Here is a 72089-nt window from a genome sequence, read left to right on the forward strand (position 1 = left end):
GCCATTTGGATATTTTTAACATCATTCATGGGCCACACAATATTATCAACTTGTAGAATTCAAGCACTAGAAAGTCGTTTATACTTAGCTTTCAGCTCATTTCCTGTAGGTTTTGGTAGGGCCAGATCAAATCATTTCACAGACCTTATAAGGCCAACTGGCCAGAGGTTCTCCACATCTCCTAGAGATTATTATTTTACTAATTTCAAATCCAAAACCGCTTGGGCTTTTATCTGAGCATCTTGATTCTTCAAAATTCTAATGAATGGGAAGAAATGTCCAGCCTAAAATCTGACCTCCAAATTCAATATGATTCAAATTCCCAGGTCTGGGTACTTCCTTGCCTCTCCCCAGAAGTGGAAAGGACAAAAAAAAAAGCCAACCAAAATCCTAAACTCAATTCTCAGGGCTCTCAGACTTATAAGGAGTAGCTACCCTTTCATACACATCTGTGTCTGGTGCCTAAGGATTTTACAGAGAAGATGTGGAACCAAGATGGCAGAGTAAACACTCTCCCACCAAACTTTCCAAATTCATTTATATAAATAATAATTCTAAATAAAACTTTCAAAACCCAAAAAAAGAGTTGAGCAATTTTCCAGCCAAGGTCAACTTAGAAAGTCAACAGGAAAGGTCTGTGGCACCAGAGTGGAAGTCCAGCATGCAGTCCTGATGCATGCTGTACCAGCACAATCCCAGCCCTAGCCCCAGCCTCAGAGCCACCAAAGCTGGAACTGGCCTAGTAACCTCTGAATCAGGGGCAGTAATGGGGACTTCCAGATCTTTCAGCCTAGAGACACCAAACACTACATGGAAGATGGAAGGAAAGGTTTATCAGTAGGGTGAGAGGACCTTGGGAAACCAGCAAACCAAGAGTGAGCATGTACTATAGTTGGTGGCAACAGCTTCTAGAAGCCTCAGCTCACAGAAGGTCTCTTTACTAGCATTGAAGAAAGACTCTGTTGCTCTAACACTTTAGATCTTTTAGCTACAAAGGGGCGAGGATATGTCTAATAGTTTCAGGGTGAAAAAGAATGCTTGTAGTCAAATTCCTGGAAGGATTTCTGAAAAAAAAAAAACCTGAAGTTTGAGACAATGTGCCCTCCACCTAGGAAACAGAACCCCTACTTTAACAAAGAGTTAAAAACTGAGAAATAATCTAGGAAAACAATCAGACAACAGAAAAAGGCAAGGAGGGAGGAAACTTTGGAACTTAAAAAATCTTATAAAAATGAATGCTATCTATCATAAAAAAGAGGCAATAAAAAGCTTTTACATGGGAGGGTAAGAGCTGAAAGAAAGGGAACCTGACCAACTCTTCTTGTGCAGCAAAATAACTGTTTGGACATGTATACATATATTGTATTTAACATATACTTTAACATATTTAACATGTATTGGTCAATCTCCCATCTGGGAGAGAGGGTGGGGGGAAGGAGGGGAAAAATTGGAACAAAAAGTTTTGCAAATATCAATGCTGAAAACTTACCCATGCATATATCTTGTAAATAAAAAGCTATAATAGAAAAAAAGAAAAAGAAAGGCTCAGAATGTCTCAAAGAGTAAATAACATGCCATGTGGGGGAGGGATGGTAAAAGAGAGACATATTGAGGCAGGAAGTGGTTAGTAGCAAAACACTTTTGACCAGGTTCACAGTAAAAGGAGAGAGATATAAATGATAAATGAGGGGAAACAGAAAGCAGTAGTAATTATAAAAATAATTTTAAAGCAAGTTTCTCTGATAGAGCCTCATTTCTCAAACAGGGAGAGAATGGAGACAAATTGATTAAAAAAAAAAATGATCAAAAGATATGATCTGTGCCCAAAGTGCTATAAATTCATGCGTATCCTTGGGCCTAACAAAACCATGACTAGGAATAAATACCAAAAGAGATTTTTTTTCCCTGAGGCAATTAGGGTTAAGTGACTTGCCTAGGGTCACAGAGGTAGGAAATATTAAGTGTCTGAGGCTAGATTTGAACTCGAGTCCACTTAACTTCAGGATTGGTGCCCTATCCACTGTGCTCAAAAAAGATTTTTTTAAAAAGGAAAATGACTTGTATGTACAAAAAATATTCATAGCAGCTCTCTTCTTAGGGCAAAAATAAAAATAAAAAAGGAAATTGAGGAGATGCCCATCAATTGGGGAATGGCTCAATAAAGTGTAATATGTGTTTATGGTGGAATATTATTGTTCTATAGGAAATAAAGAGCAAGATGCTCATAGGAAAAAAAACCTGGACAGTCCTTCATGAACTCAAGCAAAGTGAAATATACTGTATACGAAGTAATAGCAATGTTCTGGGTTGACTAGCAGTAAATGACTGCAATTCGCAGCAGTTGTTGGTTAGTTGGTGTCCATTTTCAAAGACGACCAAAATGACATCATTATGCTAAAAATTGAGTTACACTGTGTCCGAACTGTGGCTGATCAGACCAATATGAGCTCAGAATTCTCTGGCACAGGTTGGAGACAAATAGTCTTTATGAATTTGGGATAGCTACAATGATCAATGACTGCTTTGAAGAACTTATGATGAAAAATCCTATCCATAGCCACAGAAGTAATGGAATGTGTCTGAATACATATTAAAGTATTCTCTCTTTTTCTCTCTCTGTCTCTCTCTTTTTGCTTAATTTTTTTTTTTCCTAAGGCAATTGGGGTTAAATGACTTGCCCAGGGTCACACAGCTAGGAAGTATCAAGTGTCTGAGGTCAGATTTGAGCTTAGGTCCTCCTGACTTCAGGGCAGGTGCTCTATCCAGTATACCATCTAGCTGCCCCTTAATTTTATTTTTCTTCAGGATTTTTATTTTCATTAGGATGGGAGTCCTATGTTTTCTTTCACAACATGATTTTTATGGAAATGTTTGCATAACTTCACATGTGGTTTCTTAATTGTGGTTGGGAATAATTGCTCACCACCCTAACCAATTAATTGATAAGCTCTGTGGATTTTGCTTTCCGAAACATCTTTCTTATACAATAATGACAATAATAATACTAATGACTGACATAGTATCTACTATGTCACTGTGCTAAGTGCTTTATAACTATCTCATTTGAGCTTACAATCACCATGGTAGGTAGGTGTTTTTATTATTTTCATTTAACATTTCACAAATCTGAGGCAGAGGTTAAGGGTCACAAGGGTAATAAGTGTCTGAAGCCAGATTTGCAGTCAGGTCTTCCTGACTCCAGATTTGGCACAAGATCCATTGCACCACCTACACGCCACCTACAATCTTTTACTTCCTCTAATACTAACGACGCAAATCCCCCTCATTTCATGCCTTGATTATTTCATGAACTTTCTTGTGGGTCTTCCTACTTCAGGTCTCTCCCCACTCCAGTCCATCATCCACTCCTTTACCAAACTATTCTTCCTAAAATGCAAATCTGACTAGACCTTCCATCTTGACCGCTAGCCACTTCAGCAGTTTCCTATAATTTCCAAGGTCAAATAGAAAAACTTGTTTGGCTCTTCATAAAGCTCTTCATAAGCAGGCTTCTTTTTTACCTTTGCTGTCTTATTACACCTTAGTGTCCCTCATGTATTCTATGACCTAATGAACTATCCTCCATGCTGTCCCTTTTCCAAAGACACTCCATCTCCCAGTTCCCTGAATTTTCACTGGATGTCCTTCATGTATGGAATGGCGTCCTCCTTCATCTTCATTTGTTGGATTCCCTTAAGTCCAAGCTAAACTTCATTTCTTATTAGAACCTTGTCCAGATGCCCTCAATACCAATTGTTATTCAATCATTCAGCTAGGCCTGACTTGTAGTGCCTGACAGATTTTCTTAGCAAAAACTCTGAAGTGGTTTGCCACCTCTTTCTCCAGTGTGTCCTCATTTTACAGATGAGGAACTGAAGCAAATGGGGGTTAAGTGACTTGCACAGGGTCACAAAATCAGTGTCTGAGCCAGGGTTTGAATTCAGATCTTTCTGACTTCAGTCCCATACTCTTATCACTATACCACTTAGCTGCCTTACAGTGCTTTCCCTCTATTGATTATTTCCAATTATGACATATGAAAAGTTCAAGAGACATAGTTTCTGAGTAATTAATAATTGTATTAATTGTGGCTAGCACATAGTTAATAAAAATGGCCATTTGACTTCCTTTCTTAAACCGACTTTTCCTGGAAAATATTGAATATTTAAAAAGCTTTTGAAAAAGAACATCTCCCTGAGAATAGAAATCAACTCTGATTGCTTAACCATTAATGGACGAGGAGAGAGAGGAGAGAGACATATTAATGAAAAGGTAGAAAAAATATCTTCAAGTCCTCCTGCAGAGAACAGGTCCTAACCATGAAATTCAGCTACCTCCAGCTACCTGGGCAAAAGAATTCACTTCTACCTAGCCCTCTCTGGTTGGTTTCTTCTTCCTAAACTGGGTTACCCTAAATTCTAACGAAAAGCTCCAAAGACAAACAGAGGCTTCTTTCCTATAGGCAAGTATAGAGAATTCCCAGAAAGCTAGAAACTTCAGTAACTGGGATGTTCCCCTCCTCCTAAGATTAATCAAAGGTGCATTTAAGCTTGAAATCATGAGAAAACATAAGGCCCTGGCACAATTACTGAGGCATTGTGACTCCAGAAACTAACAAGCTTCAAGAGTTAGATCATGAAAAACAGAAACAAAGGTTGGTCACAGAACAAGGGTTTCATAACATATGGTTTTAAGATATATAAGCAGGATAATTTCTCTTGATAAATAGCTCTGTTGAATTATCAGCAACCCCATCTCCTTATTTTCAAACATTATGAGTCCATTTGTGTTGTGCTGGTCACAACAGGCAAGATCTCATTTAAACTGGATTCTTTTTGTAAGGCCTCCTAATTGAGTGGAATCCCACCCAGGAATGAAAGGCATGTACCTCAAAGGTTTGGGCAATCTCAACTTTTAGAGATTAGCTGAATAACCTACAGGGATTTATTTCTGATTAAGGAAATAGAAAGGGAAAACCTTAATCTCCATCAATAATCGGTTATTAATATTAGATATATAATTATTTCTCTCACAGTGTATCCTATATTTTTCATTTATACATAGTTGTTTACATGTTGTTTCCCACTACAAGTTCCTTGTGAACAAGGGCTGGGTTTTTTGCCTTAATTTGTATTTTTAGTGGACTTCGTAGGGACTTCAATGCTTGTTAACTTATCTTTTAGCAATTTATTAACTTATATTAGCAATTTATAGAGAAGTGCTTTACTAAGACAAGACTTAAATCCAGATTATTCTGACTTGAAGAATGGTCCTACGCAATACTGCCTCTCTTATGTAAGTAGAAATGTGATATAATAAATAAACTACTCACTTATAGTCAGGAAGATTTCTGTTAAAACACCATTTCAGACAATTACTTGCTGTGTGATCCTGGGCAACTTACTTAACTTCTCAATACTCCAGTTTCTTCAACTGTAAAATGAGGAAGTTGGACTCCAAATCCCCATCCAGCTCCAATTCTATGGCCCTATGATAACTATCCATAGTAAGATATATAAATCAAAATCACCTCAGAGCGTTTCATAATTTAGTCTCATTCCTTGTCTTGAATCACCCTCTCTTTTAACATTTCAATCCATAGGGAGAATAGCCTCAAATTTACAGTAGTACTTCCACAACTACTCTCTATTACTTAAGATGAATAATACTTTCTTGCTCTGGAAGTCTTTTAATCTCATCTCAGTTCCGAGAGAGACATAGTCAACCCTTGATTATAGGTTTCAGGTCAATCCATTGCAGGACTGGTTCAAGCAGGTCACTCCTCAAGCATGTCTCTTCACCAAGGCTTTGCTAGAATGGCTACCAGTAGACGCTTCTCTGATAAACAGTTATTAAACTCTAAGACTTCTCCTGATCTTTCAAAGTTTACAATGTTATTATGTATTCCCATGGCAAAAATAGAAAGTCAGAAAGAAGAGATTGTACTACAGATTCGTGGATAACATTACCTGTTTTTCTAAAATTGTTTTTATTTATTTATTTTGTTTTTAGTTCAGGGAATTAAACAAAACTTTTCATGATATGGTACAATAAAAAAGTTGATTGCACACAAAACTGCAAATTTACTATGTACAACATTCTATTCCCTCCAAATATACAACAAAGTTATCACATAAATTGCTCTTATTTTCTTTTTATCCCCTCCCTCTCACCCTAATGATTGCTACCATTAGATACAAATGGGTATACATTTTGTAAAATTATTCCATACTTACTTCTATTTATCAGTTCTTTCACTGGATACAAAGAGCATCTTTCTTCATATGTTCTTTATTTTTAATTTACATATTTATAATAATTGCACCGTCATTCTTCAAACAATATTGCTGTTATTGTATGCAATGTTCTCCTGTTTCTCTTCACTTCATTCTTCATCATGTCATGAAAATGTTTCCATGCTTTTCTAAGATCATTGAGATCATCATTTCTTGTGGGACATTGTGTTCTATAAAAACCATACAACACAATTTGTTCAACCATTCCCCAGTTGATAGGGATCACTGAAATTTTCACATTTTTCCACCACAAAGGGAACTTCTATAAACATCCCATTCACATTCAAAATTATAATTACAATTTGTAAATTTCCCTCCATCTGTTTTCTTTCTCAGACTCTCTTTTTAACCTATCCCTTTTGTCTACTTTCTTCCTCCACCTTCCCACTTCAAGCATCCCTCCAAGAGTCTTCCCGTCCTTTCTCTCCCCTTCCCCCAATCTCAATCTATCCATCTCTCCAAAAGTCACTCCATCTTCCCACTTTCCCAAACCCTGATCTACAGACCCCTCTATAAGTCCCTTCCCTCCATTCCCCAGTTGTCTTACCACTCTACATGTTCAGAAGACTCCTACACCTTTCCAAATGTATACATTATTTCCTCTTCATCCCGAATGAGAATAAGAATACAATACCAGCCCTCCACCCTAATCTGTTTCCTCTGATTTAATTCTTCATGTCCCATTTTTATAATATAATTGATCACTTCCTTTAACCTTTTCCCACTCAGTTTTGTTTTTTAGAATCACTATGTCATACCCAATAGTGCTGACATTTCTTTCAAGGTAACAAAGTTAAGTATTATCCCAAATATTACCTACTTTTGCCCACTTTGCTTTTTTCTCTCATCATTTTACAACCCCTCTGAAAACCATGTCCTCTGAGACTATATTTGCTTGGTTTTTCACTCTTTCAGTATAGTGCTGTTCACCCTGACCTCGTGATCTAATGGAACGATTAGCCCAAATAAGCCTGGAGGGAAGGAGAGGGGAAGCATATTATTTATGAAGTCAGTCAGAATCATAGACAAAGCTGGAAGGACCTCAAAGCTCAAGGTGGCTAAATTTCCTTTTCCTACAGATGAAGAATTTAGTGGTGGGGAGTGATTTACCCAAGTTCATACATATAGCTAAGTTTTGACCTCAGGTGCTCTGATTTCAAACTCAAAGGTTCTGTCTAAAGTATCATACTGCTTCCTAGCAGAGTCCTTGGCTTTGCTAAGGCCAAAAGGCAGACAAATCAGATAACACCTTTTCAGTCCTTATCCCTTGTTCCTCCAATTAGATCTCTCAAATATCTTTAAAATTTTGAATATATCCTAGCTTACTAGTGACTCACTATACCTATAATACTTAATGCCTTTTGCACTTTGGGGGGAACAACCAAAATGGTTCATATATGTAAGGGGCAGTAAGGTATATATGTATGTGTATGCAAATACATGTGCACAGATGTAAATACAAACATATCTGCACACTTCTTTTTTCAATTATCAGAAATATTAAGAGTTAAAAATATCCTGGTTAAAGCTAAAATTTCCTTTTTCTCCTCACCTGAAATTTAGATTTAAGAAAAGTTACAGGAGCTGTGAGCAGAATGCTTCCTGTGACAAATATCATGAGATGTGAAAGGAACATGATGAAGAAGGCAAAAGAACTCTTGGCTGAAGAGAGGAAAGTATACCTCCAGTTAAATGATGTGTGGGAGAAACAAAGAGGAGATGGAAGAGCCAGCCTCTGAATCTCAATGAGTCTTTTGGAATCATTGCCTACACTTACTCTAAGATTCCATCTTGCATGAAATTTAATGATATGGTCAGAATATGCTGTACCTCCAGAGAAGACTACATGAAAAAATTTCCTCTTCAGAGCCTGCCATTTTTTGTTTGACATGAGTCATTCAACTTCTTGAAGGAGTGCATATCCTTGTTTTCAGAGGCACACACCTGAAATTCTATCCTGATAAGACAAGAGAAATGCACTTTGGTCAATTTGCCTCATCATCTAAGGACATAAGAGTAGCCAGAAATTATGCAAGGGTCTCTCTATACCTTCATCAATTGGCCTTGAGGCTCCCATTTATCATTTTTCATAAAAATAAGTTATGATGAATAACTCATTTATTTACTTATGATATATGGTACATATGATAAATGTATATATACTTATGATATATTATGATATGCTTATGATATAGGATGAGTTAGAAAGGGAAATGTTGAACCCATCATATCAGCTCTTCAGTGTCTCCATTTTCAAATCCATTTTCTTTGGCTTCAACACTCTAAAACCAGAATATAAAACTACCAGTTGGAACTTTAGTTGTGTATACCTGGGAAGGTAAATAGCTGTCAAAGGGTATGAGTAGTTTGGACTCTGCAGAGTCCAAGCTGGAAGTCATAGTAATTAGGCTGTCATTAAAGAGATACATTAAAGGGATAAAACTACTGGTCTCTGTAAGATGAATGTAAGACCATGTCCAAGATATCTACATAGGTTGTTTAAACCTATTGACCTTTGGCTCTTGGATGAGCTGAGGACAGAGAATGTACTGATATGATGTGAGGTCTGGAACAACCTCTTAAGAGGAAGAGAATCCAAGACACTGGGGAAGGAGAAATGAGCAGGAAGGGACAGAAAGGTGCTAGAAGCATGAGGCCAGGTACTTTTTTCTCCAGTCTCCAAAAAAGTGATGCTGGGCTAAAATTAAACCTGTCTCTTCCCTAAATATTGTTGGTCTAGGGGTCTTAATACATTCAAAACAAAAGCAACATTGCATTGCATGCTTACACTTGCTAGTAGAACCTCTATTCACTAGATGCTAGATAACCAAAAGCCCTTCACAAATAGCAAATAGAAACAAAATCCACTTATCCAAATACAATAACAAGCAGAAATTAGAGAAGGTATACAGATGAAAGCATCTCAGAACATACATAAGAGTGAATAAGTTCTTTAGATTGGAACAGGATGAGATCTCTGCTCCATCAGGAGAAAGGCTTCAATCTCACTCTGGGGAAAGTTTCTATATTTATTTTTTTCCTTCAATTTTATTTTTATTTTCCCATCCAAATCTCTTCCCTCCCCAACCTATTGAAAAGGCAACAAATTAAGGGGAACTTTGTGAAATTGTTATGAAGGCAAGCTAGAAATCAAGGATGTGTTGAGGAGTTGGATTTTCCCTATATGTCTGCAGCCTTCCAAAATGATGATTCTGACTCTCTCTCTCTCTCTCTCTCTCTCTCTCTCTCTCTCTCTCTCTCTCTCTCTCTCTCTCTCTCTCTGCATATATATATATATATATATATATCTTTTCACTTTAATACTTATTCTTTCATTTATCCATTACATTTATGCTCAACAACTCCAATCAAAAATCATCTTCTTTCAATTAGAATTCATCAACTTTTCCCAAAACATTCCTATTATTTTCTTTTAGAACAAAAGATGGAGAGTTTTCTGCAGGGTAGATAGTCAAAATTTTTTAAGTGTAGAAAACAAACATGACCTAAGGACAAAGGGATAAAAAGGGCACCTTTTACTTTCTTTTTACTGATTTACTCATATTTACTGAAATATGAGACCCACATATTTCCTCTTTTTAAAGCTTCATCTACTTCATAACTTCATCTACATTCATTCTGAAACTAAAAGTAGATGCTTAGTTTCAGTTAAAAGAATTCAAAGTGTGCCTCTCTCCTCACTCAGTATGGGATATAGGGTCATTCTAATCTCACTTTACTCTTGCTCCTTTTTTAAAACTAATTCCTTTCTTTGTAGTGCCCTGATCACTTCCCAATATACAAAGAAGCCTAGAGGACCTTTCCATAAAAAACAGGTAAGCTGAACCACACAATATAAATAATGTTTCCCACTGGCAGCATGTGCTTACAATAACTTTTGTTTTTTAATAGAAATGAAGAAGTATGTTTTAACCTCAATGGCATAGAGAAAACAATAGTCATTGCTTTTTAGCAATGTTTAAAAAAAAATCTAAGAAAATGTTCTACTTTGCTTTGATTTTCTTAACAGCATGACCTTTTATACAGGGTTTCCCAAAAATCTTTTGATTTACTCCCTATTTGGATTGATAACACATTTCGAATGTATAATGGCATATTTTATAAGATATTGATCCATGTTTGATTCCACCTGAACTGCCTTCTATGCTTCCAAGCAGCTTTTGTCGAAAAAAAGAGTCACTAGCTGAGGATTCTCTCTTCTTGAATTTTCAAAAAAGAGGGGTATATTTCTTTTCTTTTAGCTCACTTTTCTTCTTGCTCACTTTGACTATATCACTAATCAACTTTTACATTTTTTAAACTGGAAGTTTTTAATAACTACTACTTTGTAATATAACAGACCCTCTTCATTCTCATTATTTTATTTGATTTTCTTTTTTTTTTTATTGTGGAATTAGTAATTAGCAAAAAAAAGCATTGCAATGTAAAAAAAGTTTTCTGTATATATTTTTAACAATGTTTATTGGTGTTTCTTCTGATATTTATTACTGCCCAGTCAAAGCATTAGCCATGTCTGAGAATGTAAATCTCATTCTGCATCTCAAATCTAAAATATTTCAGCCAACAAGTGAGAGGTATATTTTATTATCAGTCTTTTGAAGTCACTCTTCTCTGATGATTTGAATCAATTCCTTTAAACTTGGATGTGAACCCTTCATTGGAGAAACTTAATAAAAAGATACCCCTTACCCAATTAACTGTTTGTACAAAATCCTTGTAAAAAATTATATAATCAAAATTGTCCATTTACTCTTCTCTGAGCCTCTTTATTACTTGTTTAGCCATCAACTCTTTCTCTGTTCATAGATCTGAAAGGTAATTTCTTCCTTGTTCTTTTGTTTATGATGAGATCTTCACACCTAGGTTATAAATCCATTTGAAACATGTTGGTATATGGTTCAAAGTGTAGGTGTAAGCCTAATTTCTATCAGACTACTGTTCAGTTTTCCTATCAGTTTTTCTCAGATACTGAGGTCCTCCTCCTGGGTCTATACTTTCACAATTTTTAATACATATGAATATTATATTTTGTGAAAAATCTTTTCCACATCAATATAATGATATGTTTTTGTTGCTTTCTTGATTTATGTGATTCAGTATCTTAATTGTTTTCCTAAAGTTAAACTATCCTTATAATTTTATATAAATCTAATTTTGGCAAATTGATTTTTTTAATACATTATGATTTTCAGAATCCCATCCCAGGAGGGGATTTTTTTCCCAGGTTTTCTAGGAGGAAAAACTAAGGAAATTCCTCAAGGTGTCTCTTCCACAAGTACAAAATATGATTGACCATCAAACAAAATTAGAAAAACTCTCTCACCCCACCCTTGTCCAGATAAGACAGGGATATATTTCCAGATTTCCTTCAGTATTCAGTCTCCTTCTTCCCATTTAAAAGAACTTCTATATAAGACCAATTCCAATAAAGTTAACAGATAGATTAAAGAATGGAGTATAATATTGGATTTAACATATGTTTTAACATTTTTAACATATATTGAATTGCTTGCCATCTAGGGGAGGGGATGGGGGGAAGGAGGAGAAAATCTGAAACACAAGGGGCAATGATGTCAAATCACCTGTGCATATGTTTTGTTTTGTTTTTTAATAACTTTTTATTGACAGAGCCCATGCCAGGGTAATTTTTTACAACATTATCCCTTGCACTCACTTTTGTTCCAATTTTTCCCCTCCCTCCCTCCACCCCTCCCCCAGATGGCAAGCAGTCCTATACATGTTAAATAGGTTACAGTAGATCTTACATACAATATATGTGTGCAGAACCGAACAGTTCTCTTGTTGCTCAGGGAGAATTGGATTTAGAAGGTATAAATAACCTGGGAAGAAGAACAAAAATGCAAGCAGTTTACATTCATTTCCTAGTGTTCTTTCTTTGGGTGTAGCTGCTTCTGTCCATCCTTGATCAATTGAAACTGAACTAGATCTTCTCTTTGTCAAAGAAATCCACTTCCATCAGAATACATCCTCATACAATATCGTTGTTGAGGTATATAATGATCTCCTGGTTCTGCTCATTTCACTCAGCATCAGTTCATGTAAATCTCGCCAGTCTTCTCTGTATTCATCCTGCTGGTCATTTCTTTCAGAACGATAATATTCCATAACATTCATATATCACAATTTACCCAACCATTCTCCAATTGATGGGCATCCATTCATTTTCTAGCCACTACAAACAGGGCTGCCACAAACATTTTGGCACATACAGGTCCCTTTCCCTTCTTTAGTATCTCTTTGGGGTATAAGCCCAGTAAAAACACTGCTGGATCAAAGGATATCTGTGCATATGTTTTGAAAATAAAAAGCTTTATTTGAAAAAATAAAACACTCAGCACATAGTAGGTTAAAAAAATGGAGTACAGTACAGAGGACATTGAATTTGGAGTTTCAAAACCTAGGCTACATTCCCACTTCTGCCCTAGCCACCATTCCCAAAGCCTTCATCTGAAAAGTGAGATGGTTGTTTCAGACTCTTGCATTCTAGACATTTATCAGTTTAGCTATCAAAGATTTATTTCTTAGACCTAGAAAATCATAACAAAATAAATCTTGAAGAACAAATGGTCACGGATATCAAGGGAATTGATCAAAAAAAAAAAAAAATGTGAAGGACGGTACTGTAGGCATACCAGATCTCAAACAGTATTATAAAGCAGTAATTTTCAAAAACTATCTGGAACTAGCTAAAAAGAAAAAGAAGGGTGGATTATTAGAAAAAATAAATACAAACTGCATAATAGTGAATTATCATAGTAATCTATGATAAACACAAAAATCCAAGTTTTTGGAACAACAAAAACTCATTATTTGGCAAATAAATTGGAAAACAATAGGACAGAAACTAGGTATAGACCAATATTTCATACTCTTTACCAAGATAAAGTCAAAATTAGTACATGATTTATACATAAAAGCTAATATTAAGCAGATTAGGAAAGCATGGAACAATTTCTCTGTAAGGTCTATGAACAAGGGAAGAATATATGAAGAAAATATAAAGAGCATTGCTAAATGCAAGGTTCCTTTTTTATCTATCCATGAATCTATTAAATTCTATCCACTATCCACTCTCCAATCTATTCAGTTATTACAAATAAAAGGACTCGACATATTTTGTGTCATGGATCCCATGGGGGTAATGTTTTTAAATGAAAATAAAACATGGCAGATTACAAAAGAAACCAATTATTTTGAAATGTCATAAAAAATAATTTTAAACAACTTCAAGGTCCCAGATTAAGACACTTATCTCTACAATAATAATATCTCCATTTCAGTAGCCTCCCCTTGAGTGATCTCTCCTTGTGTTTTTCATGAGCCTCAGATTAAATGAAGTTTTTAAAGAGAAAATGCTTTTTCATCAATTTTGCTCATTCCAGTTATAAGTGCATTTCTTGGTAACATTTCCTCCTCCAGGGAAGCAGACAACAAGTATTTGGTAAGCATTTATTACAAGTCAGACTCTGTGTTTACTACTTGGAAATATAAATAAAAGTAAAAAAGAAAGACAGTCCCTGACTTCAAGGAGCTTACCTTCTAATAAGTAAGCCCATCTTCCCACCATGAATTCAATTGCTCTCCACTCTTCCCTTTCCCTTTTTTTGTTATTCCCTGAATAAAAAAAAAATTATTATAGCCACCACCACCCACTACCATGCCATTAGGACTGGGCGAATTGATTCAGGAAAATCCTTCAAGCTCAGATCATCTTCACATATCATAGGGACACAATGAAGGATAGAAAAGAAAAACAATATCTAGGTGCCCGCTACTCTGACTCCATCCTTGTCCAAAACTATCCTGGGAATAGAATTATGTTATGTCATCTAAAACCCTAAGTTATAAGCCCTACCTATCCAAAAATAGTCCTCTTCCCTTGTCTGACAGGGCCTGAGCCAAATCCATAAGCTGTATTTCTAAGTTAACTTCTCTCTCCCTGCTTTCTCTTTGAAATAAAGATATCAATAGCTGCAAAATGTTGGACTAATTGCACTCTCGGCTTCTATTTCTTGCTTGCAAACCCTAATTAACTAAAAATTGACCTTAAGTGTTTTCTACTTGTTCTTTCAATGGCCATCAGATAAAGTAAGATTTCTTAGTAAGTAAATATCATAACTAGACCTAGACACATGTAAACAATGATTTGATTTTTATTGATATTTGAACCTGTTTAATTTCTTAAGTTTCACTTTTAAAGTGAAATCCTATATCAAAGTCCTGACCATGTCACTCTACTCCCTCTCAATAAAGTCCAGTGGCTCCCAATCACCACCACAATCAAATATAAAATCCAAAGCTCTTTAGAACCTGCGCTGCACCCCACCCCAACCTGTTTTGACCTTTCCAGTCTTTTTCCATCTTAAATTCCCTCCTCCCTTCCGACCACAGCCCCACATACTTGTGCAAATGATACTGGTCTCCATAAGCTATCTCATCTCCTGATTTGAGGCATTTGCACTAGCTGTGCCTCATGCCTCATGGTTTTCTAGCCTCCTTCAAGTCCTAGATGAAATTCTACCTTTTACAAGTTTCTGTGATGACCACATATTTTAAATTTTTAAAATAAGTCAGGAATTCAGGTTAAGGGAAAATCTTCAATCTTTATTCTCAGTAGAGGTGAAGAAGGATCGAAGGTAAAGGGGGATTGGAGGTAAAGGGAGATTAGCAATGTCAGCAGCTGCGTCAAGAAGCCAGCCAGACCAGAAGCCACAAGACCAGAAGCCACCAGAGCAGAACCCAGCCAGCAGTCTCTCTCTGCCTCTCTTCCTGCCCCTCTGCCTCCACCCACCAAAATCGTCATTTCCTATACAACACATCAGGACTTGCACAGAGTGGACGGGGGCCATTCTTTCACCAAGCATATATATTAATAGAGTATAGTCCAATTACTATTTAGCCTCACGTGCTTGGGACCTCAGTGCATCAACTCAAGCCTCAGCCCATTACAGATTTCCTCATCCTTTCTCATTCTAGAGCCTTCTCTCTGTTGATTATCTCCAATTTAACCTGTATATAGTGGGTTTGTACATAGTTATAGCATAGTTAAAGCATTTTAAAAGTGGCATAAACAACTTGAGTCAGAAAAATGTTTCACTCATGAGCAGGAACTTGAAACTCAGTAAGGATTTCAAAAAGTAAAGTTCATTTCAAGTATGAAACACAGCCTGCAACACAATGTAGGAAATACGACATCAAGTAAGCCTTTTGGTCTAGAAGGTAAAGTGAATGAAAATAAGTCATGTGAATCAGTGCAGAAAGTTAAGTTGGAATCAGATAGAGAAGCACTTTTATACCAGAAAGATAAACAAGAGGGTACTTTTCCAATTTCTCTTTTTTCCATTTCAAAGGTGATATCAAGATCAAAGAAACAACCAGCAATAAGATCTTGGACAGGAACCAAATACTCGCATGAAGAACACAATGGTCATCTCCATTGTAACTGTCCTGATGTTTCAACTTATTACATCTGAAGTGAGTAGTCCATGTTACCCACATACACTATGCCTCCTTTCCACCCCAGGAGAACAAAATTGGGTGATCCTAAGGTTCAGACACAAAGAAGCCAGGATGTTAATATAAGGGATGGGAAATAACACTCATAAGGGGAGAGATAAAGAACCCAGAATTCATCCATCTGGAAGTACCAAGGCTGGTTGGTAAATGAACAGAACAGATCAAGCACCTTTATGTACCTTTCTTTAAGTATCTCAGTGACCAAAAAAAAAAGGGGAGTAAGGAGAATCTCAGTGATTCTCCCTATTCCAAGGATGTGACTGATATAAATCAATTCATAGGCTTTTGTTAAGTACCTGCTAAGTATCTTGCACTATGCTAGACGTCAGGATGAAAAATTTTTTAAAAAATGAAAGTAGACTCCCTCAAAGCTTAATATCTACTGAGGGCATCACAGGTATAGGATTAATTGAAACAAGAAAGATTTAGATTAGAGGGAAAGAAAAATTCAAAACAGTGAGATTAATTCGATGATAATGCAATTAATCAATGGGAGCAAAAGAGTTTCACAACTCTTTGCATTTGTTTGTTGTTGTTTTGTTTTTTTTTAGTTATGTCCAACTCTTTGAGACCTCCATTTGGGGTTTTCTTGGCAAAGATAATAAAGTAGTTTGCCATATCTTCCTCTAATTCATTTCATAAAGGAAGAAACTGAAATTAAATAGGATGACAAATAGGTGATTTGCTCAGAGATATATAGCTAACAAAATATCTGAGGTCGGATTTGAATTTCTGGTTCCAGGGCATCATTCTATTCACTCTACCACCTGGGTACCTGGTTTTTGCAAGGGTCCTATATAATTAAATGTAACAATGACTACTCTGACCACTATCTGAAGATCAAGTATGTGATATTTCAAGCCCTTCTCCCAAGTTTTTTCTGATAGCTTTAAGGGCATTATCTTTAACTTAAATGACATTAACTTCATTAACTCAAGACAACATTGATTATTTTCCCCAAATTTTAGGTGTCCAAGAATCCCAGTCTCATTTAATATCAGATTAACATTTACAAAAGTATATTTACTTAAAAGGTAGAGCAAAAACAAACACAATCCTATCACCACCATTACTTTGGTCTCTTGGGAAGGATTAGGGATTAGGAGAACAAAATTTAACTCACTTCCTAAGTAGCATTAATCCCATCAAGTTCCAAGTCTCCCCCCCAGACTCTAAACTTGTATCCCAGGACCCTGGTTCCTCAGGACTTCCCTTTTGGCCTATGGTAACATCCAGACTGGATTCCTGGGATCCAATGTCCCCATAATTCAAGCTCCCAGGTCCAGGATTTCACTCCCTCTATCTCAAATTAAAGAGGACAAAGAAAACAAGAACAAAATGTCAAGTTCAATATAGGACTAAAAGTCCTAAAAAAGAGAGGATAGTGCCCACAGGCCTTTTCCCAATTGCTATACAGTGACTATGCTTTGGATGAGCATGTCCTTCACTCCAGGACATCACCAAAAATAAAGCATGACTGTGTCTCTCACTCAGGTAGATTTAAAGATAGACAATTATGGTTAGACATCCAATAAAAAAAGGCTGCTCCCTGGCTTGTAGCAGGCCATTACAGAATGTCCTCTTCCAGAAGTGAGTCCCTAGTTTCCCTGACATGGGCACCTACATGTTAGGGAATCTGGGCATGTGTCAAAGTCCCATTGCATAATTCCTTTAGCTACTTTCACCCATTCTCGATGCCTTGAATTCTTCTTGCCCTCTAACCTAAATCTTTCTTGTTTAAGTTAATCCCATTACCTATGATCCTCTCCTAGTAGATTTTAAGCCCCTTAAAAATATCAACTATTCCATTTTCTTTTCTTTGCATCCTCATAATTAACAATTAACAAGCATGTATCAAATAACTACTATGTATCAGGAAATGTGCTGAACAATGGAAATATAAAAAAAAAAAAAGTAAAAAATACTCCCTGCCCCTAAGGAGCACACTTTCTTTAAATGATAAGATAATGTATAAGGACTACATACAAATAAGACATGTAAGTACTTAATAAAATGTCCATTGAATTTAATTGAAAAGAATCAAAAGAAGATTTTGATTGGCAATATTTCTGACCAAGATGATTCTTTTTACAAATAAAAAATCCTACTCACCCAAATAATTTCCAACTCACAATTTACATTAATTATGAACCAAAGATGAGATTCTCCAGCAATGGAAAACAATGCTCTATGGTGAAGTTTAGAGTTTTGATGTACTAGAGAAAGAGGTGGGGGGAAGGAAGGAAAAAAATTTTTGGAACATAAGGTTTTACAAGGCTGGATGTTGGAAATTTTCTATGCATATATTTTGAAAATAAAAGGTTTTAATAAAAAAAAAGAGTTTTGACTACCAAATAGAACAATAGGCATATTCATCAGAATAAGCAAATGAGACATCTAATTTCTTGATTAGAACCATAACAACATAAGAGGCATTCCACTACTGATTTAATCCTTAGTTCTAACTCTTTGGGGAAATACTGATTGGTGGTTATTTCTTTGATTCAAGGAAGAGGAGAGAAAAATAAAGAGAGAGGGGAGGGCAGGGAAGAAGGAAAGATGAAAGAAGGAAAAAGAGAGAGAGAGAGAGAACTCAAAATATTAATTCTTGATTTTGACTTAATGCTAATGGTCATCACTCTTGCCCAAGTTCTCAGATGTGGGACTTGAATCTAAGTCCTCTGTTTTAAAGGACAATGAATGCTTTATCACCACCAACTTACCATAAAAACACAGTTGTGAAAATCATCACTAAATCTCACAAAAATTGGCAAAGAAAAGAGCCACATTAACCCTATTGTCACTGGACATATAGACTCTAGCAAATCCACCTCTAGTGGCAATCTCATATACAAATATGAAATTGATAAGAGAGCCATTGAGAAGTTCGTGAAGGTGACTGTTAAGATGGAAAAAAATTCTTTCTAAGATACTGAGATCTTGAAAAAGCTAAAGGATGAATGTGAATGTGGTATCCCTATTGATATCTTCCTGTGGAAATCTGAGACTAGAAAGTATTTTGTGACCATTGTTGATGTTCCAAGGACACAAAGAATTTATCAAGAACATGAATACAGACACATCTCAGGCTGACTATGCTATCCTGATTTTTGCGACTAGTTATTAGTGAATTTGAAGTTGAATGGGCAGACCTGGGAACATGTCCTTCTGACTTACACAGCAGGTATAAAATACCTATTCTTGGTGTCAACAAAATAGATCTCTATATACCCCCACCCTCATCAGAAGAGGTATGAGAAAATTGTTAGGAAAGTCTGTACCTACATTCCCAGCTTCTCAAACTGTGCTTCATAAACCCTTGTAGGGTATTGTAACCAAATGTGGGATTCACAAAATTACGTTTTATTATCAAAAAAACCCTTTGATTTGCATACCTAATTTATACTTATATACCTGGAATCATGTAAAATTTTCTCTGGCAGAAAGGGATCACAAGTGGAAGTTTATAAAGCCCTGCCTGTATTAAGAAAATTGGCTAAACCCTGAGACAGTAGCTTTTGTAAGCCTTTTTCAGATTGATTGGTGAAAACATGCCGGAGCCAAGCTCTAATATAAGGGAAAAAAGTCATTTGGAAAGATGTCAAGGAAAGTAGAACTACATATCTTGAAACTTTGGATTACATTGTACAAGCAGCTCATCCAAAAGACAAGTCTATCCCTCCACAATGTCTAGGAAATTGATGATATTGGGATAGTACACTGTTGGCTTGTTCTAAAATCAGGTGATCAGTCACCTTTGCCCTAGTCAATAATTTACTTCATTCTGTTGAAATGCACCATGAAGGTTTGAGTTAGGCTCTACCTGAGAATAATGTTAGTTTCAGTGTCAAAAACATAACTGTCAATGATGTCCACTGTGGTAATGTGGTAAATGATAACAAGAATGATCCACAGAGGCAAAGTTGAGATGGTAGAAAAAAGACAAGGACTCAGCAGAGTTCTCCCCCAAACCAAACCCATACCTTTAAATATTGATACAAAACGAAAACAGAATCTGCAGAAAGACAAAGTAAAACAATTGTTACTCCAAGATAACTTAGAAGATCAGCAAGAAAAATCTATTACTTTGGGGTGAGAGTGAAGTATAATCTAGTGCAAGTTATACCACTGCAAACCAGATCCCAGAGAACCAGGAACAGGCCTTGAGGGTGACATTGAATCAGTGTCAGCCAGGATACTTTCCAGACCCAGAAGCCCACAAGTGATAAGGGGATCTGACAACAGGTCAGATGGAGATTTACAGGAATCTCTTTGCTAGAACCAGAGGGAGGACTTTGTTGCATTGCCTATATTTGGATCTGGGTCATTTAGATTTGGGTTGAAGTCCTGAGTCTTAGTGCTAGTGCTAGAAACACTAAAACAGCAGATCTTACAGTCATAGTGGAACAAGGACCCTGGTTAAAGTTCTAGGGTCAAAAAGATTGCTTGTGGTTACTTACAAACCACTGCACAATACAGGAGAGTAATAAACACATCTCTCCCTAGATCACACCACTTTAGAAGGGTCAAAAACTTAAAGATCCCCTGAATTACCTCTGAAAACAGATGGACAAAAAACTTTCAGACTGCAACAGTAACCCCTTCACTTGTAAAACAGTGTCTCACTTTAGCATAAAATTAAAAGGCAAGAAATAGGCTAGAAAATGAGCAGAAAGAGAAGAATAGATTTCAAACCCTGTAGAGACTAAAAGGAGATTGTCTCCAAATGAAGTCCCAAAGGGTGATATAACTTGGTCCCCTTCACACAAGACTCTGCTAGAAGAAATTTAAAAGGATCTCAAAAGAGAGCTAGAAGAAAAATGGGGAAAGGAAAGGAAAACTATGAAAGAGGGTTTGGAAAAGGCGTATAACTCATTAAAAAATAGATTTGATAAAGTGGAATAAGAAAACAACTCCCTGAAAAACAGAATTTGTGAAATGGAAAAAAATTCCATAAAACAAAACAACTCATTTAAAAACTCAATTGGACAAATAAAAAAGTAAATGAAAATAATTCACTAAAAATCAGAAACAAATGGCTCAATGAAACATTAATAATCAGTCAAGCAAAACCAAAAAATGAAAAAATAGGAAAAAAATGTAAAATATCTACTTGAAAAAACAAGCGACTTAGAAAACACATCTAGGAGAGATAATCTATGGATTATTGGACTCCCTGAAAACTTTGATGAAATAAAGAGTCTAGACATTATTTTTAAGGAAATCATCAAAGAGAACTGCCCTGATGTCATAGAATCATAAGGTAAAATAGCCATTGAAAGAATTCAGAGAACACCTCCTAAAAAAGACCCCCAAAATGAGAACTCCAAGGAATATTATGGCAAAATTTCAGAACTATCACACCAAGAAAAAAATATTATAAGCAGCCAAAAAAAAAAAAAAAACCAATTCAAATACTGAGGAGTCACCATAAGGATCACTCAAGATCTAGCAGTTTCCATCTTAAAGAATGGAAGGAGCTGGAATCTCATATTCTGAAAGGCAAAGGAACTTGGAATGCAACCAAGAAAAAAATACCCTCCCCTACTAAGCAGTTGAAGATGGGCATTAAATGAATCAGGTGAATTTTATTTATTTCTGATGAAAATACCAGAGCTAACCAAAAAATTTGACCTCCAAATATAGGATTCAAGAGAAGCATAAAAAGGTAAAAAGAACGCTTGAGCACTGTATTTCTTTTATGGGTATACATAGAGAGTGCATGTATAATTTGATTTTATTGTTATAATATAAAAAAGGAACTAGATGTAGAAAGGAGATTATACCAGAAACAGGGAAAAATGGAAGTAAAATGAGGGAAATTACACCTCATGAAGAGGCAAAGGAAACCTATTACATTTAAGGGAAAGAAGGGAGGGGGATGAACATTGTATGAATGTTATTCTCATCAGATTTGGCTGAAAGAAAAAATATTAGATATATTTGGTTTACAGAGAAACTTCTCTCACCTTATTGAAAAGGAGGAGAAAGGCCAAAGGGAAAGGGTAGGCTAAATAAAAGGGAAAACAAAAATAGTAGGGGAAAGATATAAGAAAGGAGAGGGACTCTAAAAGGGGAGGGATTCAAAAGGGGGAGGGCTGCTTGAGGGGTGCTGGTGATCATAAGTTAAATATTGGGAAGGAGGGAAAAAGAAAAAGAAAAGTACAATCGGGGGATAATAAGATCAAAGGAACTACAGAATTAGTAGTTTTAACTGTAAATGTGAATGGGGTGAACTCTCCCATAAATCAGAAACAGATAGTAGACTGGATTAAAAGCCAGAATCAGACAATATATTATTGACAATAAACATATTTAAAGCATAGTAATACATACAGAGTAAAGATAAAAGGTTGGAGAAGAATCTATTATGCTTCAGGTGAAGTTAAAAAAAAAAAAAAAAAGCAGGGGTAGCCATCCTGGTCTCAGATCAAGCAAAAGCAAAAATTGATCTAATTAAAAGAGATAAGGAAGGAAACTATATCTTGCTAAAGAATACCATAGATAATGAAGCAATATCAGTACTAAATATATGCATCAAGTGGTATAGCATGGAAATTCCTAAAGGAGAAGTTAAGAGAGGTGCAAGAAGAAATAGCAAAACTATAATAGTTGGAGATCTCAACCTTGCTCTCTCAGAACTGCATAAATCAAACCACAAAATAAATAAGAAAGAAGTTAAAGAGGTAAATAGAATACTAGAAAAATTAGGTATGATAGATCTTTGGAAAAAACTGAATGGAGACGGAATGGAGACTCTCTTCTTGGTAGTTCATGGAACCTATACAAAAATTGACCATATATTAGGACATAAAGACCTCAAAATCAAATGCAGAAAGGCAGAAATAGTAAATACATTTTTTTCCAGATCATAATGCAATAAAAATTACATTCAATAAAGGGGTAGGGGAAAAGAGACCCAAAATAAATTGAAAACTAAATAATCTCATCCTAAAGAATGAATGGGTGAAACAACAAATCATAGACACAATTGATAATTTCATGCAAGAGAATGACAATAATGAGGCAACATACCAAAATTTGTGGGATGCACCCAAAGTGGTAATAAGGAAAAATTTTATATCTCTAGATGCTTACTTGCATAAAATAGAGAAAGAGAAGATCAGTAAATTGGGTTTGCAACTAAAAAAGCTAGAAAAAAGAGCAAGTTAAAGCCCCTCAATCAAATACCAAACTTGAAATTCTAAAAATAAAAGGAGAGATAAATAAAATTGAAAGTAAAAAAAAATTATTGAATTAATAAATAAAACTAAGAGTTGATTTTATGAAAAAAACCAACAAAATAGATAAATTTAATTAGAAAAGGGAAAGAGAAAAATCAAATTGTTAGTCTTAAAAATGAAAAGGGAGAATTTTCCACCAATGAAGAAGAAATTAGAGCAATAATTAGGAGTTTATTGGCCCAACTTTATGCCAATAAATTTGATAACCTAACTGAAAGGGAGGAATACCTACAAAAATATAGATTACCCAGTTAACAGAGGAGGAAATAAAATAGTCTCATTTTAGAAAAAGAAATAGAACAAGCTATTAATCAATTCCCTAAGAAAAAATCCCCACAACCAAATGGATTTACATGTAAATTCTACAAACATTAAAAGAACAATTAACTCCAATATTATATAAACTATTTGAAAAAATAGGGAATGAAGGACTCCTACCAAATTTCTTTTATGACACAGACATGTGTACTGATACTTAAACCAGAGAAAGAAAATTATAGACCAATCTCCCTAATGAATACTGATGCAAAAATCTTAAATAAAACATTAACAAAGAAATTACACATAATCATCCCCAGGATAATATACCCCAACCACATAGGATTTATACCAGGAATGCAAGGCTGGTTCAATATTAGGAAAACTATTAGCATAATTGACTATATCAATAACCAGATTAACAAATCATATGATTATCTCAATAGATGCAGAAAAAGCATGTCATAAAATCCAACACCCATTCCTATTAAAAGCACTAGAGAATATAGTAATAAATGGACTTTTCCTTAGAATAGTCAGGAGCATCTATTTAAAACCATCAGTAATGGGAATAAACTGGAACCATTCCCAATCAGATCAGGGGTGAAACAAGGTTGCCCACTATCACCATTACTCTTCAATATTATATTAGAAATGCTAGCTTTGGCAATAAGAGATGGAAAAGAGATTAAAGGGATTAGAGTAGGTGGTAAGGGAAACAAATTATCATTTTTTGCAGATGTTATGATTGTATACTTAGAGAACCCCAGAGAATCAACTAAAAAGCTATTAGAAATAATCCACAACTTTAGCAAAGTTGCAGGATACAAAATAAATCCACATAAATTATTAGCATTTTTACACATCACTAATAAAATCCAACAGCAAGAGATACAAAGAGAAATTCCATTTAAAATAACCGTCAATAATATAAAATATTTGGGAATCTATCTGCCAAGGGAATGTCAAGAACTATATGAACAAAACTACAAAACACTTTCCTCACAAATAAAGTCAAATCTAAACAATTGGAAAAATACCAGATACTCTTGGATAGGTTGAGCAAATATAATAAAGATGACAATACTACCTAAACTAATCTATTTATTTAGTGCTATACCAATCAGACTCCCAAGAAACTATTTTATTTACCTAGAAAAAATAACAACAAAATATATCTAGAAGAACAAAAGGCAAAGAATTTCAAGGGAACTAATGAAAAGAAAATCAAATGAAGGTGGCCTAGCTGTACCAGATCTAAAACTACATTATAAAGCAGAGGTCATCAAAACCATTTGGTACTGGCTAAGAAATATATTAATTGATCAGTGGAATAGGTTAGGTTCATAGGACAAAATAGTGACTATAGCAATCTAGTGATTAACAAACCCAAAGACCCCAACTTTTAGGATAAGAATTCACTATTAGACAAAAACTGCTGGGATAATTGGAAACTAGTATGGCAGAAACTAGGCATTGACCCACACTTAACACTGTATACCAAAAAAAGGTCAAAATGGGTTTATGATCATAAAGAATGATATGATAAATAAATTAGAAGAGCATTGGATAGTTTATCTCTCAGACCTGTAGAGGAGGAAGGAATTTGTGACCAAAGAAGAACTATCATTGTTGATCACAAAATAGATAATTTTGATTATATTAAGTTTAAAAGTTTTTGTACAAACAAAACTAATGTAGACAAGATTTGAAGGAAAGCAATAAACTGGGAAACTATTTTTACATTTAAAAGTTCAGATAAAGACCAGATTTCCAAAATATATAGAGAATTGACTAAAATTTGTAAGAAATCAAGCCATTCTCCAATAGATAAATAAATGGTCAAAATATATGAACAGACAATTTTCAGATTAAGAAACTGAAACTATTTCTAGTCATATGAAAAGGTGCTCCAAATCACTATTGATCAGAGAAATGCAAATTAAGACAACTCCGAGATATCACTACATACCTCTCAGATTGGCTAAGATGACAGGAAAAGATAATGATGAAAGTAGAAGGGGATGTGGAAAAACTAGGACACTGATACATTGTTGGTGGAACTGTGAACAAATCCAACCATTCTGAAGAGGAAACTATACTCAAAAAGTTATCAAACTGTGCATACCCTTTGACCCAGAAGTGTTATTACTGGGCTTATATCCCAAAGAGATCTTAAAGGAGGGAAAGGGACCCACTTGTGCAAAAATGTTTGTGGCAGCCCTTTTCAGAGTGGCTAGAAACTGGAAACTGAATGGATGCCCATCAATTGGAGATTGGCTGAATAAATTTTGTTATATGAATGTTATGGAATATTATTGTTCTGTAAGAAATGACCAATAGGAAGATTTCAGAGAGGCCTGGGAGAGACTTATATGAACTGATGCTAACTCAAATGAGCAGAACCAGGAGATCATTATACATGGCAATAAGACTATATGATGATAAATTCTGAGGGATGTGGCTCTCTTCAACAATGAGTTGATTCAGATCAGTTCCAAATGTTCAGTAATTAAGAGAGCTATTGACACCCAGGGAGACAACTGTGGGAACTGAGTGTAGACCATAACATAGCATTTTCACACTTTCACATTTTTGTTGTTTGCCTCCTTTTTTGTTTTTCTTCTCAGGTTTTTTTTTCTTTCTAGATCTGATTTATCTCATGCAGCAAGATAACTGTATGGCTATGTATACATATATTTGATTTAATGTATATTTTAACATGTATTGGAATAACTGCCATCTAAAGGAGGGGGTAGGGGAAAGGAAGGGAAATTTTGGAACAGAAGGTTTTGCAAGGGTCAGTGTTAAAAATTACCCATGCATATGTTTTGTAAATAAAAAGCTATAATCTAAAAAAAAAAGAAAAGAAAATTAGCAGAAAATAATTCTCACCATAGAAAGTTACTACAGGGACAAGGAAGATCAAAACACACACAGAAGAACAGCAAAGTCAGAACTTCTAGTGGAAAATATGAATTAGTCTAAGGCCATAGAAAGGCTCAAAAAGAATTTTGAAAATCAAACAAAAGAAGGAAAGGAAAAAATAGTAAGAGAAGTAAGAGTGATGCAAAAAAATCATGAATTAAAAAAAGAATCAATACCGTGGTAAATGAGACACAAAAAAATCTAAAGAAAATAACGTCTTATAAACAGAATAGGTCAAATTGTAAAAGACATATAAAAACCCAATGAAGAAAAGAATTTAAGAATTATTGGATCACCTGAAAGCCATAAACAAAATAAAAGCGCTTACATATCATCTTTAAAGAAATTAAATAAAACTTACCTGAAATTCTAGAATCAAAGATTAAATATGGGGTAAAATTGAAATTGAAAAAATCCACCCATCACCTCCTCAAAGAGATCCCCAAATGAAAACCCCCCAGATATATTATAGTCAAATTCCAGATCTCCCAGATCAAGGAGAAAATACTGCAAGCAGTCAAAAAGAAACAATGCAAATACAGTAGAGCCACAGTCAGGATAACACAGGATTTAGTAGTTTCTACATTTAAAAATTGGAAGGCTTGAAATATGAAACTCAGGAGGGCAAAAGAGCTAAGATTATAACCAAGAATTTCCTACTGAGCATAATTCTTCAGAAGAAAATAATAACTTTTCAATGTAGAGGAATTTCAAGCATCCCCTATGAAAAGCCTAGAGCTGGATAGAAATTTTGATTTTCAAATAAAAGACGCAAAAGAAGTATAAAAAGGTAAAAAGTAAAAAGAAATCATAAGGGATTCAATAAGGTTAAACTGTTTATATTCCTATATAAGAAAATGATACTTGTAACTCCTAAAATGCTTTCTCATTATTAAAGCAGAAGGAGTATACATAGAAAGCAGAGATGTGAGTTGATTGTAATGATTTGATTATCTTTAAAAAAAAATTAAGGGGAAAAAAGGATTATGCACTGGGAGAAGGGAAAAGGGAGAGATAGAATGGGATAAATTATAACACACTATGTTGGATTATCATATAAGAAGTTAGGTGGAGGAGGAGATGATAGAAAAGCGAGAGTTGATAGAAGGGAAGTCAGTTTGGGGGCCATAAAAGTCAGAAGCAAAACATTTTTTGAGAATGGACAGAGTAAAAGTAGAGAGAGAAAGGGGAGAATAAACAGGAGGAAAATGGGAAAGAAGAAAATAAATAATTGGTAATCAATACTGTGAAAAAAATTCTAGTGCGTTTCGCTGATACTTTATAACTCAAATATACAGAAAACTGCATCAAATTTATAGAAATAAGAGCCATTGTTCAATTGATAAATAATAAAAAACTTTTTTTCAAAGTAAAATGCTCTAAATTGTTGTTGATTATAAAATTTCAAATTAAAACAACTCTGAGCTACTACCTCATCTCTGTCAAATTGGTTAATATGACAGAAAAGGAAAATGACAAATGTTGAAGAGCATATTGGAAAATTAAAACACTAATGTACTATTGTTAAAGTTATAAACTGATTCACCCTTTCTGAAAAGTATATGGAACTATGCCTAAAGAGTATAAAAACCATGCATACCCCTTGACCAAACAATACTACTATTAGTTCTATATCCCAAAAAGATAAAAAAGAAAAAGAACCTATGTGTACAAAAATATTTATACCAGCTTTTTTAGTGGTGTCAAAGAACTGGAAATTAAGGGAATGTCCATCAATTGGTGAATGGAATAAGTTGTTGCACATGATTGTGATGGAATACTATTGTGCTTCTATACTGGAATGAAATTGATTCTATACTGGATACTTCTATCCTGGATGGAATACTATTACTTACACTATTGTGTAAGTAATCATGATCAGGATGCACTCAGAAAAACTTGGAGAGACTTACCTGAACTGATACAAAGTGAAATGAGCAAAACTAGGAGAACATTGTAGGCATTAACCACATTCTACTATGAATAATTTAACTTCTCAACTATTCAATGATCTAAGACAGTTATGTAGGACTTATGATGAAAGGCATTATCTATCTCTAGAGAAAGAACTGTAGTCTGAATACAGATCAAAGATCTTTTTCTTAACTTTCTTGTTTTCTTGGGGGTTTTCTCTCACAGAATGATTTAAATGGAAATATGTTTTATATGACTATACATGTGTAATCTATGTCAAATTGATTTCCTTCTTAAAGAAGGAGGGATACAAATTGGAATTCAAAATTTGAAGGAAAAAGAATATAAAAATTGCTTTTGACGTGTAATTGGGGAAAGAAGAAAATATTAAATAAGAAAAAAGAGTAAGAGAACTTGAAGGACAATATTACAAAAAAGAAGAAAAATGATACACCCATGGAAACAGCTGGCTTCACTATGCAGGCTGTTATCCTGAACCTTCTAGGCCAAATCAGGGCTGACTATGCATCTGTTCTGTATTGTCATGCTGCTCATCTTACTTGCAACTTTGCTGAACTAAAGGATATTGATCATCATTCTGATAAGAAGTTGGAAGATGACCCTTAATTCCTGCAACCTGGTGATGCTGCATAATTGACACAGTTCCAGCCAACCCTCTATGGGGAGAGTTTCTTTGATTGTCCTCCTCTAGACAATCTAGACCTCCTCTAGACCCCTCCTCTAGGTCATTTGACTGTTCCTGATATGAAGCAAACCACTGCAGTTGTCATCAAAGCACTTAACGATAAGCCCTGATGGAGCTGGCAAGGTCACAAAATCTGTGACTAAATACATATTCTGTACAACACCTGGCATTATAGAATAGATGAATGGTGGAAGAGAGGTCTCAGAACTATTTGTCTCAACTGGCCATTTAAATGTAATAGTTAAAGACTAGTTAGGGATTATAATATATCACAAAAGGAGAGAAATGTTTTTGTGGACATTCATTTAGTGGTAGTTTTAAGTTACTAGTTTTTAAAATCAGTCATTTTTAAATGAAAATAACTTGACCAAAAATCTGTCACCAAATTTTGAGATCATTAAAATAGTCTAATATAGGAGAGAGGAAAACAATGAATAACCTTCATTGTACCATAGTGTTTCCCAATGTACCCTTGTACTTGTTGTCCTCAGCATTATGGAAGAAAAAAATTAAGCAAAATAACTGTGAGATAAACCCAAATAGTCTTATTTCAACAAAGATAAAATTGCTCTGAACAAGTGTTCCAATTCTCTGAGGCAAAGTTTTATATTTTTATAGGTTTAAAGAGTAAATGAAATAAGCATAGTGGGAAAAGATTAAAAATGTTATATTGTTTTGTACTTTCCATGTAATTCTGTGATTATCTAAGTTTTATATTCTTAAGCTTAAGGAATGTCTTGATTTCATAAGAATATGACTGTCATATCAGTCCCAATTATCAAGGTTTCTTCAAAATGGAGTTCATCTTGTTCTCTGCAGTGAGAGAAAATCTTGTGTCCAGCCTAGGTCTCCTAGTCCTAAATTATTCCTGGGAAAATGAAAAGATCACAGCTCCTCACAGAATCATAAAATTCCAAAGTTGGAATTTGTCTCAGAGATCCATTACCTAAACCTATAGTAGCAAACTCAATGTTCCCAACAAGTCTGCATTTAGCCTTCATTAGAAGACCGATGGTGATGAGGAACTTACTGCTTTTTAGGCTCCTGATAAACTGAGAAATACTTCTTCCCCAATACACAGTAGCCACACTATATGCTTTTTGGTTCCTGGTTAGGCAGTGCTTATGTGTATCTGGCAAAATATCAATCACTCCTGATATATGGCTTATATCTTCAGTTTGTCCTCCCAGAGGTTAAGAAAAATCAGTGCAAATAACTTTTAAATATTTTCTGTTGTTTCTGTTATAATGAAGCATGAATTGACAGTGCTTTACTGTTAGAGACTTTCCTTCTGAGAATGCCATGTATATCATATCGGCTGGTAGGGTGGACCCAGGAAGTAAAAAGTGGCTTGGTCTCTGAGGCAGAAAGTTGGATCATACAGGTATTAGCTCTTTCCTTAGAATGCAGCACTAACTCCAAGTGTCTTCCTTCTGGGGATCCACCTATGCAGTGCTGAGTGGGCTAGGCACAAGGTAATCCCAGAGGAAAGTAGATATAAATTGGCCAGCTTTGCCATAGGCAAAGAGAAGAATGCGGAAAGAAGTAGAGAGAGGTGGAGATGTAGAGAGATTTAGGGAAGCAAAAAGAGAGATGCAGAGGCATACATAAATTTATTTGCTCTTGCTTCCTGCTAACTCTTGCTAAGAATGCTAATAAAGAAAGGCTGATTGGCACTTTAAATCGGTCTTATCTCCATGTCTATTCGGGGAAGATTGGTATGTATGGCCCTGAAAGTCAGTAGCCTCAGTATGGGAGATTACACTTTACATTATACACAATGAACACAAGTTTCACACTCCTTGGAGACATCTAAAGCTATCTTGAGCCAGTCAATTCTGTTTCTTACAAGCTCAAGTATCCTTTCCTGAACCAAATTTCCAAAACCATCAACCAGACTTCTCATAGCCGTATATTCTGAATTGTACAAACTGAATGAATCATAGGCTATTCCAGCATATATTCCATTGTATAGCCCCAACTTCTGCCATTTTCTCCACAGTAAGATTCTTTCTGCCTATCGAAAGTCCCATAATGTCATAGTTTTTTTAGATAGTATATCTTCTCTTAGCACCTTATTCACCAAATGCTCTTGCTGCCAATTACCCAACTAAAGAACGAAAGAAAGACAACTAAAAAAAGAATTGGTTCAATGAAAAAACATAAACAACTCCAGCTGGTGGAAGTCCCTAGCTCTCAAATATATTTCCAATTAACTCTAGTTTCACTGCTTGGGTATATCACATAATGCATGCTTTTCTCACCTTTCAGTATCACTCCAGCTTTATTACCATGTGGTCTTTGGAACAGGTCACCCATATCCACATTAGTTTTCCTAGCCTGTAGCATATAGTAAAATCCTATTGGCTACTGGTATTGCCCATATCTGGAAAATGATGTCTAACTTAACATTAATCACAACATGAGGCAATGGATTGCTGTTAGTTCACACATGGAATTTTGTTCCATACATATAATCTTTGAACATATCCAAGTCAAGAACTTGAACTCATAGATAGATGATGAGTCTCATGGTCAGTCAGACCTCTATTGGTATATGCAATTGATCTCTGGTGGCTATTCCTCAGAATAGCTCCCAAACCTTTCAGGTTGGAATCTTTACCAAGAACAAAAGGATTTTTTACCTAGTTATTCATAGGCCAACACTAGTTCATTTATAAGGAAGCTGATGATATTTAAGGGATTCTTTTTCATAGTAGTAAGATCATTAATCCAAAGTGCTTCATTGATTTTAAGACAATTTTTCATTCCTTACCCTTTAATTTCTGAATCTCCTCAGTGACATATGCATGGGTGAAGTTTTTCAGTGGTTAAGTAATAGCAAGATGCTTCTTAACAAACTTGCAGTTATAAGGGGCCAACCTGATAACCCCTTTCTGTAGACACACCATTACAACCCTCCTGCGTGGAGGAGGGTATTGCTATGACAGGGTGTCTTCTGCATGCCCAACATGTACGTCACACGATGCCTCATCCTGTTATCACTACATCCAGTATGTGTTCCCCCCATGAGACAATCCTAGCCATAGTGGGTCCATAATGATAGCTCCCCTTTTGGCCTCTGTTACCAATCTTGATTGTGTGTAACACAAACCCATATATATAGAAAGCATCTTGTTAGTGGTCTTGGGGGCATGTGTTCCCTTTTTTTTGACAGTCGCCTCTTCCTTCTTTTCCTCTTCAGTTTTATGGACAATTTTGAAATGTCCAGTGGGAATCCACTGCTGAAGGATACAAGCATATCCTGGCCCCTACATTAGAACCCTCAAGGGTCCCTCCCATCCCTCAGGACCCTTTTTCATTACCATGGTCTAGTTCTTAGGGGGCCTTCTTAATGAAGATGGGATATTATCTTTGAGTGATTCTCTGTCTAGTTTTACCATAGAATATTTTATAGCTGGGTTTAAATCACTCAATTCAAATTTTAAGTAATTTATTGTGTACACTGCTTTATCTATATCTTTCTGAGTGATGCTACTTCCATCTCCTTTTTTTTGTTTGTTTTTTGATGAATCTCTTCAGGATCTGATTAGTCCTTTCTACAATGGCTTGTCCTATGGGGTTGTAAGGAATCCCAAAAATATGAGGTAATTCTTGTAAGAACTGCTTTAATATTTTTGAGGTATAGGAGAGCCCATTATCATGGGATACTCATAGAGGCAAAACAGTGAAAAAAGTGATTTGTTACTTGTGAAGCAGCTTCCCCTCATTGAGAAGATGCAGATACAAAGCCTGAATGTGTGTCAGCTGTAACATGAATACATGTTTTTCCCATATGTGTAACATCCATTTGCCATATATCATTTGGCCTGTCACCTCTGGGGTTAGTCCTTATCCCTACAGGTCTTTGAGAATAGGATACACAAGCTACATATCTTTTTACTATGCTTGCTGCTTCTTGCCAGAATATCCCAAACAATCTCCAGAGAGATCTGGCAGACAGATGCAAATCTTCATGAACTTCATGAACTTGTTCCAAAGGGCAAACAAAGAAGGATACCTTGTGTAAGCAGACCATCCACTATTTTATCCTTCAAATATAGGTCCTAGCCTATCCGTATGAGAACAGATGTGCAGTATGTAAAAAGGATGGGCACTCATTAAAATCACCTCTTGTACCCCCTAAGGAGAAGATAGGTCTGGTTTGAGCCTTTATATATGCTGTCTCTATTCACTGGACCACTCCAACTGCATAGTGGCTATCTGAAATGATATTGATAGGTGGTATAATGACATACAACTCATTTTGCCATGTAGAGGTATAAGGTGTAGTCAGTACATTAGAGATGCCCAATTGTGGGGAATATATGGCTGCTTTATTTTGCTTGCTGGCATCAGTGAACACTTTAGAGACTTTAAGTGGATGTGTTTTTGTTTTTGTGGTAAATATCCATTGCCACCGTTAGAATGGCAACTGGGTTAGGATTTTTCCTGCTCTTACCTCTCCTAATCCTAACAAAATGGTCCAGATTTCCTGAGTAGCTATTAAGCAATCCAATCTATTCTGTTAGAATATATGTTAAACTATGTTAATCTATATAATTACTATTGCTCCTGTTAATTGGATAATTCAGAGCAATGTTTGCCTCACTATTTCAGGTGCCATGTCCAAGTATGGTTCTAGTGAACTTTTTTGTCTTTGAAATATATATCCATTCATAAATGTCATTGTTTTGTTGTGTAACTTCTATGGGTTGGACAGGAGCTAAAATAACAGAGCCTTGCAACCTTTTTGTGGAAATATACTCTGAGTGCTTGATTTTGCTGTTATTTGTATTACCTGCTTTTTGCTGACAAGTGCTTCAGGAGTCCATGTGCTGCTGGAATCTAACCAAGGATTGCCCTCAAGCATTTTATACAAAGGAAACATCAGTTGGGTATACAAGCTTGGGGTTTAAGCCATTGAATGTCCCCAATCAATTTTTGGACCAGCTTTAATGTATATACTTGGTAAGTCCGGAATTCAGATAGTTTCTGATGTACACCCTCTGGCTGAAGAGTAAAACCCAAATAACTAAAAGGGAATGTCTTTGAATTTTTTCTGATGATACTATTAAACCAACTGTTTTAATTCTCTTTCTGTCATTTATAACATTTCCCCCAAATCCTCAGGCTGTGGATGACCATCCATGCAATGGAGGATGACTGCATTGGAATAGTGTTTCCTTATCTTGCTAATAGCCTTATCAACATACCATTGACATATGGTAGGGCTGTTTGTCATACCTTGTGGCAATACCTTCCACTGAAATCCCTTCACAGGTCCTTGAAAATTATATGTTGGTACAGAGAAAGCAAAATTATCCCTGTCCTCAGGGTGAAGAGGGATAGAGTAAAAGCAGTCCTTAATATCTATTATCCATAAAGACCATTCCCTGTGGACCATGTTTGGGGATGGCAAACCTGCCTATAAAGAACCCATGTCTTCCAGGACTGAGTTTACTTGTCTCAAATATGTTAACATTTACCAGATTTTTTCTTTGTAACAAATATAGGGGAGTTGCATGGACTGTTGGTTTCCTCAATGTGTCCTAACTAATTGTTCTTATACTAATTGATATAGAGCAGCTGGGTTTTTTTTTTTTCTTTGATCAGGGGCCATTGCTCCATTTGATCAGAGGCCATCTGCCTCAGGCTCAAGAGGACATCAACTGCTAAGAGATGGACCTGTCTGTGCTCCAACTGCAAACTTCCTGACTTTTTCTGGTTCTGATTTCAGACTTGTTTAATGAGATTATATATAATGACTTTTTTGTATTTCTTCTGGGCATTGCTTATTACAAAGGATGAGTTGTTCACCAAAAACAATCCATCTCTCATAATTATAACAGCCTTCCTCAGGTAACCATGGAGAAACTTTGTACACAATGTCCAGGAATTTCCTAATTTCTCCTAATTGAACTGTGCACCCCTGCTCTTTTATATATTTATATACAGTCCAGACATACTCTTCCCTGTCTGAAAGGAGTAGGGTGCCTATTTTCTGCCCCATTAAGTTACTTACTGTCTTCTCCACACTCTGCCATGTTTGGAAACAGCACAGCTCGGTGGGTTCTCCCTCTGGAGTCTTCTTGGAGGTTGTCTTGATCACATACCAGTTCTTGACCATGCAGTGGTTGTTCTGGTGCCTTTCATTTCAAGTCCCTGTTCTCAGGCGCCACTTGTTGCTGGCCATCCTGATTGAGAGCTCTAAGTATAAGAGCCCTTTGATCTCAGAGGTGAGATGAATAAGGGGGGAGACTCATAGAGTGTGAAAAGAGCTCCAGTTTATTATTCAGCATGGCCTTGTTGATATAAATATTTTGTAAGCATGATTAGTGAGAAAAGAGTAGGCAATCTCCAATCACCATTCAGAGAAGCAGCTCCTGGGATTTGCATGTGCATATTATCTACCAGTGGGAGGAGAGCCAATCCAGGCATGTCAGAAACCAATCCTAGGTGAGAGACCCTATCAAGGTACCCCTGCTTATGCACAACTGTACTGGGACCCTCAGGCCAATCCCTTTCCCAGTCACACATCACTGCTTCTTGCTCAACAAGGGCTTTTCTGCAATATGGCAGAAAACTTATTGTGCACCAAAGGACAAGATGGCCTCTGTACTCCCTTTTGGCACTCCCATGCACTAGAATTTTTTGACTGTTTTTCCAAAGATTATGAGAAGCCAGATATAGTAAGGCATGCCTATAATCCCTGTAACTATGGAGGCTGAGATTGGTGGATTATAATGTCCGGGCTAGCTTTCTGGAGGTCTTCTGGAAGGGCCTTGGTCTCAGTAGGATAGGTATCACAAGAATGGACAAGAATAGAGTATCTGTATTGTCTCTTACATAGTCTGTGTCTGTCATAGTCTGACGCCGTCTCAGTCTGACCCAGTCTCTTCCAGCAGTCTGCCAGTCTGCCAGTCTCAACCAGCAGCATACTCCCCCTGAGTCTGACTCTGTCCCCAGTTTAAATACCCTATTACAATTACATCATTACAGTGAACTAGAGAACCATTACATCACCATGCTAAGTACTAAATATATATGTGAACCAGAGAATAATCATCTCATCAATTCCACTGAGTTTACACCTTGTTTCAAGGATACTTGTCCAAAGCTCTGCCCTCTACAGTGTATCACTTGAGGTTCAGAGTTCTGAGCTACAGTTGGCCTAAAGCCTGAGAAGTGTCCAAAACAAGTACAGCACCAATGTGGTGATCCCATGGGGAAAGAAGGTAGTATCAGACTGCTAAGCTTCAGTGACAATCAGTAAGGAAATTCCCACTGCATTGCCACCCTAATAAGATGGGGAAATCAACTCTAAAAAATTAGGGCATTCATCTAGGTCTACTTTGACTGCCATTACCAAGTAGTTCATGTCTCTGATTACTTTCTTCATCAGCCATTGTTGTTGTTGAAATGATTTTTTAAAATGTAGACAGTGATGATATTCTGAATGCAGTGAGATTTCTTTCTTCTTTCCAGGAATCAGTGGAATTGCAAAAATATCCAATGAGCTTTGAAAACAATTCTTTTGATGACCAATATATGGGCTGTGAAGAGACCATGAATATAAGGGCAATAGAGCTCTTAAATGAAGAAAGGGCAAAAAACCCAGAATTCGACAAAGTTTGGGAAAAAGCAGAAAATCATTGGAAAAATATGTCTCCTGACAAAAAAAGAATGGACAAGATGTTTGAAATTGCTGTCATTGCTTATACGATGGTAGACTATAACATGTATAAAATCTTTAATCAAGCAGTAAAAGGATGTTGTGAGTCCCTAGAGTCTTATGTGAAAAACTTCCATTTCAAAGCTTTCCATTTCTATCTCACCAGGGCTATTCAAACGCTAAAAGGACCTTGCAGAAATGTTTACAGAGGGGTCAATGTGAAGATGTACTCTCTTGGGCCAGGAAGGATGCGATTTGGTCAATTTGGTTCAACCTCTCTGGACATAAATGTAGCCAAAGGTTTTGCAGATAACTTTGGGACCATCTACTATGTGTACACATGTGAGGGAGCTTCCATTGAACATTTATCCAATTATCCTGAACAAAAGGAAGTGCTAATCCCCCCATATGAAGAGTTTCATGTCTCCAAGTTCTCTGAAAATTCCAAAGGCATTACAGCAGTTCATCTAACTCATAAAAGAAAATCTAGCAAGTATAACTGTGCCTTAGTAGGTAAGTTGGGGTCTCATACAAAGTAAGACTTGATTTGGGCTCTGGAGAAATCAGACTGAAGGTTATAATATATGTGCTGCCATTTACTACATTGGTGGTCTTGGATCAAAGATAATTAGGTTTCAATTTCTACTGCCAGATCTTACTAGCTTTCTAAGCAGAGGTTGAACAGAATACTCACAGGAGTCAATTCCAAACTAATTCCATTTGAGGAGGAAAAAAAGAAGGAGAAAGAAGAGAAAAAAGAGGAGGTCACACAAGTTATAAATAGAAGAGCCAGGACTGAAATCCAGCACCTCGGCTCCAAATCCAATGGTCTTGGTACTACAGCATTCTGGACTATGGTGACATAGTCCCAACAAGTATAGTATGTAAGGACCGGGACATTCAGAACTTCTGCTAACTAAATATTAGTCTCTGAACCTATTCCTAGAACCAGTTATTCTTGGAGCCCAGCCAGTGATGCTGGTCCAGGAAGATATTCCTGTGGACTTGAGTACAAAGAAGTGAAGGAGAATGGGCAGCCTCCATTCCTAGGAATCACTTTAGAAAAACACAGATCATTTCTGTCTAGAAGGCATGGGTATGATTTAGCCTAGAGAGACAAAATCATGTCCTCCAATCAAATAGACTTGCTCAGGAAAAAATTAGTCCCCATGATTCCAAATCTTAAGCTGACGGTTATTATCCATTCTTGAAGAGGACTAAATTGATATCATTATATTAGAGTCAAGTTTACAGTGTGTCCAACTGTGGCTGATCAGACCAATGTGACTTTAGAATGCTCTGCCACAGGTCAGACAGAAATGGTCTCCATGAACATTTCGGTGGCTTCACTGACTTTGCACATGTTGTGTTTCTTCTGAACTACTTCAATTCTGCTTTGCTCATAGAGCACAGCACCTTTCTATTGAGGGCAATCCATGCTGGATGGTATTATGCAGTGTCTCTTATGTCATAGGTCAATTCTAAAGTTCTTTTTTTTTTTTGATTGAGGCAACTGGGATTAAGTGACTTATCCAAGGTCACACAGCTAGGAAGTATTAAGTGTCTAAGACAAGATTTGAAGTTGGGTCCTCCTGATTTCAGGGCACATGCTCTATTCACTCTGCCACCTAGCTGCCCCTGATTCTAAAATTTTTAAGAGAGAACTTGAGAGTGTCCTTATATCATTTTTTTCTGACTACCTTGTGAACAATTGTCCTGTGTGAATTTTCCACAAAGTAGTCTTTTTAGCATTTGGCATTTGAACAGGGTGGCCAGTCCACCAGAATTCTGCTCTATGCAGTAGAATTTGAATACTAGTTTGAGAAAGAATCTGTGTCTGATATCTAATCCTGCTGGGTGATCTTCAGAATTTTCCTAGGGCACTTAAACGTAAGAGATCCAGTTTCCTGCCATGGCATTGGTATACCCACAAGGTTTCACAGGTATATAACAATGGGGTCAGCACAATGCTCTGTCTACCTTCAGTTTAGTAGTCAGTCTAATACCTCTCCTCTCCCACACTTTCCTTTGGAGCCCTCAAACACAGAGCAAGCTCTGGCAATGCATGTGCCAACTTTGTTATCAGTGTGTACATCCCTGGAGAGCATTCTGCCAAGGTTAAGTGGACTAATCCACAGCATTCAAAACTTGACCATTTGCTCTAAGTGATGGCTTTACAAATGGATGCTGTGATGCTGGCTGATGGAGCACTTGTGTTTTCTTAATGTTAATTGATAGGCCAAAATTAGCACAAGCAGCAGAGAATCAATCCATACCTTGTGGCATCTCACTTTAGAAGCTGCATTGAGGGCACAATTGAGTGCAATTGATTGTGATTAAGCAAAGGATAACTGACCATCCTTAACAGATATTGCTGAGAGAATTCTTAAAAAGAGATTGGACTCAATGGTCCCTAAGGTCCTTCCCAACTCAAAGACTTTATGGATAAAATAAGTGATATATGGTTACTCTATGACCTGGATGGGCAAGAGGCAGTGCAATCTGGGGAAAACAGTATTACATTAAGAGTCAAAGAATCTGGGTTCAAACTGAGGCTATGCTATTTACCGCCAGTGTGGCAAGCTATTGTTTCATTTCTCTGGATCCCCATTTCCTCATCTTTAAAATAAGAGAGTTGGATGATCATTTCTAAGGTCCCTTCTAACTCTGAATATGAACCTCTAACTTAGATTCTAATGTTCTCATGGACTTTACCTCTCTGGAGACTCTTTCATGGAGATGGAGGGAGATTCTGGGTGATAGGCTACCAGCCATTCTCACGAATAGAAGACATAAGCCCAGTTCTGCCAAAAGAGCAAGGCAGAGTGGACTGGGATGGCCCTGGGATATTAGAATGACTGGGACATAGAACACAGAATAAGGAGTCCGGCCCTACCCTATTTGATCAGTTCCTTCCTAAAACTGTGATGGAGCCAGATACAAAGGCTGGGCTGAGCTGAGCTGAACTGAGCTGAGCTGTGCTGAGCTTAGGGCTGTCTAAAGCCCAGATCTAAGAAATTGAAAGAATTTATTCCTGTTTCAGAGGGAGAAAGCAATTAATGTGCTACAATCCCTGATGAGGATTCTCTCCTTTCTCCTTCATCTTTCTCTGGGCCCCATTCATTGGCCCTTCAGGGACCCTGCCCTAGCACCCCCAGAAACACAACAATTCCCTTCACTCTCCATTTTGAACAGAGTGGGAGACACATTGTCTGCTCAAAAAGCTATTAGGATCACATATCAGCCACGCCAAAATAGAATAAGTTCCAATGAGATCCTATGAACTAGTGTCCAGCCTAGAATGTTCTCCAATATAGCCATAACTGTCTGTGGTACACTCTAGTGGGAGGAGGTCTGGGATGAGGAAAAGGAAGAAAAGGACAGACCCTGCAGTCATCCAGCAATGATAGGAAGAGGAAAATGGGAACAAACCTACAAGTAAAACTAACTCTTGCTCCTATATTCTTTCCTTTACAGGTTCTGGTAATAAGGCAACCGTCCCTGGACTACTTACAACCGTCTTATTCTCTGGAGTCTTCATCCTACTCTTCCAAGCTCATTCCCAGATCTTGACAGGATTCTAGCTACCCTGGGGCCCCAGACAATGATATGCCAGTAAATGTTTACCAACTGGCTCTTCCCCATCTTTTCCCCATCTGCAAAAAGGAATGTACCCATGACCCACTTTTAAGGATAATCTGTAACATAATTTTTTCTACCACTTTCCTAACTCTAGACTAGCAATAGAAAATAGTTGATGTACTATTTACATATTTCTAAGTGTAAATAGTCACACTGAAAATGTAATAATTAACATCCTCAGATAGGTTATAGCTAGTTCTAGAACACACATGCATATAGGTCTCTCTCAGCTCCATGTTGCTTATCAATAACTCAACTAGGGCAAGTTAGAGAGGAGGGTAGCTTGAGTCTAGTCTTATCTTTCCCCACAACAACCCATAGAAAGTGTTAATATGGAAATATTTTAAAGGCTTCACCTAATCATAAATTGTAAGATCATCAAGTTGAAATAAAAGATAAATGATTTCTAATCACTAGTTGTCTTTTATTTATTTAAATCACAGTCATTTTCCCACACACATCCATCTATTCAGCTTTTCCTTGAAATAAAGAAAAGTAATCCAAAACATACAGGAAAGCCCAGAAGTCCACAGGTTTGGCTATGGCTGAACTTTAGAATAATTTTACTCTATTTTTGCTATGTTCAGTAAACTATGTGATAGCAGGATACTAAGTCTGAATTTGGAGATGTCAAGGCCTTTGCAGTGAGAGACCAGAAAGATAGTTTTGGTGCTCATGAACTGAGTACAGAAAAGAGATTTCATTTTTTAGTATTTGGAAACAAACCCTCAATGCATATCCATGTGGTTCAGGAAGTGAAATTCTAACGGAATTATATCGAAAAATGATATTTCTTTGTTATTTGGAGTTCAGTAAGTCTCTGGTAGGAGATGAGGGGTATGTTTTACTTTCAGGCTTTTGGACTCATGGTCCATTATTGTACTGATCAGAGTTCTAAGTCTTTCAAAGTTGTTTTTATCTATAATTTTGTTGTCATCTTCTGTTCACTTCTAGTTTCATCAGTTCTTAAAGATGTAACCAGTTTCTCTCAAATTATCTACTTCAACCTATTTTATTGGACAATAATGTTGTATGACATTCATATGCCACAATTTGTTAGCTATTTCCCAACAGGATAACATCTTTCCTATTGGAAACTACTATGAAAGAGATATCAACAATATTTTATGTACATGTAGATCCTTTTCCTCTTTCTCTTTGATTTGTTGGGGTTCTAGACCTGATAGAAATATAGCTAGATCTAAGTATTTGCTAATCCTACTCTGTACCACAAAATCTCTATACATGTTCCCATAAGGCCTTTTAATAAGCAAAAATTTATTAAGCACCCACTATGTGCCAGACATTGTGTAAATGCTGGGGATACAAAAAATGCAAAAGATAATTCCTTTCCTGAAGGAGTTTTACAGCCAATCCTCATTTGTTTCAGCCTCTGACCAAAAAAAGGTGTCCAAAGATGCAGGAAGGTCAAGTAGAAGGAAGATAGAGAAAAGATCACAGATTTATCTGTTAGGCAATTACTGGTAACCTTAATGAGAATAGTTTGATTGAGTGGTGTGATTGGCAGCTGAATTATGAGGAATTGAGAAGTAAATTGGTAGGTAGTATAAAAATGGATACTGGAGAATGACATTGAAAGAGAGGAAAGATATGATGATATCTTGAGACAAACAGGGTTAAATGATTTGCTCACTGTCATGCAACTAGTAATTGTTTGAGGCTGGATTTGAACTTATGAAGATAAATCATCCTGATTTCAAATCCATTGCTCTATCCATTATGCCATTTACCTGCCTCTATATAAGGGGGAAAAATAGATATAATTCTAATTTGCTATCCTTTCTCTAAGGAGAGTAGTAGCCACTCCTCTAAGGAGAGTAGCAGCACCAATGTCCTGCTTCCCCATTTAAGCAAAAATCAAACTTTTTCTTGCAGAAAGAGGGATGAAAGCAAATTGTAGAGAGTTTCCCATGTTGCTGTGAGCCATGTGGACATACCACATCTATATGACCAATAACATGACACTTTCAATAATATGATAATAATAATTACAATTGCCGTTTATACTTTCAGTTTTTCATAGCTTTTAACAAGCATCATTATATTAGATCTCACAACAACTTTCTAAGCTGAGTAATACAGGACTAAAGATTATCTGTTTCATTCATAAAATTTTATAGATGAGTAAACTGAATGCCAGAGAAGAACAGAGACCTATCCATATTCGCATAATTTGTAAGAGACAGAAATCAAATGGATCTTCTGGCTCAAACCTAATTATCCTTCTCTCCACCACATATATGAAAACTCTTTACACAAGTTATGGGTATCATATCTAAAGTTTAGGCAACAAGCAAGAGGAAGAAAAGATAATGCACACTCTGATTTGCCTCAGCTTTTTAAAATAAAGGAACAAGTATGCTTCGTGAAAGACAGATAACCCTTGGCCCATGATTTTAGTTCTCTTTTTTTTAGTTTAGATTTTTTTTTTTAGTTTTCCTTTTGATTATTGATTTTCCCCATCCAAACTTCAGGATTTAGGAAAGAACTTTCAACACTTTGTGACAATACCCCCATCCCTCACTAGCTATTAACATCAACCCTCAGAATTGGGATACCCAGGATGTGGGCCATGTCTAAAGTTTAGGCCAAGCAAGAGAAGAAGTGGTCTGAACAAAAGGAGATCACTAGCCTCAAAGACTTAATTTGTTTTCATAAAACCCAGGATTTGCCTGTGGTTCTGCATTGACATAATTTGTTTCAAAGAAATAAGATGGGCTGAACAGGTGGTAGGATGAGTAGAACTATAAATCGAAAAGATATACTCATGAGAAGAGAGGACATCTGGGAACCAGAATGAAGAAGAAAAGCAAGCATTTTGGTGATGGCTAATGGGAAGAAACAGAAGAGATTTTGCCATTGGATTGTGCTATGTATCAGCTGAACAAAAAGAGAAAATAGATTCAAAGTCTGGGAAATGGATAATAAACCTGGCAGAGAGATGTGACAAAGTTGTACTAGGATAACTTCAGTCATCCAGGGCTCTCCAATTCCCCCTCCCTCTTCTCAGTCTCTGCCTCTGTTTCTCTGTGTATATGTGTCTGTCTATCTGTCTCTTTCTCTGTCTCTGTCTGTCTCTCCCAAACAGAGCAACTAATGATTTTTTGATTTGCCTTAGCCACAGTGGAATACTATTCTGGATCTTATTCTCACTAACAAAGAGGAACTCACATAGAAATGTTGGGAACTCAGGGAATCTTATCACAAGAAAACTCAATAATACCTGGGAACCTCCTTACATTACCTCCTTGCATTAAAACCTTTTCTTCCTCTTGCTTGTTGCCTAAACTTTGGATAGGATACCCAGGATGTGGGTGCTACATCCTGGGTATCCAGATTCTGAGAGTTAGAAGCACAGCTGATAAGTGTTGAAGAAGGATGATAAGTGTTGAGGAAGGGTTGGCAGGACAGCTGGAAAGTTTCCTTCCTAGGTCCTGGTATCCAGATTAAATGGCTGAATGGGGAAAATCCCAGTTCTGAAAGAGAAAAGTGATAAATCTTTCCTGGAATTTTTGAGCAAGGAGAAGATATTCAAACATCTGATTTGGGTTTAGCAGATTTCAAGACACTGAGAAAAAGAATAACTGGCATCCCATAGATTAATGTTCCCTGAAAAGGGTGGATCAGATGTAATAGGAGATGGTCAAAAGAAAGTGCTTAAGCCAACAAGGGGGAAAATATGCCAGTGAGGAGGGAAAATGGGATTTGTTTAAGTAGACCACTTTGAATGGATATCAAGCAAATTAGATTTTTTTAAAGAAATGTATAGAAGATGGCATGATGGCCAGGTAATAGAAGATGAACATGAGAGTATGAAACAGTCCTAGGAAATAGTGACAGATATATATAATATTCAAAAGGAATTAAGGAAGTCCAGAAATACTAAAGACATCAACATGGGGATAGGGGATGCAAAGAAAGAATTAGGCTATATTGGGAGGGAAAAGGAGGCTTCAAAAAGAAATTGGACCTTTAGTTGTAGCATACAGAAAGACGATAACTGGCAATTGAGAAAATATAGAATTACAAATTTATTATTTGCTTCTGTTTTCTCGGTCATGTAGAATGACTTTTGTACTAGAAATTTCAGAGGAAAAAGGAGTAGAACTTGAACATCCTTGGAAGATTCAAATCATTTGGCCCAGATAAACTTCATTTTCATGTATTGGTAGATGCCAGTTTTTTCCAAGCCACCATCAGTAAAGTTAAAAGATAGTGGATAGTGGGAAGCATGTCAAGATTGGAGAAAGATAGGTGTTATCCCAATTTTGAAAAATGGAATGGAACACAATCTGTATACTACACAACAGGGAATATTATCCTTAAATTTCTGGAAAAATTTTAGGATAGATCATTAAAGAAAGTATTGTGAACATTTAGAAAGGAAAGCTATTGTTGTTATTTGTCATTCATTCTCAAAGAGGACCATGACTTCAGTGATGTAATACCATGATATGCAAGTGAATTGGATTTAACTGGAGGAAAGCTGTACAAAATCATCCACCTCACTTTTTCCTCCAGAGCTATCTGAATCCAACAGCAAGCTATAGATCAAGATGACCAGAGATGGCCCTGGAGGCAGTGGAAGGTCTTGACCTTTTTAAGCTAAAGTCTTTAACAGGTCTCAATTTGACTAAAACAAGTGATCAAGGCTAGATAAGAAATGAGACAGGCTAAAAACCCTTTTACCCAGGCTAAAAAAAAAAAAAAAAAAAAAAAAAAAAAAAAAAGGACAATCTGAGAGGGGAAGAAACTTGGGTTTTCTGGTCAAAACAGAAACAATTGCTATTTACATTCACTTTCAACCAATCAGTCCCCAAACAATAACTAAGTGGGGTTTGGCCTGGGATCTACTGATGATCAATCAATGAGAGCTAGAGTGACTCATGATCCTAGCCCATAATCCACAGGAAATCTTACAAGGTTTAGATAATCAAAATTTACATTTCTTTGAATAGAGCACCCATAGATAAGGATATGATACCCTATATGGACACAGGGAAGGAAAGAGAAAGAAGAAAGAAAAGAAAAGAAAAAAGGAAAGGAAAGGAAAGAGAAAGGAAACAAAAAGACTGTGTTTCCCTAAATGGACAGTTCCGGTTGGGTGCCCAGTGAGGCAGCTCCTGTTGTTCTTTTTTTACCTTTCTTCTGGAAGAGGATCATGACATGAGAGATGGTGGTGCCATGACATGCAAATGAATTGGATTTAAGTGAATTAGGATTGTACAAAGTCACCAGCCTCATTTTCTCCTCTGGAGTCTTCTGAACCCAATCAAAAAGAAAAGCAGTGATTACCAAAAAAACTGTTTAAGTTTCACTTAACTTACAATATTCCTAAATTAATAGATGAGATCAATGCTATCAGTATACTTTTCCTAGATTTTAACATACCTTTTGATAAAATATCTCATGCTTTTTTCATGGAGAAGATGAAAAGATGTGACGTAGATGATAATATAATTAAATAGACTCAGATTTGGTTGGATGGCTAAATCCAATGAGTCATTGACAGTGGGGTAATATCAATATGTCATGATTAGAAAACTCTACAGACCATTGCCCTAAAGTACCTGGTTTTCTGGATAGGCAAAATGTGTGGCACACATTTCTAGTCATATGAAAAAAAATGCTCTAAATTACTATTATTTAGAGAAATACAAATTAAGACAACTCTGAGATACCATTTCATACTTCTCAGATTGACTAGGAAGACAGGAAAAGATAAATGTTGGAGGAGATATGGGAAAACTGGGACACTAATACATTGTTGGTAGAGTTGTCAATTGATTCAACCATCCTGGAGAGCTATTTGAAACTATACTCAAAGGGCTATCAACCTGTACATATCCTTTGGTCCAGCAGTATCTCTACTGGGTCTGTAGTCCAAAGAGATCATAAAAAAAGGGGAAAGGACCTGCATGTACAAAAATGTTTGTAGCAGCTCTTTTTGTAGTGGCAAGAAATTGGAAATTGAGTGGATGCCCATCAGTTGGAGAATAGCTGAAAAAGTTTTGGTATAAAAATGTTATGAAATGTTATTCTTGTATGAGAAATGGTCAGCATAATAATTTCAGAATGACCTGGAGATACTTACATGACCTGATACTAACTAAAGTGAGTAGAACCAAGAGAACATTGTACGCAGCAACAACAAGATTATATGATGGCCAATTCTGATATACTATTTCAACACTGAGGTGATTCAGGCCAGTTCCAATGGTCTTGTGATGGAGAGTTATCTGAACCCAAAGAGAGGACTGTGGAAACTGAATGTGGATCACAACATAACATTATCACTTTTTGTTATTGTTTGCTTACATTTTGTTTTCTTACTTATTTACCTTCCTTTTTGATCTGATTTTTCTTGTGCAGCAAGAGAATTGTATAAATATGTTTACACATATTGGATTTGACATATATTTTAATATGTATAACATATATTGGATTGTTTGCCATCTGGGGGAGGGATTTGGGGGAAGGAGGGGAAAATCTGAAACACAAAGCTATGCAAAGGTCAATATTGAAAAATTATCTGTGCATATGTTTTGAAAATAAAAAGTCTTTAAAAAAATAAAAATAAAAAAATAAAAACAAAAAAAGACCTTTGATCTATGCCATTATCAACTATAATTGTACAGTCAGTCTACATAATTCCATATTGAAATCTTGCTTGACTTTTGGGTACATGCACAAACAGTCTGGAAAGAAAGAGTCACCTGAAACTATCTTCCTGCATGTGTACTTAGACATGAGGACAAAACTAATGTAGCATAAAACTCTCCCTTATATGTACCAATCAATTATCCTTACCCATGGAAGCTATTCCTCTATATAAAAACTGTGCACTGTTTATAACTAGCAACATTACAACTGCTTGATGCCTTGGTGTGATAACAAAGTCTTTTTGCATTATATCCTGTTTGCCTCATTGACCAGGGAAAGGACCAACCAAAATTTCTTTTGACATAATGACTCTCCACCATTACAGTATTATCACCTTGACAGCATGAACTATTTTTTGTCTTTCTTTGTACCCCCAGCACTTAGCACAGTGCTTGGTACACAGTAGGTTCTTAATATATGTTTATTAACCAATTGACTGTTCAAGAGCTTGGACATAATCAAATAACAACTCAATGCTTCAAACAACTCTAAGACTAAGTTGCAGAGAAAATATCAATCTGAATTGGTAAAGGGACCTTCTTCATTCATGAGTTCCCTTAAGCAATGAAATGATGCTCTGTCCCAATCCCAGAGTGTAGTAAACTTGGGGAAAATGATGGGTTTAGAGGAAGAAACCCTGGATTCAAATTTAGTTCTGCCATTTTGGGAACCACAGGGAACCTCAACTTGAGTTAAGTCAACCCTAAAATAAGAAAATTAGCCTAGATGAGTTCTAAGGCCCACCAAAATCCAAGATCTCATGATCCCAATCATGAACTATATCTGTCAAAATATTAACTATTCCTTGAACTCAGCAGTATGTCTCTTCAAACAAATTAGGTCTATTATTACTAGCATATAAGCTCTTTGAAAACCAGGATTCTCTTACTTTTCTATTTGAATCTATAGTACTGAGCACAATGCTTGCATACAGTAAGCATTTAAGTAGTGCCTATTTTTTCATTCACCAATTTCCAGTGGCACCTTATATTTAACATCTCCAACAATCAAATCATCTTCCACCAATCAGAATTCATCATCTTTATCCAGAAAGCTGTTCCTCCTATTTTCTCTCTTTCTATTCTCCAGGTCACATAGGATTTCATGACTCCTCAAGTAACAAAAGAGAATGGAGAATCCAAGGGGATGCTAAGGCTTTCGATCTGGCTTCCTAGGAGGAGGAAGGCTATAAGGAAACTCTGAACCTGGGGCTCAGAATAACAATAATGTTGTTAAGAGTAAGGGAGAACTTTATGAGCAAAATTACAGACCACTTTTCACACAAATTAAGTCTGATCTAACCAATTGGAAAAATATTAAATGCTCTTGGATAGGGCGAGCAAATATAATAAAGATGACAATATTACCTAAACTAATCTATTTATTTAGCGCTATACCAATCAGACTCCCAAAAAACTATTTTAATGACCTCGAAAAAATAACAACAAAGTTCATATGGAAAAACAAAAGGTCAAGAATTTCAAGGGAATTAATAAAAAAAAAATCAAATGATGGTGGCTTAGCTGTACCAGATCTAAAACTATACTATAGAGCAGCAGTTACCAAAACTATTTGGTATTGGCTAAGGAATAGATTAGTTGATCAGTGGAATAGATTAGGTTCAAGGGATAAAACAGTCAACAAATATAGCAACCTAGTCTTTGACAAACCCAAAAGATCCCAGCTTTTGGGATAAGAACTTACTGTTGATAAAAATTGCTGGGAAAATTGGAAACTAATATGGCAGAAACTAGGCATTGATCCATACTTAACGCCGTACACCAAGATAAGGTCAAAATGGGTTCATGACCTAGGCATAAAGAATGAAATTATTAATAAATTAGAGGAACATAGGATAGTTTACCTCTCAGACCTGTGGAAGGGAAGGTCTTTATGACCAAAAGCAGAACTAGAGATCATTACTGATCACAAAATAGAAAATTTCGATTATACCAAACTGAAAAGTTTTTGTACAAACAAAACTAATGCAGACAAGATTAGAAGGGAAGCAATAAACTGGAAAATATTTTTACAGTCAAAGGTTCTGATAAAGGCCTCATTTCCAAAATATATAGAGAATTAACTCTAATTTATAAAAAATCAAGCCATTCTCCAATTGAAAAATGGTCAAAGGATATGAACAGACAATTCTCAGATGAAGAAATTGAAACTATTTCTAGTCATATGAAAAGATGCTCCAAGTCATTATTAATCAGAGAAATGCAAATTAAGACAACTCTAAGATACCACTACACACCTGTCAGATTGGCTAAGATGACAGGAAAAAATAATGATGATTGTTGGAGGGGATGTGGGAAAACTGGGACATTGATTCATTGTTGGTGGAGTTGTGAACGAATCCAACCATTTTGGAGAGTAGTTTGGAACTATGCTCAAAAAGTTATCAAACTGCGCATACTCTTTGATCCAGCAGTGTTACTACTGGGATTATATCCCAAAGAGATTATAAAGAAGGGAAAGGGACCGGTATGTGCACGAATGTTTGTGGCAGCCCTTTTGTAGTGGCTAGAAACTGGAAACTGAATGGATGTCCATCAGTTGGAGAATGGCTGAATAAATTGTGGTATATGAAAATTATGGAATATTACTGTTCTGTAAGAAATGACCAACAGGATGATTTCAGAAAGGCCTGGAGAGACTTACACGAACTGATGCTAAGTGAAATGAGCAGGACCAGGAGATCATTATATACTTCAACAACAATACTAGATGATGACCAGTCCCTGATGGATCAGGCCATCCTCAGCAACGAGATCAACCAAATCATTTCTAATGGAGCAGTAATGAACTGAACTAGCTATACCCAGAAAAAGAACTCTGGAGATGACTAAAACCATTACATTGAATTCCAGTCCCTATATTTATGCACACTGCATCTTTGATTTCCTTCACAAGCTAATTGTACAATAATTCAGAGTCTGATTCTTTTTGTACAGCAAAATAATGTTTTGGTCATGTATACTTATTGTGTATCTAAGTTATATTTTAATATATTTAACATCTACTGTCATCCTGCCATTTAGGGGAGGGGGTGGGGGGGGGTAAGAGGTGAAAAATTGGAACAAGAGGTTTGGCAATTGTTAATGCTGTAAAGTTACCCATGTATATATCCTGTAAATTAAAGGCTATTAAAAAAAAAAAAAAAAAAGAGTAAGGGAGAACTAGAGTGTAGGGAGGACTGTATTTCTATATAAAAAAATGTCAAGTGTCCAAGGACCCAAGGGGTGCACATTGTGAAGAAGTTATAGCATGTGAATCCAGGGCAAAAGGTGCAGTTTTCTATAGAAGTAGGAGGGCAAAGTCTATTAAGTGTGGAAGGTAAACATAATCTAGAAACAGAGGGGTGAAATAAGAAGGGAACCCTTTACTGTCTTTACACACAAGTGTGTTTAGTAAAAAAAAAAAAACTCATTTCTCAAATATAGAGAGAACTGAGCCAAATATAAAAGATAGATAAATGGTCAAAGGATATGAGCAAGCAGTTTTCAGATGAAGAAATGAAAGCTATCTATACACATATGAAGAAGTGCTCTTAATTACTTTTGATTAGAGAAATGCAAATTAAAATGACTTTGAGATACTACCTCATAGCTATCAGACTGATCAATATGACCAAAAAAAAAAAAAGGAAAGTTGTAAATGCTGAAGAGGATGTGGTGAAATTGGGATACTAACGCACTGTTGGTAGACTTGTGAACTGACCCAGCCATTCTGGAGAGCAATTTGGAACTATTCAAAGGACAATCAAACTACAGATCCTTTGACTCAGCAATACCACTGCCCAGGTCTGTATCCCAAAGAGATCATAAAAAAAAAAAAAGGACCTTTGTGTATAAAAATATGTATAGCAGTCCTTTTCATGGTAACAAAATATTGGAAATTGAGGGGATACTTATCAATTTGGGAAAGGTTGAATAAATTGTGATATGTGAATATAATGGAATACTATCATACAATAAAAAATGATGAATAAAGCAGATTTCAGAAAAACCTGGAAACACTTGTACAAACTGATGAAAAGCAACATGAACAGAACAAGGAAAATATAGTATCAGCAAAATTGTCTAATGATCAACTATCGACTCAACTCTTCTCAGCAACACCGATCCAAGCCAAGTACAAAGGAATCAAGAAGGAAAGTGCCAGCCATAATTAAATAAAAAACTGATGGACTTTAAATAAAGAGCAGAGCATATTTTTTCACTTACTTTATTCTTTATTATAGTTTTCTCCATTTGATCTGTTTATTCATTCACAAATATGACTAATATGAAAAATTTGTTTTATATGATAGTACACATAAAAACTAAATCAAACTTTCTACCTTCTTTGGAAGACAAGAGGGAAGAGAGGTGAGGAGGGAAAAAACTTTGGAACTTAAAATCTTATAAAAATGAATGCTAAAATTTTTTCTTATCATGCTATTGCATCAAAAAATAAAATGTTAAAAATTGGTTTTGCATATAATTGAAGAAAAATAAAAAATTATTTAGAAAAAATTATACCAATAAAAATATGTATAAATATATAATGCACATATAGGCATATACATAGGGATATATATATACATATATATATATAATTTTGCGTGTCTGTGTGTGTGTGTGTGTGTGTCCCCTTCTCTACTTACTCATTCACCTACTTCAGAACAGCTTCATCTCATTTCTGGACTATTGAAATAGCCTTCTGGTTGGTCCTCCAGCTTAAAACTTCTCCTCATTTTGTTCTATCCTACACTCAAATAACAGGGAGATTCTCTAAACCTTGGATCAGTGTCCCATCTCCTACTCAAAATAAACTTTACCATTTGACCAATGTGACATCTTCCTATCGTTCTAACTTTCTAATATTTTATTCTTTTCCACACACTCCCCAGCCCTACTTGCAGGCAATTCCTCAGATATAGCACTCTGTCTTTGCATTGACTTTCTTCCATACCTTCTAAAGCTGGCCTTGCTAGTCCCCCAAACTGTTAGGGTCTTTCTTCTAAGATTAACTTGCATTTACCCTGTATAGAACATATTATTTACAAGCTGTATTTTTCATTAGAAGGTCAGCTCTTGGGAGATAGCAATTGTTAGGTTTTTTTCTGAATCCTCACTACTTCTTTAGTTGGTTCAAGGCTTGGCATATAGGAAGCACTGACAAGAGGAGTTGGATAGATCTTTAGTGCTAAAATAATAAAGAGCAGAGACACATCTACCATCTCTCTGATGTTGAATATACCACCAACCCTCTCTGAGTCTACTTTCTTTTTTTACTAAGGGTAAAGTTAAATGATAATTATTACAATAAATAGATATGTAATATAATAAATAGAAAAATAATTCCTTTTCTTTAAAAAGTAGAATGTACTATATTGTATTTAACATATACTTTAACATATTTAACATGTATTGGTCTACTTGCCATGTGGAGGAGGGGTGAGGAGAAGGAGGGAAAAAGTTGGAACAGAAGGTTTTGCAAAGGTCAATGCTGAAAAATCACCCATGAATATATATTGAAAATAAAAAGTTATAATAAAAAAAGTGTGCTATATTAAGAACATTTAAAACCTCGTTATCTTGCTCCTGCAGCTCCCAGAGAAGCAGGACATGATGTGCTTTCTCACCATTGCTGTGGTTACCTATGTGAAGACCACATAGCAAATCTCTCACGTATGGCTTCCCCCTCCCTCTCCAACCCACATATACAGGTCACCACCTTTCCGTTTCTCACACTAAGAAAGTCCTGGAGCCCACATGCCAGCTCCAAACTCCAGATGTGTCAGCAACAGCTTTCCCCTAAGTCAGTTCCACTTGGGTTTTCACCATTTTTGAGGAGATTTCTTCTCCACTGTCTTTGTTCAAACTCTGCTGGAGCAATGGGCCCTTTGAGTGTATCTTAGAGAGCTCTGCTCTCACCTCTCTTCCTCACCAAATTCCACCTTTCCTGGAAATCTTCCCACAGTGCTCCAGGTCACTCTGGTCTCTGAAACCTCTGAAATCAGGACTAAATCCTTACCTGTTCTTGAACTCCAGAAACAAATTCAGAAGTAAGGCACATGTCAAAGTGGATAGCTATAGTATCATTCTCCTTCTCAAAACAAAACAGAAACAGAAAACTTATGACAGTAAGATAAAATGTAAACACTTCAGTCTACCTCCACTATCAGATACTGAGTTATTTATTAATGGACTTTATTTTTTCATTTTACTTCCCTTCTTAGTCCCCTAGGATATGATGTCATGGACTGAGAGTTGGTTTCACAGCTAGAAAGATTTGAGATTGAGTTCCATATTGGGCACACGGTGGCTGTATATATATATATATTTAATTATATATATATATATATATATATATATATATATATATATATAAGAAATTGAAGCAGACTTGTCCAGGATCCCATAGCAAGTAAATATTTGAAGCTAAATTCAACTCCCATTCTGATGTCAGAGTACATGAGTTCAAATATCCCCTTCTGCTTAAAGCTGGGAAACCCTTGGACAAAATCAGTTCACTTCTCTGGACCTCAATTTCCTTATTTCCAAAAATGAGAAGAGACTTTCTAAGATTCTTTCCAGTGCTATGAAGGATACTGTAATCAAGGATCAAGCAGGAGGAAGCCCCACCAATATTTGAGAAGTAATTTAAGAGACAGAAAAACAAAGCCCCTGATAGACTGGATGACTATATCTGATGCCAGCAGCCAAAATATTCATGACTTTCTATTGATACATGTAAGAGTACCCGTCTGCCTATGAGCCTTGGAGCAAAGACCCACTTATCTGGCCTTAAATACTGCTCATATGAGGAGTGTGGATTTTCTGGCTAAGAGAATATGGAGAGGGGAGTAGAGTAAGCTCAAACTAGGAAGGTAAATCTTGGCAGATGGTTTACAAGTACCTCTTGTGTGTTGAACCCCTGAGTCATCCCCAGAGTAGAAGAAAAGTTTAGATAAAACCAGCAGAGCTCCAGGCTAGAAGGAAGGCACTTTGAGAGAAGGGAGCAAATCTTCTGTTTTTCCTGCAGGGTAAGAATCTTTGAACCCAGTAAAATGACTACTGGAGAAACCTGAATTCCATTTGTAATTCTAACACTACCAGCTGCCTAACTCTGAGCTAGTTACTTCCTGCTCATATATACAGAATCCACAATCCATGTAGCCCAATGCCTTTGAACAAGTCAAAAAAATGACTTTTTCAGTCATGTTTTCAGTCAAGTCCCACTCTTCATGATCCCATTTGAGGTCTTCTTGGCAAAGATTCTGGAGTGGTTTGACATTCTCTTCTCCAGTTCATTTTACAGTTAAGGAACTGAGGCAAACAGGGTTTTATGGCTTGCCCAGAGTCACACAGCTGATGTCTGAGGCAGTATTTGAACTGTCTTCCTGACTCAGCAGCATTCACCAAGCTACCTCGATGCTGCATTTTATAGTTGAGGAAAATGAACCACAAGAAAGTAAAGACAATAGTCATCAAAGGAAGAATTTGAATTCATGTCTTGAATTCAGAGACAGTGCTTTTTCCGGTCTACTGTACTGCCTGCCATTGTCAGTCAGTCAACAAACATTTACTCATTGCCTACTCTGTGCCAAGCACAGACAGGAGAAGACTTGCTCCCTTCCCTCAGGGTGCAAGTACCTTCCTTCTAGGCTGAAGGTCTGCACTCTGCATGTGCCTAGTTTTATCTAAGGGACACAAAGAAAAACAAAGGCTGCTCCCTGCTTTCAAAGAGATCACTCGGTGTGGGGAGAGACAATATGTTTTCTAAATTAATAAAGTCTTGTGGGTGACCATAAAAGCCCAGAAACCCTGAGTACCTTCTTCATATCTTCTCCTCTATCCCACCACAGATGAAAGGCAAAATATTTGTCCTCGACATGGCTCCAGATGCTTTTGATGATGCTTACACTGGCTGTGTGGAGGACATGGAGCATGTTGCCCCCATCCTGTTTCATAAAGAGATGGCTCAGCACAAGCTGTTCAGAGAATCATGGCAGGCTGCCACAGCTTCTTTGAAAAGTTATTAGAACCTCTCCCTGCCCCCAGGATTTCAGATCCAGCATGCAGTGGTTGTCATGGTCTATACTAACTCATCCAACCCCTTACATCGGGAGCTCAACTCGGCTGTGAGGAAACAAGGCAGGTCTTTTGAGGTCTACATGGAGTATTTTCCCTTCAAGGCCTGGCATTTCTACCTGACACGAGCCCTGAAGATGCTGAGGGCTCCTGAGAGCTGTAAAGAGGACTCTCAGCAGACCGTATTCCGAGGGGTGGGAAATACCCACTTTAAGCCCAAGAAACTTCAAGACAACATCCGTCTTGACCAATTCTCCTCTATTTCCGAGGAGCAGCAGGTGGCCCAGAAGTTCAGCAATGCTGCATTTACCCTGAGCACATGCTTAGAGGTCTCCATCAAGAACTTCTCAGTCAAAAATCCCCAGGATCAGATGGATTTACATGTGAATTCCACCAAACATTATTTTTCCCTACTTTTTTCTTTTCTTTTTTTTTATTTTAATAGCTTTTTATTTACAAGTTATATTCATGGATAATTTTACAGCATTGACAATTGCCAAACCTTTTGTTCCAATGTGTCCCCTCCTTCCCCCCATCCCCTCCCCTAGATGGCAGGATGACCAACACATGTTAAATATAAATATAAGTATAAATTAAATACAAAATAAGTATACATGTCCAAACCATTATTTTACTGTACAAAAAGAATCGGACTCTGAAATATTGTACAGTTAGCCTGTGAAGGAAATCAAAAATGCAGGCAGACAAAAATAGAGGGATTGGGAATTCAATGTAGTGGTTCTTAGTCATCTCCCAGAGTTCTTTCGCTGGGTGTAGCTGGTTCGGTTCATTACTGCTCCATTAGAACTGATTTGGTTCATCTTATTGCTGAAGATGGCCAGGTCCATCAGAATTGATCATCATATACTATTGTTGTTGAAGTATATAATGATCTCCTGGTCCTGCTCATTTCACTCAGCATCAGTTCGTGTAAGTCTCTCCAGGCCTTTCTGAAATCATCCTGGTGGTCGTTTCTTACAGAAAAATAATATTCCATATTTTTCATATACCACAATTTATTCAGCCATTCTCCAATTGATGGGCATCCATTCAGTTTCCAGTTTCTGGCCACTACAAAGAGGGCTGCCACAAACATTCTTGCACATACATCTACCAAACATTTAAAGAACAATTAACTCCAATGCTATATAAACTATTTGAAAAAATAGGGATTGAAGGAGTCTTACCAAATTCCTTTTATGACACAGACATGGTACTGATATCTAAACCAGGTAGGTTGAAAACAGAGAAAGAAAATTATAGACCAATCTCCCTAATGAATATTGATGCTAAAATCTTAAATAAAATATTAGCAAAAAGATTACAGAAAATCATCCCAAGATAATACACTATGACCAAGTAGGATTTATACCAAGAATGCAAGACTGGTTCAATATTAGGAAAACTATTAGTATAATTCATTATAACAATAACCAAATTAACAAAAACCATAAGATCATCTCAATGGATGCAGAAAAAGCATTTGATAAAATCCAACATCCATTCCTAATAAAAATACTTGAGAGGATAGGAATAAATGGATTTTTCCTTTAAGTAGTCAGGAGCATATATTTAAAAACATCAGAAAGCATCATATGCAATGGGGAAAAACTGGAATCTTTCCCAGTAAGATCAAGAGTGAAACAAGGTTGTCAACTATCACCATTATTATTCAATATTGTATTAGAAATGCTAGCCTCGGCAATAAGAATCGAGAAAGAGATTAAAGGAATTAGAGTAGGCAATGAGGGAACCAAACTATCACTCTTTGCAGATGATATGAGGGTATACTCAGAGAACCCCAGAGATTCTATTAAAAAGCTATTAGAAATAATTCATAAATTTAGTAAAGTTGCAGGATACAAAATAAATCCACATAAATCCTCAGCATTTTTATACATCACCAACAAAATCCAATAGCAAGAGATACAAAGAGAAATTCCATTCAAAATAACTGTTAACAGCATAAAATATTTGGGAATCTGTCTACCAAAGGAAAGTCAGGAATTATATGAGCAAAATTACAAAAAACTTTCCAACAAATAAAGTCAGATTTAAATAATTGAAAAAATATTAAGTGCTCTTGGATAGGCCGAGCAAATATAATAAAGATGACAATACTCCCTAAACTAATCTATTTATTTAGTGCTATACCAATCAGACTTCCAAGAAAATATTTTAATGATCTAGAAAAAATAACAACAAAATTCATATGGAAGAACAAAAGATCAAGAATCTCAAGGGATTAAATGAAAAAAAAAAATCAAATGAACGTGGCCTAGCTGTATCTGATCTAAAACTATATTATAAAGCAGCAGTCACTAAAACCATTTGGTATTGGCTAAGAAATAGATTAGTTGATCAGTGGAATAGGTTAGGTTCACAAGACAAAATAGTCAACTATAGCAATCTAGTCTTTGGCAAACCCAAAGATCCTAACTTTTGGGATAAGAATTCTTTATTTGACAAAAACTTTTGGCATAACTGGAAATTAGTATGGCAGAAATTAGGCATGAACCCACACTTAACACTAAGATCAAAACGGGTCCATGATTTAGGTATAAAGAATGAGATTATAAATAAATCAGAGGAACATAAGATAGTTTACCTATCAAACTTGTAGAGGAGGAATGAATTTGTGACCAGAGAGGAACTAGAGATAGTTATTAATCACAAAATAAAAAATTTTGATTATATCAAATTAAAAGGCCTTTGTACAAACAAAACTAATGCAAACAAGATTAGAAGGGAAGCAACAAACTGGGAAAACATTTTCACAGTTAAAGGTTCTGATAAAGGCCTCATTTCCAAAATATATAGAGAATTGACTCTAATTTATAAGAAATCAAGTCATTCTCCAATTGATAAATGAACAAAGGATATGAACAGACAATTTTCAGATGATGAAATTGAAACTATTTCCACTCATATGAAAGAGTGTTCCAAATCACTATTGATCAGAGAAATGGAAATTAAGACAACTCTGAGATACCACTACACACTGTCAGACTGGATAAGATGGCAGGAAAAAATAATAATGAATGTTGGAGGGGATGTGAGAAAACTGGGACACATGCATTGTTGGTGAAGTTGTAAATGAATCCAACCATTCTGGAGAGCAATCTGGAATTATTCCCAAAAAGTTATAAAACTATGCATACCCTTTGATCCAGCAGTGCTACTACTGGGCTTATATCCCAAAGAGATACTAAAGAAGGGAAAGGGACTCAATGTGTCAAAATGTTTATGGCAGCCCTGTTTGTAGTAGCTAAAAACTGGAAAATGAATGGATGTCCATCAATTGGAGGATGGCTGGGTAAATTGTGGTACATGAATGTTATGGAATATTATTGTTCTATAAGAAATGAACAGCAGGATGAATACAGAGAGGCTTAAAGAGACTTACATGAATTGATGCTGAGTGAAATGAGCAGAACTAGGAGATCATTATACACTTTAACAACAATATTAGAGGAGGATGTATTCTGATCAAGTAGATATCCTTAACAAAGAGAAGATCTAACTCAGTTTCAATTGATCAATGATGTACAGAAGCAGCTACACCCAAAGAAAAACACTGGGAAATGAATGTAAACTGTTTGCATTTTTGTTTTTCTTCCCGGGTTATTTTTGCCTTTTGAATCCAATTCTTCTTGTGCAACAAGAGAACTTTTCGGTTCTGCACACATATATTGTATCTAGAATATACTGTGACATATTTAATTAACATGTCTGCTTGCCATCTGGGGGAGGGGGTGGAGGGAGGGAGAGGAAAAGTCAGAACAGAAGTGAGTGCAAGGGATAATGTTGTAAAAAAAATTACCCAGGCATGGGTTCTGTCAATAAAAAGTTGTAATTATTAAATTTTTTTTTTAAAAAAAAGAACTTCTCAGTCTTCCTCGATGAGCAAAAAGTGCTCATCCCACCCAATGAGGTTTTCTCTGTATCTAACTTTTCCCAGGATGGAACCCAAAACCTGGTGACTCTCAGACGTCTCAGACAGACATGTAGCAACTTCAACTGTGCCTTCCTGAGAAGTGACTATTATCACAACAGAATGGGAGATGGGACATTGGAGAGCAAAAATGGGAAGTTTGTAGCATAGAAAAAAGAAGAAAAGGAGAAAGAAAGTTGTTTTAAGCATCATGGTGGAGCTCATGTTGGGGTCCAGGTCCTGTAGTGAATGAAGGGTGTGAAGTCAGGAAGCCAGGCAAAAGAATTCAGTTAGAACTCTGTTATAGGTCAGAACTCTTACATTTGAAATAAGGATTCTTACAAGGTGCTAACTCAGTGGAATTGATGAGACAATTCTTATTTAGTTTAACTTGGTGAACAATAGTTCTCTAGCTCAGTATGATTGAATTAATCTTACAACAAATAATGATTCCCTGGTGATATAATGATTAGCTTATACTCAGTATCAGGGGTCCTCAGACTGCAGCCCTCAGGCCAGATGCAGCAGCTGAGGACGTTTATCCCCCTCCCCCAGGGCTATGAAGTTTTTTTATTTAAAGGCCACAAAACAAAGTTTTTGTTTTTACTGTAGTCCTGCCCTCCAACAGTCTGAGGGACAGTGAACTGGCCCCCTATTTTAAAAGTTTGAGGACCCCTGCGTATGATAAATGGATTTAACTGTAATAGAGCATATATCCTGGGACAAACTCAGCCAGGGTGGGACACAGAACCAGATTCATTAACTTCATCTCACACCATTGTGGGGGCTCTCCCAGGAGACAGAGAGGCTTGGAGACAGAGAGACAGAGAAGACAAGGGGACTGAGAGACAGATTCATTCCATCGTCCACCTTTGTGGTGGTTGGAGCCTGAAGCACAAGCCCTCTGGACTCAGAGACAGATTCATTGCATCTTCATCAACCTCATGGTGGCTGGCCTGGCTGCCTGCACTTCACCACTGAAATCAAGACTCCAGAAGGCCTCTAAGAAAGCTAGCCCAGGCCCCAGGCAAGGAAACTAGATTGTGAAGAAGATACTAAAGGATTTGGACTTTAACACCTGGCTATTCTCATGGTGAATACTCAACTGAAGCAAAGGATGCTCCAAGACTTCCAGAAAACCAACAAGAACAATGCAGAACTCTTCAAAATTTATTGATCAGAGAGACAAATGTATATACCTCAAAATGCTCATAGACTTGATACAAAGTACACTCTTTGAAGTTCCTATAGTTTTGTCTAACAAACAAGATCTATTGAGATGTAAATGATTAAGCCCTGGATCTTAGTTACTTAGAGATGCAAGTAACTGAGATACATGCATCAGGGTAAAGTTTATCATACCATTGTCTAAAGTATCTTTCTCCCAAATGCCGTTAGTCTCTCTTATGGGATGTCTTTCCTGTCCTAACTTCACAGGTTTGCCTTTAATCCAAAGAGTAGTGTTTGCATTTTGCTTCAGTTGCTAGAGAATTTATTATATTGACAAGCAGTCTCTGATATTTCAATAAGAAAAAGGAGTTTTGGTGAGCTAAGTTATTGTAAGCTTTAAGACATGAAATGGATTCTTACTTCCTGGCCCTCTACAGCTCAAGAGTCCTGGTCTTGGATGTGAAAAACTTTGGCTCTGAACCCAGCCCTGACATGAATTTGAAATTTGAACATAATCGGTCCATTTCCTTCTCTGGGCCTCAGTTTACTTTACAAAATGAGAGGTTTTACTCACTGGTTTTATTTATTTATTTGGGATGGAATGAGGAGGGAAGATAAATGGAGTTAAGTGATTTACCCAGAGGAACACAGCTAGTGTCTCAGGCCAGGTCCTTCTAACTCCAAGGCCAGTGCTCTAGCCACTGTACCATCTAGCTGCCCCTCACTGCTCTTTAAGGTCCCTTTCAGTTCTAATATTCTATGATGATTTATACTTAGTTGCTGGCTTTCAGTGACCATGCCTTTGAAATATAAAAAACTGGACTGTAGGAGACCAGGTTGGAATTCCTAACTTTATCATAGAATCCTTTTGTGATCTTCAGCAAATCCCTCTCAGAACCTCAGTTTCACCATCTTGAAAATGGGAATTTTATTCCCTCCATGGGTAGCTAATTATCAAGGTCTCATGAGATCATATATATGAAAACTCCTTGTGAACCAAAAATCAAAGTACACAAGTAAGCATTATCTTGTTATCATATGCAGTATTTTGTAAACTGAGAGTCACTAATGTCCAAGTTCTAGCCAAACTGTCTCCCTATGACCAGTGTTTGAATGGGAAATGGGGAAAGAGAGGGAAATCATGTCCCTGTTTTCCAAAGGGAAAACCTGAGGCAAGGAGAGGGGAATCTTAATATCTTCTCCCTAACCCAGTCCCACTGTGCCATTAATGGTATGCTTAGCTATGCTTCAGAAGACAAGGATAGATAAGGCTGGTTCTTTCTTCTTAAAGCTCACTCTCTCAGAGGGCAAATCATATACAAACACATAGCTATTGCAATATAAAACATAGACAAGAGACAGCATGGGGCTGTGGGGTCTCAGAGCAGGCAAGCTATACTTATAGCTGTGGGTCCTAAGAAGCTTTTCTAGGAGGAAATAGCATTTCATCCCAGCCTTTCAGTTTTCCAGAAGTGGTAATGATATCTCACAATAGCAAAGATTTGGATAAAAGTCAGGACCTATATTATATAAAAATATAAAAGTATGGACCTATATTAGAACTGACATTATTTCTCTTTACATTTCAGAAGAGAAGAATCAAAATTGTGAGATTAAATCAGGTAAGATATTTAATGCTTTCATCCATATTTCCCAGCTCTCTTCCCATTCCTATATGCCCTTCTGTCCATGTTCTCTCCCTTTCTCCGCTCAGTCCCTGTTCCCCTTTTTGCATCTCTCTCTTCTTGTCACATGATGGATATTTAATAGATATCTTGTCAAATGCTTGATTTGACTTCCCCTCTCCTCATTTGCCTCTCCTCATTTCCTTCTTCTCTCTCTTCCTCTCCTTTACCCTTTTTCCATTTCATTTTCTCTAATTTTTCCTTTTCTCTAATTTTCTCCCTCCTCTTTCCTATCTGAATCTTCCTCACCTTTTCCCTCTTCACTGTTCCTTTTCTTTATCTTCTCCCTGTCTCTTTTTCCCCATCCTTCTATATTACGTTGTCTCCCTCTCCTGCTCTTTCCCCTTTCCCAGCCTCCTATTCTACTCATCCTTATCCCTTCTCTTTCCCCCTTTTTTTTTCTTTTTTTTTTTTTTTTTTTTTTTTTTTTTTTTTTTTGCTCTTTCCCTTCTTATTCCTTCCATTCATTCCCCATCTCTTCTCCCCACAGGAAATATTAATAGCATGATCCTTGGGAAGATGGCACCATGGCTTTTTGTGGGAACTCAGCTTCTGCACCTCAGAATTTTCTACTTGAATTCTTCCTAAAGAGACTTAGCTTTTTTCCTGCCCTATCCCCATCAGCCTCCCTGTTCTCCAGTCACACCAAACTCTTCCATTAAAGTCCTCAAGGATTTTGATAAAGTGCTAAAAGATGATGGCACCTTGTTGCCCCCTGGTGGTAAATATTCTCATTGCATCCAGTCGTTTCCTGGAAATCCCTAAATGTTCCACACATCCCACTCCTTGGATGCTTTATCAGAAGAAGCCGATAGTAGTACTTCAGAAGGAGATCCTAGCTATGGTTTTTAGTTGGTGCCTCGCTTCTGCTCCTGAGAACTTTCTGCCAGTGCCTAAGAGATGGAATTTCATATTTAATTTGTATTTCTCTGTTTCTAATAATTAGGAGCATTTTTATTTGATTATTAATGGTTGTATTTTTTTCCTTTAAAACTGTATGTTTATATTCTTTTATCATTTATCTACTGGAGAGTGGTTTATATGTATATACGTATGTATATGTATAATATACATAGTATATATACATATTATACATATACATACGTATATACATATATTGATTTGAAACTCTTAATTGAGACACTTACTGAAAAGATTTTTTCTCCCACTTAACTGAATAATTTGTAATTTTAACTGCACAAGACTTGTTGTTGACAAACTTTTAATTGACGTTGTGCATTTTATCTTCTGTGATTCTGTCTAGACAACTTAAACTCAATATGTTCAAAACAGAACTCATTATCTTTCCCTTCAAAAAAAATCTTTAAAAACAAAAAAGTTGTCTTCTCAACTTGTCTGCTATTTATTGTCCAGGAAATATCCTGTCAGCCTTGAAACCTATATGTCATTCTAATACCTCCCCTCATCACTCACCCTTATCCAATTACTTGATAAGCCCTGTGGATTTTGCTTTCTGAAACATTTTCTTATACTATAATGACAATAACAATAATAATTACTGCCAGAGTATCTATTATGTACAAGTCACTGTGCTAAGTGCTTTATATTTGAGCTTTACAACCACCATGGGAGGTAGGTGTTTTTATCGTTCTCATTTAACATTTGAGAAAGCTGAGGCAGAGGTTAAGGGTCACAAGGGTAGTAAGTATCTTAAGCCAGATTTGCAGTCAGGTCTTCCTGACTCCAGTTTTGGCACAAGATCCATTGCACCACCTACATGCCACCTACAACCTTTTACTTCCTCTAACACTGATGGCACAAGTCCCCCTCACTTCATGCCTTGATTACTTCATGAACCTTCTTGTGAGTCTTCAGGTCTCTCCCCACTGCAGTCTGTCTTCCACTCCTCTAACAAACTATTCTTCCTAAAATGCAAATCTGACTAGACCTTCCATCCTGACCGCTAGCCACTTCAGCACTTTCCTATAATTTCCAGGGTCAAATAGAAAAACCTGTTTGGTCTTTAAAGCTCTCCATAAGCACGCTTTTTTTTTTTTTTACCTTTGTTGTCTTATTACACCATAGTGTCCCTCATGTATTTTATGACCTAATGAACTATCCTCCATGCTGTTCTTTTTCCAAAAACACTCCATCTCCCAGCTCCCTGAAGTTTCACTGGATGTCTTTTGTGTAGGGAATGGTGTCCTCCTTCCTGGCTTCCTTTAAGTCCAAACTGAACTTCATCTCTTACAAGAACCATGCCCAGATGCCCTCAATACCAATTGTTATTCAATCATTCAGCTAAGCCTGACTTGTAGTGCCTGACAGGTTTTCTTGACAAAAACACTGAAGTAGTTTGCCAACTCTTTCTCCAGTGTGTTCTCATTTTACAGATGAGGAACTGAAGTAAATGGGGGTTAAGTGACTTGCACAGGGTCACAAAATCAGTGTCTGAGCCAGAGTTTGAATTCAGATCTTTCTGACTTCAGTCCCATGCTCTAAACACTGCACCACTTAGCTACCCTACAGTGCCTTCCCTCTCTTGATTATTTCCAGTTATGACATATGAAAAGTTCAAGAGACATAGTTTCTGAGTGATTAATAACTGTAATAATTGTGGCTAGCACATAGTTAATAAAAATAGTCATTTGACTTTCTCTCTTAAACCAAAGATTCTTCTTGGAAAATATTGAATGTTTTAAAAGTCTTTGAAAAAGAACATCTCCTTGAGGATGGAAATCAACTCTAATTGCTTAACAATGGATGAGGAAAGAGAGGAGAGAGACATATTAATGAGGAGGTAGAAAAAATGAGGAGGTAGAAAAAAAAAATGCCTTCAGTTCCTCCTGAACAATCCTTCCTGTTAGAATTGAACCTAACCATGAGATTCAGCTACCTCCCGCAACCTGGGCAAAAGAATTCACCTCAACCCCCGCCCTCTCTAGTTGGTTTTCTTCTTCATAAACTGGGTTATCCTAAATTCTAATGAAAAGCTCCAAAGACAGATAGAGGCTTATTTCCTAGAGGCAAGTATAGAGAATTCCCAGAAACCAGAAACTTCAGTAACTGGGATGTTCCCCTCCTTCTAAGATTAATCAAGGGTGCATTTAACCTTGAAATCATGAGAAAATATAAGGTCCTGGCACAATCACTAGAGCATTGTGAATTTTATATAAGATTAAATCCCTAGAAATTAACAACATGCTTCAGAGAGTTAGATCATGAAAAACAAACAAGGGTCGGTCACAGAAACAAGGCTTTCAAAACATGGTTTTAAGATATATAAACAGGTTGATTTCTCTTAATAAACAGCTCTGTTGAATTAAAAGCAACCTTGTCTCCTTCTTTTCAATCATCACTAGTCCATTTGTGTTGTGCTGGTCACAACAGGCAAGATCTCATTTAAACTGGATTCTGTTTATAAGGCCTCCTAATTGAGAGGAAGCCCACCCAAGAATGAAAGGCATGTACCTCAAAGGTTTGGGCAATCTCAGCTTTTAGAGATTAGCTGAATAACCTACAGGGATTTATTTCTGATCAAGGAAATAGAAAGGGAAAACCTTAATCTCCATCAATAATCAGTTATTAATATTAGAGAAATAATTTCTCTCACAGTGTATCTTATATTTTTCATTTGTACATAGTTGTTTGCATGTTGTTTTCCACTGCAAGCTTCTTGTGAGCAAGGGCTGGATTTTTTGCCTTAATTTGTATTTTCAGTGCACTTAGTAGACACTTGAATGCTTGTTGACTTGACTTATCTGCAACTTATAGAGAAGTGACTCACTCAAAGACAAGACTTAAACCCAGATTATCCTGACTTGAAGAATGGTCCTATTCAATGCTGCCTCTTAGAAGTGTGATATAATAAATAGATCGCTCACTTATAATCAGGAAGATTTCTATTAAAACACCATTTTAGACAATTACTTGCTGTGTGATCCTGGGCAACTTACTTAACTTCTCCATACTCCAGTTTCTTCAATTGTAAAATGAGGAAGTTGGACTCCAAATCCCTATCCAGCTCTAACTCTATGGCCCTATGATAACTGTCCATAGTAAGATATATAAATCAAAGTCACCTCAAAGTGTTTCACAATTTAGTCTCATTCCTTTTTATGTCCTCTCTGAATGTTTTTCTAATTCAAAGAACCTCTTACTTTACCATGTTCCTAAGAGAAGGGTTTGTGCTTTGGATGACCATTTGATCATCAAATCCCATAGCGAAAGTGCAGGGCAGTAGGTTCTAGGTTCATTCCTCCAAAGCTTACTATAATTGGCTAGTCAAATCCCCAGAGCATGACTGGCAAGTGTTTCCCTATGAAGTCTAGATTAGCACCCTGGATGCCTTAGAATCAGCCAGAGTCAGGATAAGAAAAAGTCCTTGGTCTTTAGGGGGAGAAGTGAAGGGCTTAGTCTTTAGAGGGAGAAGTGAAGGGAATGGACACAAGCTCTCCACAACCTCCCTTCTCTTCCTCCACCAACCAAAGTGACTCTGGCTTGTCTTACTCCACCCCCGAATCCCTCCTACAATTATCTGTATACATCAAAAGATTGAGCCAGCACATAATAGTGGCGAAGGGCCATTTTCCAAGCATATGCTAATAGAATATTGTCCATTGGGTAATTAGCTTTAAGTGCTCTGTTGTCTGATTCCAGTGCACCAAATCAGAGTTTCAGACCTTTACACTTCCCCCAAGCATTTTAGGGGCCTCTAAAGGGGTTGGGGTGCCTTTTTATTAGTATAGCTAGTGAATCCAATATCTTCCCCTAATATCAGTCACCGTTTAGTATTGGGAGATACTGGTCAATTTGACCATTTGCTTTCTCAATATAATTAACATGAACTAGCTTTTAAAGAGGGATATTTACTAAGAAAATAACAAGAGCCCAATATAAAATTCCCAAATCTTTAATCACCCTCTCCTTTAACATTTCAATCCATACGGAGAATAGCCTCAAATTTACAGTAGTACTTCCACAACTACTCTCTACTACCTAAGATGAATAACACTTTCTGGTTCTGGAAGTCCTTTAATCTCAACTCAGTTCTGAGAGAGACATAGTCCACACTTGATTATAAGTTGGATTATAGATTTCAGGTCAATGCACTGCAAGACTAGTTCAAGAATGTCTCTTCACAAGGCTTGCTATAATGTATCATGGCTACCAGTAGATTCTCTCTGATAAACAGTTATTAAATTCAAAGACTTCTCCTGATTTTTCAAAGTTTCCAAGGTTATTATGTATTCTCATAGGAAAAGTAGAAAATCAAAAAGAATTCAGTGAACCATGTTACCAGTTTTTCTAAAAAATTTTTTTACTTATTTATTTTGTTTTTAGTTCAGAAAATTAAACAAATCTTTCCATTTTTATAGCAGTATGGAACTAATAGTAAAAAAGATAGATGATTATACACAAAACTGCAAAATTACTATGTACAACTTTCTATTCCCTCCAAATATACAACAAAGTTATCACATAAATTTCTTTTTTCCCTCCCTCCCATCCTAGTGATCGCTGCCATTAGATACAAATAGGTATACATTTGTAAAATTATTCCATACCTTCTTCTATTTATCAGTTCTTTCACTGGATACAAAGAGCATCTTTCTTCATATGTCCTTTATTTTTAATTTATGTATTTATAATAGTTGCACCAAGTCATTCTTCAAACAATATTGCTGGGGCAACAAAGTGGCACAATGGATAGAGCCCAGCACTGAAGTCAAGAGGACCTGAGTTCAAATCTGTCCTCAGACACTTAACACTTCCTAGCTTCCTACCCAAGATCAGATCAAGAGGATATGAGTTCAAATGTGACCTCAGACATGTAACACTTCATATATATACATATATATATATATATATATATATATATGTTGCTGTTACTGTTTACAATGTTCTCTTGCTTTTTCTCACTTCATTCTTCAGCATGTCATGAAAATGTTTCCATGCTTTTCTAAGATCACTGAGATCATCATTTCTTATGGGACATCATATTCTATCAAAATCATATACCACAATTTGTTCAATCATTCCCATCAGTTGATGGAAATTTTCAGGTTTTTGCTACCACAAAGGGAACTGCTATAAACATCCCATTTACATTCAAAATTATAATTACAATTTATAATTTCCCTCCATCTTATTTTCTTTCTTGGACTCTCTTTTTAACTTATCCCTTTTACCTACTTTCTCCCTCCACTCTCCTACTTCACCCATCCCTCCAAGAGTCTTCCCATCCTTTTCTCCCCCTACTCCAATCTCAATCTACACATCTCTCCCAAAGTCACCCCATCCTCCCACTTTCCCAAACCCTGATTTACAAACCCCTCTAAAAGTCCCTCCCCTCCATCCCTCCAGTTTTCTTACCTCTCTACATGTTCAGAAGACTCCTACACCCTTCCAAATGTACACATTATTTCCTCTTCATCCCAGATGAGAATAAGAATACAATACCAGCCCTCGACCCTAATCTGTTTCCTCTGATTTAATTCTTCATGTCCTATTTTTATAATATAATCGTTCCCTTCCTTTTACCTTTTCCCACTCAGTTTTGTTTTTTAGAATCACAGCATCACATACAATAATGCTGACATTTCTTTCAAGCTAACAAAGTTAAGCATTATCCCAAATATTACCTACTTTTGCCCACGTTTTTTTTCTCTCATAATTTTACAATGCCTCTGAAAACCATTTCCCCTCAGACTTATATTTGCCAGGATTCCCCCATTACCCTTGATTTTTCATTCTTTCAGTATAATACTATTAACCCTGACCTTGTGATCTAAAGGAATGATTAGCCCAAATAAGCCTGGAGGGAAGAAGAGGGCAAACATATTATTTATGAAGTCAGTCATAGAATCATAGACAAAGCTGGAAGGACCTCAAAATTCAAGTGACTAAATTTCCTTTTCTTACGGATGAAGAAGTTAGTGATGTGGAGTTTTTTACCCAAGATCAGACATAGAGCCAAGTTTTGACCCCAGAAGTTCTGATTTCAAACTCAAAGGTTCTGTCTAAAGTATCATGCTGCTTCCTAGCAGAGTCCTTGGCTTTGCTAAGGCCAAAAGGCAGATAAATGAGGTAACTCCTTTTCAATCCTTATCCCTTGTTCCTCCAATTACATTTCTGACATATCTTTAAATTTTTTAATATATCCTAGCTTACTGGTGACTCACTTTACCTATAATACTTAATGCCTTTTGCACTTTGGGGAGAACAACCAAAATGGTTCATATATGTAAGGGGCAAGAAGGTATATATGTATGAGTATGAGCAAGTACATGTGCACATGTGAACAGATGTAAATACAAACATATCTGCACACTTCTTTTTTTAATTATCAGAAATATTAAGAGTTAAAAGTATACTGATTAAAGCTGAAATTTCTTTTTTCTCATCACCTGAAATTTACATTTAAGAAAAGTTACAGAAACCATGAACAGAATATTTTCTATGACAAATATATGAGATGTGAAAGGGACATGGTGAAGAGGGTAAAAGAACTCTTCGCTGAAGAGAGGAAAGTATACCTCCAATTAAATGATGTGTGGGAGAAACAAAGAGGAGATGGAAGAGCCAGCCTCTGAATCTCAATGAGTCTTTTGGAATCACTACCATTGACTACACTTACTCTAAGATTCCATCTTGCATGGAATTTAATGATATGGTCAGAATATGCTGTACCTCCAGAGAAGACTACATGAAAAAATTTTCTCTTCAAAACCTTCCATTTTTGTTTGACATCAGCCATCCAACTTCTTGAAGGAGTGTATATCCCTGTTTTCAGAGGCACACACCTGAAATTCTATCCTGATAAGACAAGAAAAATGCACTTTGGTCAATTTGCCTCATCATCTAAGGACATAAGAGTAGCCAGAAATTATCCAAGGGTCTCTCTATACCTTTACCACTTGCCCTTGGGGCTCCCATTTATCATTTTTCATAAAAATTAGTTATGATCAATAACTCATTTATTTACTTATGATATATAGTATATATGATAAATGTATATATAATTATGATATATTTATTATATAGGATGAGTTAGAAAGGGAAGTGCTGAATCCATCATATCCACTTTCAGTGTCTCCACTTTCAAATCCACTTTCTTTGGCTTCAACACTCTAAGACTAGAATATAAAACTACCAGTTGGAACTTTAGTTGTGTATACCTGGAAGGTAAAAACCTATCAAAGGGTATGAGTAGTTTGGACACTGCAGAGTCCAAGCTGGAAGTCATAGTGATTAGGCTGTCATTAAAGAGATACATTAAAAGGATAAAACTACTGGTCTCTGTAAGATGAATGTGAGAACATGTCTAAGATATCTACATAGGTAGTTTAAACCTATTGACCTGTGGCCCATCTAAGAGATGGGCTGAGGGCAGGGAATGTACTGATATGATATGAGGTCTGGAACAACCTCTTAAGAGGAAGAGAACCCAAGACAGTGCCAACAACAACCAGCCACTGGAGAAGGAGAAACGATCAGGAAGGGAGCAGAAAGTTGCTAGAAGCATAAGGCCAGGTACTTCTTTCTCCAGTCTTCAAAAAAGTGATGCTGGGTTAAAATTAAACCTGTCTCTTCCCTAAATATTGTTGGTCTAGGAGTTTTAATCGATTCAAAAAAAGCAGCATTGCATTACGTGCTTACTCTTGCCAGTGGAACCTCTATTCACCAGATACTATATAACCAAAAGCCCTTCACAAATAGCAAATAGAAACAAAATCCACTTATCCAAGCTCAACAACAAGCAGAAATTAGAGATGGTATACAGATGAAAATATCTCAGAACATACATAAAAGTGAATAAGTTCTTTAGATGGGAACAAGATGAGATCTCTGCTCCATCAGGAACATCTTACTCTGGGGAAAGTTTCTTTATTTCTTAATTTCCCATCCAAATCCCTTCCCTCCCCAACCTATTGAAAAGGCAACAAACAAAGGGGAACTTTCTGAAGTCTTTATGAAGGCAAGCTAGAAATCAGGGACGTGTTAAGGAGCTGGATTTCCCCTACATGTCTGCAACCTTCCAAAATAATCATTCTCTTTCTCTCTCTCTCTTTTTTCACTTTAATACTTTTTCTTTCATTTATCCATTTCAATCATGTTCAACAACTCCAATCAAAAATCATCTTCCTCCTATTAGAATTCATCAATTTTTCCCAAAAAACTCCTTTTATTTTCTTTTAAGACAAAAGTTGGAGAGTTTTCTGCAGGGTAGATAGCCAAAATCTTTTAAGTGTAGAAAACAAACATGACCTAAGGACAAAGGGGTAAAAAGGGAACCTTTTATTTACTTTTTACTAATTTGGAAACCCAAATATTTTCTCTTTTTTAAAAGCTTTCATAACTTCATCAACATTCATTCTGAAACTAAGAGTAGATGTTTAGTTTCTGTTAAAAAGAATTCAAAGTCTGCCTCTCTCCTCACTCAGTGTGGGATACAGGGTCATTTTAAGCTCACTCTCCTCTTGCTCCTTTTTAAAAACTGGTTCCTTTCTTTGTAATGTCCTGATCATTTCTCAATATACAAAGAAGCCTAGAGGACCTTCCATAGAAAACAGGTAAGATGAACCACAAAACATAAATAATGTTTCCCACTGGCAGCATGTGCTTACAATAGGTTTTGTTTTTTTAATAGAAATTAAGAAGTATGTTTTAACCTCAAAGATGTAGAGGCAACAATAGTCATTGCTTTTTAGCTATATCTAATATTCTTTTTAAAAATCTAAAAAAATGATTTTCCACTTTGCTTTGATTTTCTTAATAGCATGACCTTTTATACAGGGTTTTCCAAAAGTCTTTTGATTTACCCCATATTTAGATTGCTAATACATTTGGAATGTATAATGGTACATTTTGTAAGATATTGATCCATGTTTGATTCCCACTGAATTGCCTTCCATGCTTCCAAGCAGCTTTTATCCAAAAAAAAGAGTTACTAGGATTCTAGCTCTTCTTGAGTTTCTCAAAAAAGAGGAGTATACTTCTTTTCTTCTAGGTTTTGCTCACTTTGACTATCTCACTAACCAACTTTTCCATTTTTTTTAAACTGGAAGTATTAATAACTACTACTTTGAAATATAACAGACCCTCTTCATTCTCATTATTTTGTTTGATTTTCTTTTTTTATTGTGGACTTAGTAATTAGAAAAGAAAGCATTGCAATGTAAAAAAAAGATCAAGAGTCTTATATAAGAAACTTTAAACTTCTTTTATGCAAAACTTGCTTTTACAAATGTACAAATACATATAAGCATTAAATTAAAGAACAAGGTAATAACTGGGCTGTTCTATTTGAATATGTCTATGTGTCTCCACTGCTTTGTTTTCTGTACA

General features: G+C 36.4%; 2 protein-coding genes and 3 pseudogenes across 2 annotated transcripts in view; all 5 read left to right on the forward strand.

Annotated features, from left to right (window-relative positions):
* The first annotated feature begins 5266 nt into the window (after window positions 1-5266).
* On the forward strand, window positions 5267-8402 carry LOC116422604 (annotated as a pseudogene).
* Window positions 8403-10025: 1623 nt separating this feature from the next.
* Window positions 10026-40612, forward strand: LOC100920457 (T-cell ecto-ADP-ribosyltransferase 1). Its single transcript, XM_012545244.2, has 4 exons — window positions 10026-10132; window positions 15689-15812; window positions 36393-37092; window positions 40057-40612. Exons 2-4 carry the CDS (start codon window positions 15750-15752, stop codon window positions 40161-40163), a joined length of 870 nt encoding a protein of 289 aa, XP_012400698.1. The 5' UTR covers window positions 10026-10132; window positions 15689-15749; the 3' UTR covers window positions 40164-40612.
* Window positions 40613-54763: 14151 nt separating this feature from the next.
* Window positions 54764-60372, forward strand: LOC116422605 (annotated as a pseudogene).
* An 8746-nt stretch (window positions 60373-69118) lies between these two features.
* On the forward strand, window positions 69119-69713 carry LOC105750228 (annotated as a pseudogene).
* Window positions 69714-71209: 1496 nt separating this feature from the next.
* LOC100916119 (ecto-ADP-ribosyltransferase 5-like) overlaps window positions 71210-72089 on the forward strand; it is an 18550-nt gene continuing 17670 nt past the window's right edge. Inside the window, exon 1 of the mRNA XM_003766990.4 lies at window positions 71210-71314. The gene's annotated coding sequence lies outside the window, so the exon portion shown is untranslated. The remainder of the gene's footprint in view (window positions 71315-72089) is intronic.

The sequence above is a fragment of the Sarcophilus harrisii genome, chromosome 3 (assembly GCF_902635505.1).
Source record: "Sarcophilus harrisii chromosome 3, mSarHar1.11, whole genome shotgun sequence".
In the NCBI taxonomy this organism is placed as follows: Eukaryota; Metazoa; Chordata; class Mammalia; order Dasyuromorphia; family Dasyuridae; genus Sarcophilus; species Sarcophilus harrisii.

Coding starts and splice junctions, on each gene's coding strand:
- LOC100920457 (XM_012545244.2), top strand. CDS start 15,750: ATGAAGAACACAATGGTCATCTCCATTGTAACTGTCCTGATGTTTCAA. Junction 15,813..36,392: donor TTCAACTTATTACATCTGAA/GTGAGTAGTCCA, acceptor TCTTCTTTCCAG/GAATCAGTGGAATTGCAAAA. Junction 37,093..40,056: donor GTATAACTGTGCCTTAGTAG/GTAAGTTGGGGT, acceptor TTTCCTTTACAG/GTTCTGGTAATAAGGCAACC.